At 43.5% G+C, this 71,795-nt stretch overlaps 1 protein-coding gene across 16 annotated transcripts; it reads left to right on the top strand.

The window, feature by feature from the left end:
• The first annotated feature begins 18,185 nt into the window (after nucleotides 1–18,185).
• INTS6L (integrator complex subunit 6 like) lies at nucleotides 18,186–70,732 on the top strand. 16 transcript variants are annotated; one of them, XM_067023098.1, is made up of 19 exons: nucleotides 18,186–18,379; nucleotides 18,583–18,668; nucleotides 18,809–18,886; nucleotides 40,952–41,101; nucleotides 41,903–41,992; nucleotides 42,210–42,393; nucleotides 42,653–42,781; nucleotides 45,881–46,044; nucleotides 48,522–48,674; nucleotides 52,471–52,603; nucleotides 57,803–57,897; nucleotides 58,865–58,975; nucleotides 61,198–61,416; nucleotides 62,457–62,580; nucleotides 64,012–64,154; nucleotides 65,725–65,959; nucleotides 67,487–68,056; nucleotides 68,937–69,030; nucleotides 69,754–70,732. In XM_067023098.1, the coding sequence occupies exons 2-19, from the start codon at nucleotides 18,597–18,599 to the stop codon at nucleotides 69,854–69,856; spliced, it is 2,847 nt and encodes a 948-aa protein (XP_066879199.1). In that variant the 5' UTR covers nucleotides 18,186–18,379; nucleotides 18,583–18,596; the 3' UTR covers nucleotides 69,857–70,732. The 16 variants fall into 16 exon arrangements, 14 of the variants coding, with proteins under 14 accessions (XP_066879199.1, XP_058907359.1, XP_066879200.1 ...); XM_059051376.2 differs by having other exon boundaries at nucleotides 18,190–18,379; nucleotides 67,682–68,056; XM_067023097.1 differs by having other exon boundaries at nucleotides 18,224–18,379; nucleotides 65,725–65,827; nucleotides 67,682–68,056.
• Nucleotides 70,733–71,795: the final 1,063 nt, after the last annotated feature.

The following is a 71,795-nucleotide window of genomic DNA, read 5'->3' as shown; positions in this document are numbered from 1 at the left end:
ACAGAGAGGGCTAGAGTGGGGGGAAAGACTCATTTCTGCAGCAAAAACATCCCAAATCATCTATTTCTCCCCACCTCCGCTACTCCACCAGGGCACACTAAGAGCCTGCCATGGGAATCCCCTGCTTCCCATCCTGCCCCGCTACAATTTTGGTCTAGACAGCAGCTGTGCCAATCAGATCACGCACTTCCCCCACGTCAACCTTACACTGGCTTCCCACCGCATTCAGGAAGAAACCAGGCTCCTTCCTCTCGCCCACGAAGCCCCGCATGAACTGTCCCTGCCCTCCTCATTAGCTGCTCCGCCACGTGGTACTGTGTTCCAGCCTTCTTTCAGTGCAAGAGCGCCAAGTTCTTCCTTGACACTGGACACCCACGTTGGCTATTGCATCTGCCTAGAAAGCTCTCCTCTGCCCCTGTTCAACTGACTAACTCTCCGACATTTCACAAATCTGCTGGAATGCCGCTTCCTCAGAGAGGCCCTCCCTGATTGCTCAATCTGTTAGCGTCTCCTGTTACTCATCCTTACAGCACATCACATTCTTTTCCTTCATGGAACTTCTCATGATTTATAGGCATATATTGATTAGCGTGTTCATTTGTTTGGTGTGTGTATTCCCTACTAGAATGCTGTTTCTTCAGGGTCGAGGGCTTATTCATCAAGAAATATTTGGTGAATGAATGCTTTCATCCTGCTAACTGCTTTGAAAGGGTTTCATAATGGAGGACTTTGGAGGATGCTATGAAGACTGGATTAGTGAAAAAGACAAGGGAACGTCAGTAGAGCTACTCTGGACAGAATAGAAAGGACAGCGGTAGTGCGATAGGGCAGGAGGGTATCTGTTGTTTCAATGAGTGATCCTGGGGTGATTCTGGGGTGATTCTGGGGCAGATGATCCTAAAATGGGACTTATTCTTTAGCTCATGATACAAACACATAATTAGCACTGGGTGCTGGGGATACAACAGAGAACAAGCTAGACAGTCCCTGCCCTCACGGAGTTCACATTCTAGTGAGCAAATGACTGTCTAATACAATGAGCTCGAGCTGGAACAGTGGCTCTTCCTGCTCCGTCTCCACCCCTGCAACTGGAAGCCAGGCAAGGACCAACAAGTACGACCTTCACCTGATCACGTTGCTTCTTTCTGCCTTCTCACTAGTTTAGAGTAAATGCTGACCAGGTCATAGCCCTGCCTATTTTCACTGTGTTTCCCAACCATGACTGAACAACAAAATTGTTCACAGAGCTCTTGAAAATACTGACATCCTTGGCTCTCCTCCCTCAGACATTGTTTTAATTGTTCTGTGGTGTGGTCTGGGCATGTAGACGTTTTTATTTTTTATTTTTTGCGGTACGCGGGCCTCTCACTGTTGCGGCCTCTCCCGTTGCGGGGCACAGGCTGCGGACGCGCAGGTGCAGCGGCCACGGCTCACGGGCCCGGCCGCTCCGCGGCACGTGGGATCCTCCCGGACCGGGACACGAACCCGCGTCCCCTGCATCGGCAGGCGGACTCTCAACCACTGCGCCACCAGGGAAGCCCCGGGATTGGCTCTTTTATCATATAATGATCCTCTATTCCTGCTACTTTTCTCTGTTTCATTGTTCCTGCCTTCCTGTGGTTTTTAAAACATTTATTAGAATTCTATTTTGAGTTATCGATAGTGTTTTTAGTGTATCTCTTTGTACAGCTTTTCTAGTGGCTGCTCTAGGTATTTTATTATACATGTGTAGTTTATCACAGTCTACTGGTATCATAATTTTACCAGTTAAGGTGAGTGTAGAAACTTCATCTCCCTTTATGCCCCTTTCATTTCCCCCAACTATAATATAATTGTCTCAAATAATTGACAACCAGGTCAAGATAGTGTTGTAGTTTTTGCTTCAAACATCAGACGTAATTTAGAAAACTCCAAAGGAGACAAAAGTCTATTATATTCACCATATTTTTTGTTCATTCTGTTTTTCTCCCTTCCTGATAATCTGAGACTCCTTTTATTATTTCCTGTCTGTTTATACAAGTTTCTGTAAACATTCTTTCCCACTGGCATCATATTCTCTTAGTTTATCTTCATCTGAGACTGTCTTGATTTCACCTTCATTCCTGGAAGATATTTTTGCTGAAAACAGAATTTTGGACTGCCAGTTCTTTTCCTTCAGCACTTGAAAATGTTGTCACTTCTTTCTGCCCTCCATGGTTTCTGATGAGAAATCTGCTGTTATTTGAATTAGTTTTCTCCTGTTGGTAAGGTGTCATTTCTCTCTGTTTGACTTCAAAATCTTCCTTTTGTATTTGGTTTTTATTGTGATCTATCTTGGCCTGAATTTCTTTGGATTTATCCTGTTTGGGGTTTGTGCAGCTTCTTGGAGTTGTAGATTTGTTTCTTTTGCCAACATTTTTTGGCATTATTTTTTTTAAATATTGTTTCAGCTCCTCACTCTCCTCTGTTGGGACTCTATTGACATAAATGTTAGATCTTTTGTTATAGTCCATACGTCTCCATTATAAGAGTTTGTATCAAGGGAAATTTTTATTGCTCTATTTTCAACCTCAATGCTTCTTTCTTCTATCCTGTCCATCCTGCTGATTGGCCATCAATTGCATTTTTTATTTTTGTATTTTTCAATTCTAAAATTTCAATTCCTTTTTTTAAACTTCTTTCATTTCTTTTCTGGGATTTTCTGGTTTTTGTTTCAAAGGTGTCCATAATTGCTCCTTGAAGCATTTTTATGATGACTCCTATAAAAGCTTTGTTGGCTAATTCTAACATCTCTGTCATCTTGGTGTTGGCGACCACTGATTGTCTTTTTCCATTATGGGAGAGCTTCCTGATTCTTTGTATGACAAGTGATTTTTTTAATGGACATTTTTGTATTATGCTGTGAGACTCTGGCTCTTACTTAAGCCTTCCATTTTAGCTAGTTTCTTCTGACACTGCTCTGGCAGGGGAGGGGCAGACATGGCCTCTTTACCGGCAGGGGAAGGTAGAAGTCCAGGTTCTCCACTTGGCCTGCATTGACGCCTAGGGTGGCTCCTCATTACTGTTACGCAGGGATGCTAGTTCTGCCTCTCGGACTCTTCACTAGGCTTCCTCTGACTTCACCCTAAAGGGGGATCAGGAGCCTCGTTACAGGCTGTGGGGGGTGGAAGTCTAGGTTCCACACTAGGCCTTCACTAGCATGGGTGGGTTGGGGCCACAGTCTGTTCTGTGGGGTTTGGCTGGAGAGAGCAGGCTCTCCTTGGGGCTTTTCTATCTTTGCCTTTCCTGCCTGTGTGTACCCAGTCTGGGATCTAGGAGGCAAAAAGAAAACCAAGACAATTCACCATTGTTTAGAGCCTTGCATCCTCCAGGTTCCTACTCCTCCTGCCTTTTTCTCTCCACCTTTCAGTGTCTTCTTGGGTTTGCTTTTATAAAAAAATGTCCAGAGTTTTAAACTGTACCTCATGGGAGGAAGAGGGGAAAGCACATCTACTCCCTCTTTCTGGAAATGTGTTTCGAAATTCAGCATTTGGGGGATTTTAAGAGGGTAATTGGATGCACAGTGGTTCTCACACTTGAGTGTGCGTCGGAATTGCCTGGAGGGCTTATTAAAAAACAGTTTTCTGCCTGCATCTCTCAGAAGGTTCTGATAGGGGAGGTGTGGGGTGGGACTTGGAAATTTGCATTTCTAACAAGTCCTAGCCAATACTGCTGGTTCAGGGACCACATTTTAAGACCACTCCCCTAGGGATAGCTAGCCTAATTATTCTCCATTCCGGATGCCCATTAGAATCACCTGGTAAACAATTTTCGAAAAAAGAAAGTCCAGTCATCACCCACCCCCCACCCCTCAGATACTTTTATTCTGTTGGTCTGAGGTGAGAACTGGACATTTGGTAGTTTTAAAAGCTCCCCACACGTGAATGTTCACAGCAGCATTATTCATAATAGCCCCAACGTGGAAATAACCCACATATGCATCTGGTAATTAAAATGTGTTATATCCACACAGTGGAATAATATTCAGCCATGAAAAGGAATGAAGTACTGACAGATGCTACAACATGGATGAACCTTGAAAATATTATGTAAAGTGAAAAAAGCCAGATACAAACGGCCACATATTCTATGATTCCATTTATAGGAAAGATCCAGACCGGGCAAATCCATAGAGCCAGAACTTAGACTAGTGGATGTCAGGGTTGGTGGAATTGGGAGAAAATGGGGAGTGAGTGCTAATGGCCATGGGGTTTCCTTTTGGGGATGATGAAATGTTTTGGAATTAGAGAGTGGTGATGGCTGTACAATCTTGTGAATATGCTGCCACTGAATTGTACTTTTTAAAAGGATTAATTGTATGGTATGTGAATTAGATCTCAATTAAAAAACATTCTTCCTGGGTAACACCTAACACATTCCAACAATTGGCAGCATGATACTTCACGTGAAGTTGCAAATGCTGACAGGAGTTACAGAGATTTTAAGTGTCCAGATAAAGGGTTTGTATTTATTTCTGTAGATCGCAAATTTAGTTTTCTGAATATGTCTGATTAGAAGAATTATCAGAGAGCTTGTTAAATACTACAGAATCCCAGACCCCTTCAATGAAGATTTAGATTCTGGATCATAATTAGATTCAGGTCTGGGGTGGTGCCTGAAAAACTATCAACAATACCTGGAATGATTTTGATGTTCAAACAGGTTTGGGAAATATAGTCTTAAGTGATGGGGAGCCATTAAAGGTTTTTTCTCCTTGAATTGAAAATTATGTTATTTTCTGAAACGTCTCCTTGTTTCAGCAGCTTATTTGAATAGTGTTAATTTAATCAGAATTTTGATTTACCACAGATGTTTGCCAAAGAGCAAGGAAGTGTTCTTATATTTGAGCTACGTTAAACAATGGGAAATGGTCTGTGTATTTGTAAAGTCCATTTGATGTTAAGTCTAATTATGTCTCTGTAGTCAGTTCCCACAGTTAACAGATGTGAATTGATGTCAACTGTAGTTTTCTAACTGCTTTCTCATTGTTTCTTCCATCGTGTTCCTTTTTTCTTTTATCCATGTGTAGCATGTTTCTAACACTCACATCATTCACGCAGTGTTTTTCCAAATGAAAAAATATCTCTCTTTTCTGACAATCATAGAACAAAATTTTTAACTATAAAGCAAAAACTTAAAGTTCTCCATAGACTTGCCTACTTCACAGAAAGAACTTCTATTAAAGCTGTGGTACATGTACTTCCAGACATTTTATGCATATATATAAATGTGGAATCATACTATGCCTTCTGTCTTTTTCACTTAATTTGGTAAACAACTTTTTAAAAATTAATTAATTTATTTTTGGCTGCGTTGGGTCTTAATTCCTGCACGTGGGCTTTTCTCTAGTTGCGGCGAGCGAGGGATACTCTTTGTTGCGGTGCGCGGGGCTTCTCGTGGTGGCTTCTCTTGTCACGGAGCACGGGCTCTAGGCGCGCGGGCTTCAGTAGTTGTGGCACGTGGGCTCAGTAGTTGTGGCACATGGGCTTAGTTGCTCCGCGGCATGTGGGATCTTCCCGGACCAGGGCTCGAACTCGTGTTCCCTGCATTGGCAGGGGGATTCTTAACCACTGCGCCACCAGGGAAGTCCTGGTAAACAACTTTTCAAGGATCTATCTACCTTATCAATCTTAATAGCTGTCCGGTATGTATGTGTACACCATAATTCGCTTAATCAGTACCATTTTGAGAGACTGAAGTTATAATCCATTTTGTGGCTAATGTGATTTTTTTCTTGGCCGTTGGAGTAAAGATCTAAACATTTGAAAAATAAAAACATGAAGGTACTAGGAGAAAATAGAGAATATTTTTTATAATCATGGATTAGGGAGAGCTTCTTCTTTTTTTTTGTGGTACTTGGGCCTCTCACTGTTGTGGTCTCTCCCGTTGCTGAGCACAGGCTCACGGGCCCAGCCGCTCCACGGCATGTGGGATCTTCCCGGACCGGGGCACGAACCCGCGTCCCCTGCATCGGCAGGCGGACTCTCAACCACTGCGCCACCAGGGAAGCCCCGAGGGAGAGCTTCTTAAAACACAACAACAAACCCAGAAGCCATAAAGAATATGTCAATCAAACTTGACAGCAGAAAAGTTAAAACTTTTAACAGACACCATGAATAAAGCTAAAACACATATCAACAGGTCGGATTAAATATTTACAACAGAATTAAGAGTCATACTGTGTAAAAAACACATAGAAAGTATTAAGAAATATTGAAAATTCAATAGGAAAATGGATAAAGGATATGAGTCAATTCATAGAAAGGGAAATATAAGTGGCTCATAAAATTCTGAAAAAACTATTCAACTGCGCCAATTAAATAAATACAAATTAAAAGAACAATGCAGAAGTGCATTTTATTATTAGCTTTGCAAAAATTAAAAATGATTAATAGTAGCCTGTTTTGGCTGGAGTGTGGGAAAATGGGCACCGACACAGTGTTATGAGGGTGAAAATCAACACAACCACATGAGAAGGACGGTTTAGTGCTTCCTGTCAATCCGTAATTGTCCACACCTTATGATCCAGCGGCTGCCTTTTCTAGGACTCTAATCTACGGAAATGGCCCAGGTCCATACAGATATTTGCACAACAATACTCATTGCAGCACTATTTGATAGCAAAATGTAGAAACAACCAAATGTTTTTCAATAGGGAAATGGTTAAATAAATTATGTTGCAATACTGTGCAACTTTTTAAATGAAGTAGAGCTGCATTGTGCTGTCATGAAAAGATAACCAGGAAGTAATGTTGGGTAAAAACAAAATTGTAGAACAACATGTGTGCTGTGATCCTATTTTTATAAACAATGTTTTATAAATGTAGCTATCATGTATGTGTATATAACACGTAGCATGCTCTCTCTCTCTCTCTCTCTCTCTCTCTCTCTCTCTCTCTCTCTCTCGCACGCACACACACACACGCCTAGAATACACACAAACACTCACATTTACCTAGAAAAATGTCTGGAATGTAACATAGCAAATGTTAACAGTAATTACCCCTGGTGAGTGAAACATTCACTTTTTTGCAAAAAAGTATTTGTTACAATGAACAAGCAAAGCGTTATTTCTGTAAATGTATGTATAGAGTGAATATATATATGCATACATATATTCCAGATGAAATTATAGAATTCATCTAGAAGGTATGTTTTTGTGAAAATTGACAGTTTTAGAGCAGGGGTATGAAAACACTGAGAGCTGGGCTTTAGTTTAATCTGGAGAGAGACAGTACTGAGGAAAAGGATAGATGGCATAGACACTGTAGAAAGGAAATCTATAGGACCTGACAAGTAATTATATGTAAGTGGACAGACGAGGGTGAGTTAAAAATAGCTCTGTCACTGAAAGAACTTGGAGATACCATTAACCTGGGTAGGGAAGCTAGAGGAGCTGATTTTGAAGAGAAACTTGTAACTTCAGAGTCTAGACAAATGTATTAGTTACTTATTTCTCCAAAACTTAGCAGCTTAAAACAACAATAATCATGCATTATCTCTATGGTTGCTGTGGGTTGGGATCTCAGGCTAGACACAGTAGGGAAAACTTGTTTCTGCCCCATGAAGTCTGCTGGGAGCTGGAATCATCTGATGGCTCTTTCATTCACATGTCTGAGGATTGATGCTGGTGTCATCTGGGGGCGTAACTGGGACTGTCTGCCAGAATACCAACATGTGGCCTCTTCATGTGGCCTGGCTTCCTCACAACATGGTCGCTGAGCTCCAAGAATAATCATCCTGACAGAGAGAGAGAGAGAGAGAGAGAGAGAGAGAGAGAGAGAAAATCGATCCAGGTGAAAGCCATTGCCTTTTATGACCTTGCCTTGGACATCTCCCAGCATTTCTTAATATATCTATATTTATTTATTTGGATGTACCAGGTCTTAGCTGTGGCACATGGGTTCTTCATTGTCACATGCGGGATCTTCATTGTGGCATAGGGAATCTTTAGTTGCAGCATGCAGGATCTTTAGCTGTGGCATGCGAATTCTTAGTTGTGGCATGTGGGATCCAGTTCCCTGACCAGGGAACGAACCCAGGCCCCCTGCATTGGGAGTGTGAAGTCTTAGCCGCTGGACCACCAGGAAAGTCCCTGGCCATCTCCTAGCATTGCTTCCACTGCATGCCATTGGTCAGTGCAATCACAGCCCCCATGCCCAGATTCAAAGGCAGGAAGCATAGACCCCATCTCACAGTGGGAAGAATATTAGTAACATTATAAGAGCATGCAGATGAGATAAATACATAGATGTGGCCATCTTTGGACAATAATCTCTCACACTCCATCATATCTTAAGGTGAATTAGACTATTAATGGCTCTAAGTACTGGATTATCACTTTCAGAGCGATTTGTATTTAGCTAAGGACCCCAGTAGTCCCCCATGGCTCAACCTAAGTGAATAAGCCATTGAAGGTGACTTTTTATTCCTATTATTAAAAGTGGGAAGCATGATTCGAGGAAGAGTATTTTATCTTATGTTTTTTGAAAAACTTATTCTTTTTTTGTTTGTTTTTGGTTTTAAATATTTATTTATTTGGCTGCACCAGGTCTTAGTTATGGCCCACGAGATCTTTAGTTGCAGCATGCAGGCTCTTAGTTGTGGCATGTGGGATCTAGTTCCCTGACCAGGGATCGAACCCGTGCCTCCTGCATTGGGAGCGCAGAGTCTTAAACACTGGACCACCAGGGAAATCCCCGAGGAAGAGTATTTTAGTCTTTAATATAAAAGGCTCAATATAGAAAGACTTAACATAAAATTAAAAAGTCTCAAAGTCTTTAATATGGCACACAAGGTTGTCTATGATCCGGTCCTTGCCTAATTCTTAGATTTAATCTTCCAATTATTCCTTAACTCACACCTTAAATACAAAGTATGTCAAAATACTAGGTATGCCAAATTTCGAGAAGTTCATCAAACACACTCTCCTAGGTCAGGTTCCCTGGAAGCAGAGCCTGGGACAAGGATCCAGGTCCTTGTAACTTACTTAAAGGAGAGCTCTCAGGAAGAAGGACAAGAGAGAGAGATGCAGGGTAGTGCAGGGAATGTAGCTAAGCAAGAATGTGCCCTCATTTGGAGTCTAGCTTTGGCCAGATCCCTAAAGCTGTGAAGCACGAATGACACCACAAGGTGATTCCATTCTGAAGCAAGGGGGCTGTGTCCTTGGCTGCAGGTTGGGGGAGGGGAGGCGGGCAGGCTGCCCACATGGCATGGAGCCTAACCTCTGGGCCCAGGCAGCTCTCCCTCCTGAGGGGAATTTTCCAGAGCAGGGAGAGCAGCGCTGAGCCTCCAGCAGCTTGTTTTCACAAAAGGGGACATGGGCTGGGCACCAGCAGGGGCCACCAGGCACAGTCACCTGTTTCAAGGCCTCAGAGTCCTTTACCCTGGGGTACAACTGCCTCTCCTTTTCTTCACTGATATCACCTCCTCTAGGGTGCTTTCCCTGATAACCAGCCAGTTACAGCCTACCCTTCTGGGTTTGAATAAAACCCTGTTACAGCTATCTCTCTAGCTCAGCATTTACTACATTGTATTGAAAGTATCTGCTTACATAACCAGCCTCCCCCGGGTGGAGGAGAAGCTCAGATGCACAGGAACCACGGCCTGCTCATCTTTTAGCCCCAGGCACTTAGCAGAGGGCCAAGCAGAGCGGGCCCAAGTACATATCCGGGTAACTGAACACCAGGTAAGTGACTTCCTAGGTGACGGTGCACGGCCGTCCCGCTCTACTATCAAGAGCTCTTCCATCCCCACATAGTGGGGGGTGGGGGTCGGGGGGCGGGGAATGGAAAACCTGTCAGTATATTTGGGACAAATTAAGTGATTTATGACAAATAAACTAGCTGTAGAGGTTCTTGCTACACCTAAGTACAAATACAGTTCTACCATTGTTACATTTTAAAAGGTATGGGCTAACATGGTTTAAATGCTGTCAATTAAAAAACATAGCCTTAAGAAGGAGAGGGAAGAATTATGAAATCTATGCCTTAGCAGGAGTAGAAAAGTTTCTCTTTTTTATGAGTGGAAATAGCTTGGTGTAAGGGCTGTTGAAGAATTTTCCGCAACACTGATCTTCTCCAGAAGTTAAAAAAGAAACTAGAGGTATGTCATTGCCATGGGCTAACTAAGGTGCAAAGGGCCTAAACCAAGGGAAAAAGACTGAGGTGAATTTGAGTTATACCCACGAGGTGAAAACTCCGCAGTACCTGCTGGCCTGGTGGATGGCTCCAGTTGGCTGTGGTCTCTCCCTGTGTGTTAATGCTCTTGCCTTGTGGGTTCCTGACTGAAGTCCCATACCACAGGGGACATGGGGCGGTGGCCTCAGGGCGGTGAGATAGAAGGAGGGGAGCATCACAGAAGATACGAAAGGAAAAGAGGGAGATTCCAAGATCGCCACCCAGAGGCTCCTACCCCCTGACTGGTGACAAGAAATTATCCAAGTGGCGAAACCCACTGGGGAGCTTGTCTGGGGGCTGCCCCGGGCCACGTTTCATCAACAGCTCTTTTTATTTTTAGCCTACGCCACCTCTCAGAGTAACCAGGTCTATAAATGTGCATACCACTTGCTGTGCCTGGGCCCAGGGCAGAAGGGAGCAGCTAAAAAGCCTTGTGCTAGGCCTTGTGCTGGAAAATTCGCTGCCCTCGGTTGGCAGATGCCTGGATCTCTGGTGCCCCAGGTTACCTCCTGGACCACTGCCCTCAGTTCTCTGGGCATCCCACCATCGCCATCACCCCTCACCAGCTCTCCTCCAATCAGGCTCCCTGAGCACAGGCAAAATCATTAGGTGTCGGGAGGCAGGTGGCAGCAAAGCCAGGTCCCACACAATCCCACAGGATGGGTTATCCAAGGCCAACCTGTCAGGGAATAAGAGGGCACTCTCCCAGGCCTGGTGCTGCCTGGAGCTGGTGGACTCCCTCACACCCTCCTCTCTCTCTTCTGGCCCCTCTGCACCCTGCTGGCGAGCTGCTCCCATGCTGGGCTCCTTCAAATGTGTTCCGGCTCTCAGGCACCCCGCACACCCCTGCAGAGTCAGGGAGGGAAGCTTGGGCTCCGGCATCGGGCAGCAGACCACCTGAGCATCCTCAGTTTCCTCCCCTGGCAAAATGGGAAGAAAAATAATAGCCCTTACCTTGCAGGAAGGCTGCCCTGGCACATAGTGCTTAAGAAATGAAGCACTCACGACTCTAGTGTATCCTCCCAAAATCTGTCGGGGGGGGCAGCTTCTCCCCACTCGGAGACTTACTTTTACTTTTATACTTCACTCAGCCAGCTTGTGTCCTTGCATGCAAGGCACTGGGCTTTTTTTTTTTTTTTTTTTTGCCACCGCACGGCATGTGGGATCCTTGTTCCCCAACCAGGGATGGAAGCCGTGTCCCCTGCACTGGAAATGCTGACTCTTAACCGCTGGATCACCAGGGAAGTCCCATTGGGTCTATCTTGTTCACTGATGTATATCTGCCTCTTGGAAAAACTCCCGGCAAATAGCAGATGTTTAATAAACATTTGTTGAATGAACGCCCCTCCCCGCCCACTCCAAATATGCATCTCTTCCTTTGTCGCCTGTGTCAGCGTGTGGACCTGCAGTTTCCGCATTGCCAGGTAAAATCTTTACGACAACCAGGACATGGAAGCAACCTAAGTGTCCATCGACAGATGAATGGATAAAGAAGATGTGGCGCACATATATACAATGGAATATTACTCAGCCATAAAAAGAAACAAAATTGAATTATTTTTAGGGAGGTGGATGGACCTAGAGTCTGTCATACAGAGTGAAGTAAGTCAGAAGGAGAAAAACAAATACCGTATACTGACACACATATATGGAATCTAAGAAAAAAAATGTCATGAAGAGATTAGTGGTAGGATGGGAATAAAACAGAGACCTACTAGAGCATGGACTTGAGGACACGGGGAGGGGGAAGGGTAAGCAGGGATGAAGTGAGAGAGTGACATGGACATATGTACACTACCAAACGTAAAATAGATAGCTAGTGGGAAGCAGCCGCATAGCACAGGGAGATCAGCTCGGTGCTTTGTGACCACCTAGAGGGGTGGGATAGGGAGGGTGGGAGGGAGATGCAAGAGGGAGGAGATATGGGGATATATGTATATGTATAACTGATTCACTTTGTTGTAAAGGAGAAACTAACACACTATTGTAAAACAGTTATACTCAAATAAAGATGTTAAAAAAAAAAATCCCAGCTCCTCAGCAGGGCCTAGTAAGCCTTACATGACCTGATTCCTCTCACCCCTGCAAGCTCATCTCTAGCCACCTCTCTCCTCATCCTACTCCCCCCCCAACCCCGCTCCCCTACACTCTAGCAATACAGAACTTTCTTTCTCCCATTGGTTTTCTTTCAATGTCTCTCACCATCTGACCACCTCACCATTGCCTGCCTAGAACATTCTCTCTCCTCGCCGGCCCCATTCCTTACCTCCACGAGCCCTCCTTCACCAGGCTACTTCCTACATTTCCTGCAAGTCATATCCTTCAGGAAACCTTCTCTGTATGTCCTCCTGACCTCTCCAGCCCTTCTAGAATATACGTTCTTTCCATTGCTCCCAGAGCACTAAGCATTTCCTCTCTCATAGCACTTCATAAAACATTGCATCTACACTTTTGATTATTTTCCCCACTAGAATGTAATGTATGAGGCCATGGGCTATATCTATTCTTTTATTTAATGCGTACACCGAGATAACTGTGCTAAGCACTTCTGTAAACATTAATTCATTTAATCCTCATAACAAACTTATGAGGCACCATTGTTACCGCCATTATGCAGATGATGAAGCTGAGGCGGACTTAAGTAACTTGCCCAAAGGTCACATAGCTAGTAAACGGCCGAGCTGGGATTTGAACCCCCAAATCCAAGTTCTTAACTGTTATAACGTGCTGTGTCCCTTGTTCACCAATATATTCTCATTGCCTGTCATAGAGAAGGTCCACCCAAGGAATGTTTGAATAAAAGAAAGAATGGCTAAATGAATAAAGATTGTGGAAATAACACAGTCCTTTGTGGGACCGGTGGGAGGAAAAGTGGTAGCCACAGACTGAGACAGAGATTAAGTTTAGGAGTCAGAGAAGTTGAAAGCAAATAGTCCAAGGGGTAAGGAAGATTCCAGGACAAGTGGCAGGTGATGAAAGGCAAGGTGGCGGGGGCAGGGGAAGCTCAGAAAGGCAAGTGACAAATGGCTCTACAGTCGACAAAGGAAAATATAGAACAGACCATTGGATTTGGCCCCTGGGACCTCAGAGTAGTTTCCAAAGAGTGCGAGGGAGAGAAACCAGATTGCGTGGCCTTGAGGAGGGAGTAGATGGTGGAAGTTGGAATTTGGGAGGGGGTAGTGATCAGGTTAAGTAAGGCCTTTTGGTCAAGATGCAGTGATTAGGGCCTGCTTAGAGGCAAGAGGTAACAAATCTTTGGCGAGTGAGAAATCAAACCAGCCCTCACCAAAACAGAGAGTCTGCTGCGTGGTGGTGGACCGCGCCAAGGCCAGCCACATGAAATGGAAACATGCACAAAGCATGCTAACATTTGTTGTGAAGAGAACGAAGGCCAGGAGAGCAGTGCTTGGTAGGAATTCCTTCCTGAGAGATGTCTGGTAACCTCAGACATGAGGTACAATAGAAAGGCCTGGAATGAGGGGCTATGGTGAAGTATGAAAGTGAATTCATTTAGAGGCTATGAGTGGAAGAAAAGCAAAAAAAAAAAAAAAAAAAAAGAGTAGAGACAGGAAGAGAAAAGAGGAAACTATTTTCAAAAGCTCAGGAGTTCAAAAAAGCAGGAGAAAACCAGAAAGAAGACAGGGACATTGGTGTAGGTCACAGAGCTGCCGCGAAAAAAGAATTCTGTTGGGCTTCCCTGGTGGCGCAGTGGTTGAGAATCCGCCTGCAGATGCAGGGGACACGGGTTCGTGCCCCGGTCCGGGAAGATCCCACGTGCCGCGGAGCGGCTGGGCCCGTGAGCCATGGCCGCTGCGCCTGCGCGTCCGGAGCCTGTGCTCCGCAACGGGAGGGGCCGCGGCGGTGAGAGGCCCGCGTACCGCAAAAAAAAAAAAAAAAAAAAAAAAAAAAAAAAAAAGAATTCTGTTAACTGGCCAGAGGTGGCAGCGAAAGTGGGCCTGAAAGTTGGAAGCTGCAGGGGTTCTGCCCAGGGGCGGGGGGGGGGGCGGTCAGCTCCAGGGCTTGGTCTGAAGGGGCCTGCTGGGCCCCAAATACCAAAGACCCTGCATCCACGGGGACAGGGAGCTAGGCCTCCCGCCCTGCTGGGGTGGGGTGACAGGCAGGGCTGGGCACCCCGAGGAAAGGGGCACCTGGGAAGACAATGAAAGGGCAGCCACAGCACATGCAGCTGTTTCTTTCAACAACCATTGATTGAGCTGGTACTTGGCACCAGGCGTTGGTTATAGGCTCAGCCTGCTCTCCAGGAGTTTACATTCCAACAGCAGCAAAGCCAAAGCACAAGTCAACCTATAACAAGGGGGGCGGCGCTGATATTCTGTAGCAGAGAAAGATGTAGAAAGGGCTCTGGGGGTCTTAGGGTTGGTGTGTGTCAAAGAAACGCAAGAAAAATACCCACCCCAGCATAATGCTGGGTTTACTTTCCCCCTAGGAAGTGAAGAAGAGAGGCTTCAGGCTAAGGGCTTGGAATTTGGTTTAATCTGAATAAACTCGTAAATCCACCAGATGGTTATTTTTTTTTTCTATTGGGGTATAGTTGATTTACCATGCTGTGTTCGTTTCAGGTGTACAACAAAGTGAATCAGTCATACATATACATATATCTACTCTTTTTTAGATTCTTTTCCCATATAGGCCATTATAGAGTGTTGAGTTCCCTGTGCTATACAGTAGGTTCTTATTAGTTATCTATTTTATGTATAGTAGTGTGTATATGTCAATCCCAATCTCCCGATTTACCCCTCCCCCCCGGTTAGTTTTTGTATATTGTCACTTTTGTGGTTTATAATGAAGACATGGCTGTTGTTTGTCCCACTGGAGCACTGGGTGACTGACTATTTGTGTTTCCTTAGCATTTTTTGGAAAACTATTTCAATAGTATTTGCCTTGGAGGGCTTGTTTCCTTTTTTAAAAAAAATTTGTAATTTGTATTTGGGATACTCTGTAATTTTTAACATAGCCTCTTTCCTGATTATAAAAGCAAAGCACACTCGTAAAAAGTTAGGGGAAAATTGTAAAGAAGATTTTTAAATGTCATCTTAAAATACTGGCTGTGAAGACATAGAGAACAGACTTGTGGTTTCCAAGGGGGGAAGGGGGGATAGGAGAGGGACGGACTGGGAGTTTGGGGTTAGTAGATGGAAACTATTACACATAGAATGGATAAACAACAAGGTCCCACTGTATAGCACAGGGAACTATATTCAGTATCCTGGGATAAACCATCATGGAAAAGAATAGGAAAATGAACATTTATATGTATAATTGAGTCACTTTGCTGTACAGCAGAAATTAACACAACATTGTCAATCAACTCTACTTCAAAGAAATAACAAAGAAAGAAATAAACACTGTGAACTGGGGCATATCACAGTCCATATACATTTATAATATATCATATACATAATACATAAATATTTATTTATATGTTTATAATGAAATACCTTGATTATGTTTATTATATAAATAAATATATGTTTGTTTATATATATTTAAGTATATAAATAAGGACTGTGCTATGCCCCAGTTCACACATATATGTGCGTGTGTATATATAGCTCCTAATAGGAAATCTTGTATTTCTTCACCAAAGGATAGTCTAAACAAGCAATCAACCCCATGCATGTGATCCAGTGGGCTGAAAGTGCTATATTATGACCTGGAGTTGACTTCAACAAAAACTGTGAATGAGGCAAAGTTTGTTTCCAGGTAATAATTTCATCCCCACCTAATGCGAGGCACAATTCTTAGATGGTCCCCATGATCTCCCCTGCGTGATGTTATGGCCTGTGTAATCTTCTCTCCTCGAGTGAGTGTGGGTAAGACCTGTGACTTGCTTTTTTTAAATTAATTAATTAATTTATTTTTTGGCTGTGTTGGGTCTTCGTTTCTGCGCGAGGGCTTTCTCTAGTTGCGGCAAGCGGGGGCCACTCTTCATCGCGGTGCGCGGGCCTCTCACTATCGCGGCCTCTCTTGTTGCAGAGCACAGGCTCCAGACGCGCAGGCTCAGTAGTTGTGGCTCACGGGCCCAGTTGCTCCGCGTCATGTGAGATCCTCCCGGACCAGGGCTCGAACCCGTGTCCCCTGCATTGGCAGGCAGATTCTCAACCACTGCGCCACCAGGGAAGCCCGGGAAGCCCTGTGACTTGCTTTTAGTCAATAGAATATGGCGAAGGTGACGGATGGCACGCTCATGATTAAGTTACATCATATAAGCCTCCATCTTAGAAGACTGCAGTGAGTGATTTTCCTGCTGGCCCTGAAGAAGCAAACGATCATACTGTGAACAACCTATGGGAGGGAGGCAAGTGCAGGTGGACCCGAGGGTGGCCTCCACCCAGCCGACAGCCACAAGGAAATGAATTCTGCCAACATCCATTCAGGATTCAGCTTCACCTTGGAATCTGATTCTCTCCCAGTCACGCCTCCAGATGAAAACACAGCCTGGCTGACACCTTGATTGCGGTCTTGTGAGACTGAGCGAAGAATCCAGCTACACCATGCCCAAACCCCTGACTCATGGCAACTGTGAGATAACAAATGTGTCTTTTTCATCCTTATTTCCCCATTAATTCCCACCAGCTGTATCCCAGATGGGTCTGAATTGTGCTATGCATGTTAGTATCTCTGGCTGAATTTTTGTTCCCACCATTCCTTTCAATCCAGAATCCCTCCCTTCCTGCTAAGTGCCTCATCTAGGAAACCTTCTGAACTTCGAGACCACTGGACCATTGCTTCCACAGCATTTTTTTTTATTTTTGCCACACCACGCGGCTTGTGGGGTTTTAGTTCCCTGACCAGGGATCGAACCCGGGCCCTCGGCAGTGAGAGCATGGACTCCTAACCACTGGACCACCAGGAAATTCCCCCACTGCACTTTTTATTAGCATCACTTGTTTGTCCCTGATTCATACATTGCTATATGGCCTCTTCTGAAATCTTATTTTTATGAAAATGTTATTGAATATGGATTTTATATATATTACAAGGAACACATCAAATGAAGTTGTAAACTCACTGAAGTTCAGGATTCCACGTTGTCCACAGCATACTGCTGGGAATACACACCTCCATATTTAAAATTCGAGTTACATGAAGCAGTCAGCCAAGCGTGGTTGGCCACTCATTGAGACTCTCCGTGGAGCCAGACCTGAGAACATCCTTCAGTGTTGTCCTCATCTCCCTGAGCTGCACTTTCCTTTACTGAAAATCGAACATAATGCCACCTACCACAATTATTTCAAAGACTAAATGAGACTAACGTGGGTGGCTGACACTTCATAGGTGCTCAATAAATGTGAGATGAATCAGGATCCAGGATGGCAAACCTTCCATGTGTAAAGGCTGCGCAGACACAACAGTGGGTGGAATTATCACAGGCAGGGCAATACTTCAAAGTGCTCAATGAAACTGAAGAAGCTTGCGCACACAAAAGGCCAGTTTAGGTAACTGTGTTTAAGTTTTAGTTTCCTTTCTCAGTAGATATACGCGGAATGCAAGGCCAGCGACCGACTTACAAACACTGATCAAGCGTGGGGAGGGATCTGAAGGAATGCGAGTAGGTCTTGCCAGGAAAGAAGTTTGCTGCTTCTGAAATGTTTTGGTCTTAGCCACTGGCAGGATTGATCGATTGCAGTTAGCAAAGCGTCTTCTGTACAGCCTGCCCAAGCATCTGTTTCTGTACCTCTGCACAACTGTTGCTCAAATTCACTCTTCCTTTCGAATTACCATCTTTGAAGAGCAAGAGAAAAGTCCATCCAAACCACCCTAAGTATCCTAACAGCTTCCAAGTCCTTTAAAGGAGGGTCCTTAACATTTCCCCTTACCCCCTGCCTGGGTTCAAACTTCAACTCCCAGGGTTCGCCCAAGTCCCTCCCCTTGCCCTGTCATCTAATGAATATGCAAATAATATATAATTGGCAGCCAATGGCGTGGGTGCTGGTCACATGGTGCCCATGGTAGGTGAGCGGACAGAAGTTGTGTGTCGGTGAACAGAGACAGCTCTCAGTCTGGGGCGAGCGCTTCAGTGAGCTTGGACCGATGCTCGGGCGATAGTCCCTGCGGCGGCAGCGGCGGCGGCGGCAGTAGTGGTGGCAGAAGAGAGGAAGGGGGAGGGCCCCGAGGGCTACACACGCTCACACTTTCAAGTTCCCTTGGAGGGAGAAGAGGTGGGGCTGCAGAAAGAGGAGGCCAGGAGCAGTTCCATCCGTCCCGTCCCGTCTCCCCCTCTTACTCTTGCTCCCTGCACCCTGGCTCTGCGAGAGTTGAGGGTTCGGGTGGCAGTACGCGGCAGTGAGGGCAAGAGGGCCAGGAGAGCGGGGACCGGAGCCAGGGGTGCGGGGGAAGATGCCCATCCTGCTGTTCCTCATAGACACGTCCGCCTCTATGAACCAGCGCACTGACCTGGGCACCTCCTATTTGGACATTGCCAAAGGCGCTGTGGAGTTATTCTTGAAGGTAAAGGGAGGGGAGGGGAGAGATGGGGAGAGTTCCCTAGGGATGGGGGTGGTGGTGGATTTAGGTGCTTCTGTAACGTTGGTATCGCCCCTCCTCCCCCCTTCCCTTCGCGGCCCCCTCCGTCACCCCTCGTCCCGCAGCTGCGCGCCCGGGACCCGGCCAGCCGCGGAGACAGGTACATGCTGGTCACCTACGACGAACCCCCGTACTGCATCAAGGTAAAGGGGCCATCCAGGGGGTGGGCCGGTCGGGAAGCGGGAGCTGGTCGGCCTGGGCAGCTGAGCCCCCCCGCCCCCGCCCGAGGCGGTCCTGCGTCGCCCGGCGGGGCGGGCGGGGCGAGGTGGGGGCGAGGGCGGGGGTGAGTGGCGCCTCCGCGGCTTCCGAGGAGCCGCGGCGCCGGGGGTCGGGGAGGGGGCCGGGGGAAGGGCGGCCCCGGGGAGAAAGCTCAGGAGAGCCGGGCCGGTGGCGGCGACTAGCGCAGCCGCCTCGGAAGATGGCGGACATTTTGCTTTTGTATGAGCCGGAGAGGGAGACCGAGGGCGCTGCTGAGATGGAAAGGAGGGAGGGGAGGGAGGAGAGGGGAAGGAGGGCCCGAGACCCGGAGGGAGGCTGCAGGCGGGCCCCCCCCTTCGGGGCGCACCGCGCGCGGTGGAGGCCGAGGGGCCGGACGGAGCCGGCGACTCCGCCCCGAGGTGCTGCGGGCTCGCGCGCGGGTTTTCCTGGAGCCCTGGCTCCGCCCCCGGCCCCTCCTTCCCCCCCTCCTCCCTTCCTTCGTCGCTTCTCCTCCCCCTCTTCCTCCCGCTCCCCTCCCCTTCCTGCTGAGAGCGTGGCAGAGCCGGCCGCCGGCCTTCAAAGATTAGACTACTGCTTTTGCGCTTCTGTGGTCTCTAACCGCCCCCCCCCAATGGAAAATCAGTCCGCGGAGCCAACCTCCCAACCCCCAGGCCCGGAGAAACTCTTCACTTCTTCTCCAGCATCGGCCCGGTTAAGCCCGGCTCTGTTACCTTAGCTACTGTTAGTGTTTCATTGGCGATTCCACCCAAGCCGCGACAGGGTGGGGCGGGGAGATGCAGAGTCTGAACCCGCGGGGACAGAGCTTTTTAGGGACCTGGCCTACCTATTGACATCATAAATTAGGTTTGTGTTAGTCACGTAGGGATTTGTCCAGGGAAAAGAAAGGAAGGAAGGGGAGGACTCGCTGAGCGCGGTTACAATAGTCAAATGCGATGACTCGATCCACAGGGTTCTGACCTACAGGAGAGAAGTAGGGAGCCCTTCACCTCCCTACCCTTGTCCTAATGGTGAGGAGATAAAGAACTGCTTTGCCTGCAGTGGCCCGATAAAATAGAACTCAGACTATTAAAGCAACCTGCATAAGACTCCTGCTTGCATATTGAAAAATTTGAAATACATCACCATAATCCTTGACGTCTTTCGCTAGATACCCTCTTTTTCACAGAATTCTCTTAACAGGGTCGGGGACGCACTGGATGTGTTGTAATCTGTTTTAGCCGAGTGAGGTGTTTGAAAGAATGGAACCTACCAAACTGAATAGTTGGCCATAGAGAGCGTTCCTTCAGAAATAAAACCAGAGAGGCTTTACTTTTGTAACTCGTAGCTTCAGTTAACGGTTTGATTAGTAGGTTCCCCTGAGAACCGGTCTGGTTTTGATGCTTTGTTTTCCATTTTTGATTTATCTATTTAGAAAAATGGAGCAAGTAGACATCTTTAAGAATGCCATAAGCTTTTTAAACATGTCAGTTTCCTACAAGGGTGTGACCATTTTTTCCACATAGAAAAGCAGATGTTTGTCCATCCTAAGTATGAAAGTCCACACCCTTTGAGTACTAATACAGATAAGAACCCACCGTTTGTAGTGTGGCCATTTGAAATAGTTAAAAGGATAAACTACAAAGCAGTGTGCCTTTTTTTTTTCTTGAAAGGAATAACTTAACATTTTCCTGAATGCCAAGGCTCATAGTTTAAACATGATTTTTGATCTATAAAACTTTTATGGCAATATTTACAGAATCTTTGGAAAGGAAAAAGAAAGTCTGGCCGCCTTCTTAACAGCCATCATTGCAGCTTTTTAGCTAGCATTGTAGTCATAGTGTACATATTACTTTGAGTTCTGCCTTTTCCACCTATTTTGTCCTATGAATTATTCCTGGTTGCCACATAGCCTTCATACTTAAAATTTTTAGTGGCTATGTAACTTATCCATGGTATTTTAGAGGCTCCAGATAGTTCTGTGAACAGAGGGGAAAAGTTGAATTTTGTTTTTAGTGGAAATTTCATCTGTCAGCTCTTTTTATCTTGCCATCTTCTACGCTACATTTTTTCCTAAAGTAAAAAACCTTCTTCTAAGTTGACTTTGATCTTTCTTTTCTTATGCAGGGCAGGTATGGGAAGACACTCTGTATAACACTTTCAGTTGCTAATCATGAGGTATCTTCTTTAGTCTTTAGGCTTCTCTAAAGTCATTCAGGTTTTTTCATTTTAATCTTACATGCTGACTACATGTGCTAGGGAATGGTTAATGATCTTAATGATATGCCATATTTTGGTAGCATTTTCTTTCTGTGTCACTCCCTGCTGCCCGCTCCCATCGCTTCCCTCAGCATGTGGTATCTATTTGTTCTTTTCCTTTGAGAATCTAGCCATTTTGGAAGGTCTGAAATTTTAGAACATTTGGTGAATTTTTCTTAAGATTTAGTCTAATCTTTCACTTGCTAATAGCTGGGAGCCACAAATGTCTGTTTTCTGTCACACTGATTATCAAATAGGTCTTTATTTGACTGTCAGCAGGCGTCTTAGTTGCTACTTAAAACTGCACTCTTCGCTAGGAGCCCGAGGTCCTTTCAGCGAAGTGATGTTAGATAGGGTTTTATTTGTTAACTTGTTTTTCTGCAGAATAACGTGAAGTGTATTTTTGCATTTCTCTACAGTTGGAGGGCCATTGTTTATCTCTTGTCAAAGTAACTGCCTACTTATTTCTCAGGTCTTGGTTATATCCAACTCTAAACTCTGCAAAACCGATTTTTTTTCCTAGTAGAAGATTCAGTTCTGCTGGTGGTGTAACAGGCGTGAGTTGTGCATTTGGTTGGAAGGGTTTTTTTTCCTAATAGGCGTGGAACTATTCCCAGTATATCCACTTACAAGCTCTGACAATAAATCTTGTTGTGAAAAGTTACTGTGACTGGAATTCTTCACTCAAGTATAGTGTTGAGCATGTGAATATAGTATTTCACGAAGGACTTAGTAGCTTCTTACTGCATACCCCTTAGGACATGGCTATGTGCTCTTTTAAAATTAGTCATACCTGTTACTTGCAGTCAGCTGGGCATGGATGGAATTAAGTTTGATTTGGGGAACCATATAAAAAGCATATGAAATGCAAGTATTTTGTGCTACATCTGTTTCAAGCGTTGCTTTGTAGACAGGTTTTATACATAGTGTCACAAATGTTAACACTACATTTACACAGTGGTATCTTTAGTGTACACAGCTGGGATGAAGCTTTTTAATATTTTTAAATTTCCAGCGTATCCTTATAAGACTAATACATGGTTTTAAGAAGTGGGGTGGGTTTTTTTTTTCCTTTTCTTTTTTTGGTATAATAGTTCTTAATAGTTTTGGCTGAGGTTCTGCTGTCTTGTATGTTTTGTTTTGCTATGAGTCATAATTTCCTTTTATTCAGTGAATAGCAGAGGTAAGCTTGTCGCTACTGCTAACTGAGCAAACTGAGGGCACCGAGAAGAAAGTGAGCCGGGAGACTGGAGTAGATAATAAGTATTCAAAATGGTTTGATGTTTGGAGCTACTTTCTTAAAGCGATTTCTTTTTTATTGAAGGAAATGCTTTTTTTCTAAACGTAAAACGGAGTCATTTTTCTAGAAATAGCTGAAACACATGTATAAATCATGTACAGACTTTTTTTTTAATAAATAGGGAGAGTTGTTTCAAAGAAATATCCCAAGTCTGTAATTTGAAACAGAGAGCACTTGAAGAAGTGCAGTTTTCCCTTGAGTGTTGCTTTTTCACATCCTGTAGCCAGCCTTGCTTACTGCTGTCGGTGTGCCTTGGTCAACATGTATCGGCAAAAGGCAGTGTTTTGGCGTACAGATTTAAGAAGGAAACCTGTGCTCTTTAAATGATCTGTGTTCCAAGCATTTAGTGGTATTTTTAACTAAGGCTTAACTTTTTCATATGCCCATGAGTATATGTTATGGGGCGTCTTTGGAAAAGGAGTGACTTTTAGGGGAGCCTTTCATTGTGGTTGGAAGCGAAGGAAGTGGTTTTGGGTGAAACAGTGGCAACGTGGCCTGTGCGAACAGCCGGAGGCAATGGAAGGTGCATTGAAAACTCATTCCTCCCCTGATCTTGCTTCCTTTTCACCTTCCTCGTTGGCCATTTGAAGCGTGTGATGATAGTTATTTTGAAATGAAAAAGGGGGAAAGAAATCATCAACAAAATGAAAAGGCAACCTGCTGAATGGGAGAAAGTCTTCTCAAGTTATATACGGATAAGGCGTTAACATCCAAAATATGTAAAGAACTCATATAACTCAGTAGCAAAAAAACTAAACAATCTGATTAAAAAATGGGCAGAGGATCTGAATAGACATTTTTTCAAGGAAGATATACAGATGGACAGCAGGTACATGAAAAGCTGCTTTGCATCACTAATCATCAGGGAAATGTAAATAAACCCACAATAATATCACCACAGGCCTGTTAGAATAGCTATTAACGAAAACACAAGTAACAAGTGTTGGAAAGGATGTTGAGAAAAGGGAACCCTCCTCCACTGTTGGTGGGAATGTAAATTGGTGCAGCCACTATGGAAAACAGTCTGGAGATTCCTCAAAAAATTAAAGAGAGAACTAACGTATGATCCAGCAACTCCACTTCTGGGTACTTATCTGAAGAAAATGAAAGCATTAACTTGAAAAGATATATGTACCGCCACGTTCACTGCAGCTTATTTATCATAACCAAGATATGAAAACAACCTAAATGTCCATTGATGTATGAATAAGGAAAATGTGATATATATACATACAATGGAATATTATTCAGCCATAAAAAAGAAGGAAATCTTGCTATTTGTGCCAACACAGATGGACCTTGAGGGCGTTATGTCAAGGGAAATAAGTCAGACAGAGAAAGACAAATACCATGTGATCGCGCTTAAATGTGGAATCTAAAACAAAACAAAATGAAAACAAAAACAAAAGAAGCTCATAGATACAGATAACAGATTGGTGGTTGCCAGAGGCAGGGGGTGGAGGGTGGGCTAAGTGGGTGAAGGGGGTCAAAAGGTACAAACTTCCAGGTATAAAATAAATAAGTTATGGGATGTGATGTACAGCATGGCGACCATAGTTAACACTGATGTGTTGTATATTTGAAAGCTGCTAAGAGAGTAGATCTTAAAAGTTCTCATAAGAAAAAAGAAAAAATGGTGTAACTTTGTGTGACAATGGCTATTAACTAGCTTTTCTGTGGTGATCATTTTGCACTATATACAAATATCAAATCATTATGTTGAACACCTGAAACGAATACAATGTTATATATCAATTAAACATACATACATACATACATAAAAAGTAAATGCTTCCAGACTTCTGTCCAACCTGTGAATTAAATATAGTTTATTGGAAAGAATTTTAAGAATGAGGTACTCTGCCTGATGGCTCTTTTTCTTTATATAAGAGTAGAAGGAGGAATTAGAACTTTAGGGAAAGCTTATACAGAGAACCCTCCATCGGTCATGTGTACACTACTATGTTTTCCTGCACTTTCGTTTGTTTGTTGTTGTGTTTTGCAGCGAATAAACTTTTTCTTTTTTTAAAAAACATAAATTTATTTGTTTATTTATTTTGGGCTGTGTTGGGTCTTCGTTTCCGTGCGAGGGCTTTCTCTAGTTGCGGCGAGCGGGGGCCACTCTTCATCGCGGTGCGCGGGCCTCTCACTGTCGCGGCCTCTCTTGTTGCGGAGCACAGGCTCAACAGTTGTGGCTCACGGGCCCAGTTGCTCCGCGGCATGTGGGATCTTCCCAGACCAGGGTTCGAACCCGTGTGCCCTGCATCGGCAGGTGGATTCTCAACCACTGCGCCACCACGGAAGCCCTAAAGTATTTCTTGTTAAAAATAGAAAGAAAGGGGCTTCCCTGGTGGCGCAGTGGTTGAGAATCCGCCTGCCGATGCAGGAGACACGGGTTCGTGCCCTGGTCCGGGAAGATCCCACATGCCGCGGAGCGGCTGGGCCCATGAGCCATGGCCGCTGAGCCTGTGCGTCCGGAGCCTGTGCTCCGCAACGGGAGAGGCCACAACAGTGAGAGGCCCGCATACCGCAAAAATAAAAAAAAAAAAATAGAAAGAAAGAAAGGGGGATTTGGGGGTAGAAGACTAGATCCCCGGTCAAGGGAGTAAGTGCTACTTTCACATCAGGTACCAGCTGGGAGATGACTAGGCAGTGCTGTGACAGTTATGGAGTCCTGTGTGTTCTGTATCCTAAACCTGTCTTGTATCCATTCATTCTTATTTGCTCCTCCCTTGTTTCAGCTTTCATCTGGACCATTGTTTCAGCAGCCGCTCAGTTGGTCTCCCTCCATCTCTGCTTGTCACTGATTCTTCACCCTCATCGCCACTAGATTGTTGATTCTTAAAATAAAGTAAATTAAAAAGTCATTCCCCTACTAAAACGTCTTCAGGGACTCCCCATTATATTTCAGAATAAAATCCAAACTCCTTAACTTGGTTTTGCCAACAGTGTCTCTCCGCGCTCTTCAGAGTCACTTCTCCAGACTCACGCTGTCTCTTGCTTCTGTGGACTGTGCTACACTATACTTGGGGCTGAAGGTGACACCAAGAAAGACTTGGCCCAAGGAGAAATTGGAATGGTAAAAGATATGGTCCTAGTCCTCAAGGGTCTTGAGGATAGTCTTTGGAAAAAAGGTGACTGGAGAATGTGGAATAAGATACGGGAGATGTCAAGACAGCGGACTCTTAACCGACAGATTGCAGGTGAGGGAGGGAGAATTGACAGGACCCAGTGATGATTCAGTTTATCCAGTCAAGATTGCAACTAGTTAAGACTGGATCGCAAAAGCCCTTCGAAACCTACAAGCTAGAGTTTGTACATTTCTCCTGGAATGAGGAGCTGCTATGAGGTGGATGTGAAGCCAAATAGGATAAGGCTTGTTGTCTGTGTGCTTGCACGGTTATTATGCAGAAGCGTACTTTGAGGTGGGCTGGGGAGATGAGAGGTGGGGGAGATCTAAAATATGTAGTTGAAATTGCCTAGTTTTGCGTTAGTGCTGGCCACTCGAGAGCTTTTGACTTTGAGGTTAGGATGGGGGTAGGAGGGGTGGCAGAAGGGCAGGGCACACATAAGGAAAGGGCAAATATTGTCCTTTTCCGTTTGCCTTTGCTTCAGAAAGATAACTAGAACTGTTCAGAAGACAGGGTTCTCGGTTTCACGGAGTGTTCCAAAATGGCAGCTGTCCCACATCTCAGGGAGAAATGTGCTTTCCAGAGAAGGGCAGGATTGAAGGACCCTCTGAATGCGGGGAGGAGGGGACAAGGATGAAGAAGGGAACCAACTGGCTTAATTTAAGTACTTAAGTGAAAAACTCTTTGTAAACATGGCTGTCAGTTCCCTTTTACCAAGAGTGTAGATGAGAGATCCAGGCAGTCTCTTTGTGTGCCTATTGGAAGGTTGGAAGGCGCTATCTCCTGGATACAGTGTTCTAAATGGTGATTAGGTTCCCAGACCTTCCTCCCCAGGAAAGCCTATTTAACCCTTAGTGCCACTTAGCCACAGAACTATTGTGTTTGCTATTGTTTCTACTGGGAAATGGAGTTGGGTTTCCAAGGTGCTTTGTTAAAAGCACATCCTTTCCCCCCCTTCTTCCTCGCAACTCCAGGTGGACTAGTGGTCCCAGAGCGGGGTGGGGACACTATAAGAGCTCCAGCAAAGAGGGTGAAGGGCTGAGGTGTCCGTGAGGGTAGGCACGTCATTCATGTCAGATTGGCTGTATTTGCGCTGTTCAGTACAGCGCCCACTAGCCACGCGTGGTTATCGAGCCCTTGAATAGGCGGCTAGTTTGAATCAAGATGTGCTGTAAGTGTCAACTAAACACGGGATTTTGAAGAGTTAGTGCCAAAAGTATATAAAATATCTCATTAACCATTTTTATATTGACTACAAGCTTGGACAATATTTTTGATGTATTAGATGAAATTAAATACATTATTAATCTGACTTGCTTCTCTTTTTTTAATGTGGCTACATGAATATATAAAATTACATATGTGGCTTTCACTATGTTTCTATTGGACAGCAGTATTGGTCTCTATTTTTTCTTAACATATTTATGATGTTCATGTCCTAGAAATTGTTTCTGAAGGGGGGGGGGTCCTCCCTCTCAAAGTTCTGTTTTAAGTGAGCACCTCCGCAATGGAGTCATTTGTGCCTGAAAGGTTATCATACAGTTCAGAGTTGACGGGCTGATAACCCCTGGCCCTGGGGTAAAAATATGAAAGCACCCCATTCTTGTTTGTATTGAAAGCCAGTTTGGTTGCTTAGACTTTTGGATACAGTTGGTGATCCAACTGGTTGGGTTAGAAGTTGTTTTCCCGGGCTAAGTAGAAAAGAATATATATGTGAACTCCTAATGTAACCACAGTAATTCAGAATTCTGTTTGTAATGTGTGGTCACCAGTGGCACAAAGTGTCCCATGCTTTTAGTGCTATTAGAAATATGTACCATATCCCTTATTAGATTTACATAGCTACTTGGCCCAAGAATTCCCAGGAACAGTATTAATCAAGAGAAGGAGGATAAAGGATAAATTCTTTAGCTTGGCATAGTGTAAAACCTAAGAAACAAAGAGGGGTTTGTATCACTGCTCTTGTTGAAGGGTTTCTTGAGGTTCCCTAGCAAGGCCCTTGTCTTATATCATGGGCAGTCATCAGTAGCATTAAAAGGAGGGGGGAGGTCCAAGTGGAGCCATGGGCGGGCTCCCATGATTATTACTTTCTCTAAGCTCAGTCCTCCTACGGGGGATTACGGGAGAGACAATGTTATTTTTTGTTACTGTGATGGCCCCCATTTCAGGAATAAATACCAATGTCTAATTGTGAGCCTGGGTGAGGGTACAGATATGTTGAAGAGCAGCATGTATATGATGTGGAACCATTTTGTAGCCCTAGTTTTAGATCCTCCTAAAACCTATCTTCTAGTCAAAGGTGTTATCTGGCTTTTACAGATATGATTTGACTTATATCTACTTCCTTATAATAATGAACAATAATATATAATAGCTTTCTAATAATAGCAGCTGACATTTATTGAATAATGCTTATGTGCAGGGCAATGTGCCAATGAATGTATAGTGCTTATTTCATTTATCTTCCCAACCAGCCTAGATCACAGGTACTATTATTATCCCCACTTAACAGATAAGGAAACTGGGGGCCAGAGACGTGAAGTGACACAACTGAATAGCAACCCAGGTCTGTCTAAGTAATGAGCCACTTCACTTTCCCTATCAATTAGGGTAGAATATTCCTTTTAATAACTTCTCAGTGGTATTTTCTCATTATGGTATATGTCCTGGAATCATGTGTTTTAGACAGAATTGTCATGCTATTATTTATACTTGCCTTTGACATAACGGTGTTTGATACTAGAGCAAGCACTCGATGAATGAAAATGGTTACTGCTAGTGGTACCATTTTTATTGTTTCTCTGATTCTTTGTAGGTGAACATCATGGTGCATTTGTTTGTGAAACACTTTGGTCTTCGATATCAGAGTTATGGCCCTACTCAGGGAAAGAGCTGGAGTTGTTGGGGCTCTCAGGTGATGGAACTTGAGATAGTTGGGGAGTAGAGGTTGAACACTAGGGCCTAGGCCGAGTAGGCCCTGTGCGAAGAACGGTAGGCTCGAAAAAGCAAGCAACAGGGGGGTTTTTGGCGATCTAATGGCCTCCAGAAACTGATACATCATCTTCACCCTGTCCCTCTCCTGATAACTGTTTCTCTTGTAGGGAAAAGAAAGACAGTCCATATACTCCACAGTAGCCATTTCGTTTCCTTTCATCCACGACCTGCGGGAGAGGCGGAAGCCAAAGGCCTGAGTATGCCATACTGCCTTCGCCGAGTTTTATCTATCAGCCTGTGCCTGATCTAATGGTCCGCTCCTCATTTCAGCCAGATCTCCCATTCTCCTCAAGCCACACCCCTGCCATAGGCAGATAGCTTTTTCCCCCCCTTCCTGCTTAGTGAGGTTGCTAAGGGATGAATTTCAGAGGATTGGAGGTGCTGCCAACTTAGCCACTGGGGTCTTAACCAGAGAAAAGTTACACAAAGGCTTTTGTGCCAGATGTGCCAGATGTTCGTAGACAAAACAGAATTCCGTATCTTAAAACATATGTGCGTGATTATCTTCATATATATGTGCCTGTATCTTCAACCATATGCACCTGCTCTTGCGTTAGTTATATCCTGCCCTGTTAAGTCGAACAGTTCGCTAAACTTAGTACTAAGAGCCAAACTCTGGACTTGCATGTTATTGAACAAAAGGCTCAAAACATTTGTTTGTGAGTAGTACTACTGAGGAAAGTAAATATCGTTGATTGAGGTCTTAGGATTTAGCTACTTGGGCTAATTTCCTGATGTATCACCTCCTCCATTCTGTTTCTCCGCCCCTCTCTCTGATAATTCTTTCCCTCTCTGCCAAATTCGTTCCCTTGCCGAACGCATCCTGCCTCATTCATGATTTCAAAGGCCCCTTCTACTCCCCACTTCAGCTTCTCACCCGGCCATCGCTCGCTGACGACGGGACATCTCCACTTGCCTGTCTATCCTGCCATCGGCTCATAGCTAGCGTGTCCAACAGAGCACCTTATGGCTCTAAAGCTATCCGCTCTTCTATGTTCCCCACCTTTTAGTCCCTCGGGATTGCGCGGTGGACATTATTCAGCTTTCATCCTGTCCTTCCATCTTCTGAGGCCTATCCCTTTGCAATGTCCCGTACATTTGTTCCTTCGACTCAACTTCTGCTGCCAACACTTCAGTCCAGGTCCTGACTTCTAGGCTTTGGCCACTATGACAACCTTCTTTTTTTTTTTTTTTTTTTTTTTTTTTTGCGGTACGCGGGCCTCTCACCGCTGTGGCCTCTCCCGTTGCGGAGCGCAGGCTCCGGACGCGCAGGCGCAGCGGCCACGGCTCACGGGCCCAGCCGCTCCGCGGCACGTGGGATCCTCCCGGACCGGGGCACGAACCCGCGTCCCCCGCATCGGCAGGCGGACTCTCAACCACTGCGCCACCAGGGAAGCCCGACAACCTTCTTATGTAGTCTTCCAAGTGCTTCCCAAATTCCTACTCCCCACCCATACCAACTGCTAACTTTCTAACAAAGGTGGTTTCCTCATATCACTGCCCTGCTCGTAAGCCTTCAGCGACTCCCCAGTGCCTATGGAATCAAGTCAAAATTGCGCAGTCTGCCATTCCGAGCTCTCTAGGACCTGCTCCATGTGTCTGTATAAACGTTATTTCCCATCATTTCCCCACAGGAGCCCTGCCCTGCAGCCAGACCTCTCTCTTCCACCCCCTGAGTTTGTCTCCCCATTCCTGATGCCAACTCTTAGACCATCAGTTACCCAAAGGGAGAAGAGAGAGGGAGCCAGAGGAGCCCGAGGCCTGGGGGAGGAGAGAAAATGAACTGAAAGCATGCCAGCAAGGGTGTGACTTGAGGGGGAGGATGTGGCAGAAGGTGCTTTAAATGCTGTTATAATGATGAGAAGTTGCAGGAGGAAAGGGGAGAGAGCTGGACTCTGACCTTTAGCGGTTGATTAGCCTGAACCAGACCAAGATTGTTTTGATTTAAATTGGCCTCAAGATGCCGGGAAGCCCTGCCGTGTATTTAACTAGTCCCTGTCTGCCTTTGTCTCTGTGGAAGGGAGCCCACACAGCTAGACGGTGGATAATGGAATTCCAGGGAGAATATCTAGTCTTTAATACAGCCATGACATTGGAAAGTTGGGGATCCCTCCTGTTTTATGTCTTGTAGGAGAACATGCAAGATGTTTGGAGCAAAGCGCTCCTTTTTCTTAAAAGTCTACATGTGTATAGATATTGTAAACTCCATTTCATAGCGAAGTTTTTGAGCTATGTGTTAGAAGTCTATTTAAAGTCTTCCTAGGTACTTTCATAAAAGTTAGATTTGAAAAAGTGGTCGCAGGATAGCCTGTCTGGTAGCTACTGATTAGACACATGACCCTGGGCAAGTCACGTAACCTTTTACACCTTTTACCGTGTCCGTTTTCTTATCTGTAAACCGAAGGGATTCGACTAGATTATTTCCACTATTCCTTCTGAAAAAAGTCAGGAGAGAATTGTATAACTGAAAGGCAGGAAGTGGAATAATTCTGGCTGGGACGTCAGGGGGACTGCAGAATTGCTTTTATTTTTTTTATTTTTGGCTGCACCGCATGCCATGCGGAATCTTAGTTCCCCGACCAGGGATCGAACCTGCACTCCTTGAAGTGGAAGCGCGGAGTCTTAACCACTGGACCTGCAGGGGAGTCCCAAAATTGCTTTACATTTTAGAAAACAGTTTCTGTAAGTGGTTAAAGTGCTGTATCACGTACCTACTGGTTAAATCGGTCACTCCATCTTATTGGAGTCATTTCTGTTTGCTTCCAACAGTTTTATGTTCAGGACAGATTCCTAGCAGTGTTTACCTCTGAATAGTGGAACTGACAGTTTGGTGAAGAGACAGACTAACTTTGTATTTCTGTTGGGATTTTTAACAATGAATGTGCGTTACTTTTATAATGTAAAAAACAGCTCATAAAAATTTTTGAGAGATGTGTTTAAAAAGAATTAGTCTGGAGGAAAGAGATGCCATAAGAGTTGAAGAGAGGAGCGAGCAGAATGGCCATTCTAATTCAACTGTAATGTTTGGGGGGCTTAATCTCACTCCTGTCCTTGTGTATTTTCCAAGACCACTTTTGTTGATTTTTATCTTGTGTATGTGTTCATAAAAATATCTCCTATCAGAACCCCAAACCTAAGCAATTGAACATGTGCTCAGCACGATAGCGTTTTTTTGTTTGGCTGGTTGGTTGGTTGATTTTTGGTTTTTTTTTTTTTTTTTCTAATAATGAGTATTGGTCAGTAGCTACAGTTGAAATGGACTGGGAGTGAAAGAGGAAACTTAACATTTATAGCTGACTGAGTTTGGTAAATTCTTTGCAACTCTATGGTATTTTTCTTTCAGTAACAGTTCAGTTGCCTCTTGGACAGAGGCGAAAATTTGGTTTCTACATGTTAGCATCCTCTGGTGAAGGTCAAATTTCTTTTGATCTTATGCTTTCTCATGAACTCTGAGAGGTGTGCTACTTCATGATTTTATCTTAATTCCCTTGGGTCAGAATTGAAAAGTCATAAATGAAGTTTGCAGATATTTTAGACTAATCCTTATGATTGTTAATCCACTAAAAAAAAAAAACAAACCCTCATCCTAGGTATCTTAAAGAGACCAGTAACACAAAATGGTGAACTTTGTGAGGGTGGAATCAAACTGAATCATGTCTTTGCCCGGTTTACTTAAAAATATGTGGTTATGAGAGACTTTAACCATCTGCTGAAAAAACAGTTCAGCAGGCCACGGACTGTCAAAGAAGTTTCTGCAATATATTAGGGGGTCAATTTCTAAGAATTTGTTTAAAAAGTAGAAGACTCAAGTAAGCTAGATTTCTTTTTCGTGGTCTTGGCTGGTAGTATTTCCGGAAGCTTGTGGATGAAAATTGGTGGACTGAACCACAGAATGATAAAATTCAGAGTTCTCTGGGAGAGAACTGATGTAATCAAATAAAATGGGCTTCGAGTATCTTAGCAAGTTCAGGACACTAAGAAGTGCCCCTGGGGAAGTAAATTTGACAAAAAGGAATCCAAGAGAACTGGATATTCTTTTTTTTTTTTTTTTTTTTTTTTTTTTGCGGTACGCGGGCCTCTCACTGTTGTGGCCTCTCCCGTTGCGGAGCACAGGCTCCGGACGCGCAGGCTCAGTGGCCACGGCTCACGGGCCCAGCCTCTCCGCGGCATGTGGGATCCTCCCGGACCGGGGCACGAACCCGTGTCCCCAGCATCGACAGGCGGACTCTCAACCACTGCACCACCAGGGAAGCCCCTGTTGTTGTTTTTTAAAACATCTTTATTGGAGTATAATTGCTTTACAATGGTGTGTTAATTTCTGCTTTATAACAAAGTGAATCAGCTATACATATACATGTATCCCCATATCTCCTCCCTCTTGCATCTCCCTCCCTCCCACCCTCCCTATCCCACCCCTCTAGGTGGTCACAGAGCACCGAGCTGATCTCCCTGTGCTATGCGGCTGCTTCCCACTGGCTATCTGTTTTACATTTGGTAGTGTATATATGTCCATGCCACTCTCTCACTTCGTCCCAGCTTACCCTTCCCCCTCCCCGTGTCCTCAAGTCCATTCTCTACATCTGCGTCTTTATTCCTGTCCTGAGAACTGGATAGTCTTAAAACAAGTAATTTTACAAGAGAAAACTGTATTAGTACACATAAAACACAGAATAATAGAATGTCTCCTTCGAACCTAGAACTGTATCAGCACCTTGAGTCAAGTGAGAAAACCACAAAAAAAAAAAAAGTGAAATCAGACCAAATTGCTAGAGTATTAAGGGAAAAATATTGCGTCAGATAGGGTCAGAAAATGTAGTGCAAGAAGAGTTTTCAAAGTTGATACAAGAAGCGAGACAATCCTATTCTTTCAATGATATAGCATCTTCCTAATGTGTATTTCACAGTTTTAACAACCTCCTTTATAGGTGCTCTAGCTGTAAACACAATTGAAAAAGACATTTTATATGGAGACACACACACAAAATAAAATACTGAAAAAAAAGGACATTTGAACATATTAAAGTGATTTCAGCTGTTACAGTGTTCTGTTTACCTAAGAAGGCAAGTAAACCTCCTCTTATATGTATCAGAATTGGAGTCCATTTTAGTTGTGAGAAGAAAATTCTCGAAGTTGAAAACTTTTAACTCGCACAAATATTCCTTATAAAGCTAAGGGCAAAGACCAAGGGACAAGTCATTTGTCTTCTCAGGAGACAGAGCTGATTGGAAAAGCAGGGCTTCTTATTTTTCATGTCATCCTGTCCCACTGGTCACTTTACCAACACAAGAACAGTTTGTGATGACAAAGATGATAGAATGTTAAATTGGAGAAGAAAGTTAAGTTAGGTGGAAAATGCCATTGAAGTTGATTTATTCAAATTGTCTGGGTTGTTGCAGAGCAAGTTTCTCCCCAACTTCTGGAGAGCAGATGGAAAAAGGAAAATAGTTTATCTTTCAACAAGAGAAATGATGGCCCTGCTAAATTTAGACTCTTTGGCTTTAACTTGCAACATCTGGGAAAATACTTAAATCCGTTAATCATCTTGTTTGTAACCACCTAGAAGAAGAGCCCAAGGTTCAGGATAACCCTCTATATGAGTTTATGAAGGGCAAATATTACCAGGCTGATTTCATTTCCTTTAATAGAAGTTTAAAAGTCTTGTCAAGGAGAGGGAAACAACATGTATTTTCTCTCTGGAATCCAGCGAGGCTTTTTATTCATTGTGAAGGGCTTGCTAACAAGCTAGGAAGCCTTGGATTGAATTGAACTGCTGTTCAGGGTAGGGTCCAAAGAGGCTTTCGGGTGCAGTGGCTCAGCACCCAGTCAGAGGGACAGAGCAAGTGATGCTCTTCCAGTGAGAGGTTCTCTCGCTGCATGTGAGAGAGCCTGGCTTGTGACAATCTGTAATAGAGAAGGATTATTTTTGCTGTTTGAAAAGATTCACTGCCATTCTCTTTCAGGAGCTGTCACCCTAGAGAATTTTAACTATTCAACTGTTTTTTTATTTATACATATTCCATTTATAAATGGTCTTTTAAGGGGCGCTTCTTCTGTGGAAAGCTAGATGCAGCTGCCCTAAAAAATGTTTTTCAGTTACCTTGGATGGAGAAGTTAATACTGTGTTCATTAAATCTGCACTATATTCTGAGTCTAACACGATCATTTATATTTTGGGAAAGGATTGCAAATGACCTTCAGAGATACAGCAGGCGTTTACAGAAAGGGCTCTAACACCACTGCCACATCCTCTTCAAGGACAGTTGATCTGTTTTTATCTCTTTTACTTGTTTATACTTCCTGGCAAGATTTCCTTGGAGGAAAGCGTTCTTCATTTAAAAAAAAATAAAAATCAATGAATCAGAGAAATGGTCCTGCCGAAATGGGATGAAGTTCAGGAAGGACAAGTGTTCGGAGCTGAGGTTTGGGGGAGCCATTAAATAACACCCCTACCTTTCCCTCCTCCATTGAAACCAATGGAGAAATAAGACCCAGGAGCCAGCCAGAATTCTAAATAACAGCGTTATTCTTGAGAAAAGCTAGGCTGGAGGGTATAACTTAGATGTGTATTCATAAAAAGCTTGCAAATAGTTCACATGTTGACAGACCTCCACTATAGTTCTGCCAGAGGGGCAAAACCTACCCTTTAAGCACCATATGGCAGAGAACATACCAGATAAGGACATGGAAATAGGGGTGCAGAGGGTAGTAGAAAATATGTCTTTTAGGCTTTGCCCTTCTGAGGAAAGGAGTACAGACTCTCTCCTTTTTGTGGTGATATGAGTAGGGAATAAAAGATTAGTGGGGGGCTTCCCTGGTGGCGCAGTGGTTGAGAATCCGCCTGCGGATGCGGGGGACGCGGGTTCGTGCCCCGGTCCGGGAAGATCCCACGTGCCGCGGAGCGGCTGGGCCCGTGAGCCGTGGCCGCTGCGCCTGCGCTTCCGGAGCCTGTGCTCCGCAACGGGAGAGGCCACAGCAGTGAGAAGCCCGCGTACCGCAAAAGAAAAAAAAAAAAAGACTAGTGGGCTAGTCCGTAGAGCTGCGGGGAGAACCCAAGGCATTGACGGACTTCAAGGCCCACACTCTTTCTGCTGATATTCAAAGATGTCTTTACTTGGCTATACAAATTTAAAGCAGACCTGAATGAGCGTATTTATTAAGATATGAGGCATTTTCTTTCTGTAAGTCAGATTTATATAAAGGATGGATACAAGGTATGGAATGATAGGATATGAAAACTGGAAGGGACCTTAGAGTTGGTTTTCAGTTTTTGCATTGCTTAGGTGAGGAAACAGCCCCAGTAAGGGGAAACGACTTACTCTGGACCACTTGTTTTGCTAGTTAGTTACAGCCCGGATTAGACCCGGGTCCTCCAAGGCCTAATTCACTGCTCCCCACACCCGACTGGTCTGCGTTCTGACATCAGGGAAAGTACGCTTAAATTAATGAAATTTGGAAATTCCTTTAAACTTAGGAACCTTTAAGCTAGTATAACAAGACATGTCTATGAGGTGAATATGTGGAATAGCTAGAAGAATCTCTAGTACAGTGGTTTACATTGGTGGGTTCTAAAGTTAGGCTACCGGGGTTCAAATCCTGGCTGTGTCATTTATTAGTTGTTTTGACCCGGACAAGTTGTTTATCCTCTCTGAGCCTCAGTGAGCTCATCTATAAAATGGACATAACAATAGCACCTACTTCATGGGGTGGTTATGAGGCTCAGATGAGAAGGATAGATCTAACTGCTCTGCTTAGCATAAGTGAGCTCCTGACACATACGCACTGATTAATATCACCTATGATTATTATTTATCATCATCCTCCTCATTTTACTTCTGGGAGGCTTTCAAAACTTGACCTGTGAAGACAGTAAACTCTTAGTTTACGATTTCATTCACCCCAGGTTATTCCTTTGTCCTGAACCTCTATTCTTTAGTTGTCTCAGGTTAGAAGTTTTGTAATCATCTGTTCCTCCGTCTCATTTAGGCCTATGGTCTGTCTGTCACCGAGTCCTATCTTGGTGGTTCAAAATGTTTCTCAATGAACCCTTTCCTCAGGCCTAGATGCCTATTCTAACCTCCTAGCTTGTTTTTCCAGCCACACTGACCTTCCTGAGACACCGTTTGATCCTGTTTCCCCCCCCAGCCTTGGAATCTCTAATGAGTCTATTTTCTGCTGAAGCAAGGCCAAGTTCTCCTGCCTGACCTTCAGTTCCCTCTAGATGATCTCTGTCCAATAGATATATAATGCCAGCCATACGCATCATTTCAAATTTTCTAGTAGCCACAGGTGACACTTGTAGTAATATACTTTATTTACCTAAAAGCATTCAAAATGTTGTCACTTCAACATGCAATCAATCGAAAAATAAATAATGAGATATCTTCATTCTTTTTTGTTGTTGTTCTAAGTCCTCAACATCCCATGTGTATTTTACATTTATATCACATCTCAAGTCAGACTAGCCGTGTTTCAAGTTCTCAGTGGCTGGGGGGCTACTGGATCAGATAGTGCAACTCCAGACTGTGCGTCTCTACCCACTCTCCCCCCAACAAACAAGACATACTCGTCTTACTTCCTCCTGGTCTGTTAAAACAAAATAGGGATGGTAATACCATGCCTATTTTATAGGATTGTCTTAGGCAAATGTGAAGTATGAAAATGCTTTGTAAGCTGTAAATCTCCGTAAAAATATATGGAAGTTATTATCAGGAGGAAAGGTTTTACTGACATGAGTGTAGGATATCTTTGGAGTTACTTGAAAGAAAAGACGGTATTAAGAAGGTCAATGGGCTGTCCTGAATTCATTTATGAAAAAAATCAACTGCAAGCAATGAATGAAGAATATAAACATATACTTTCTCCCACTAGAACTAATAATTATCTTTTTGGAAGAATTTTTCACATTAATAAGGTTCTCTAGATATTTAAATTACTCTGTAGGCCTTTTTTCCCCTCCAGCATTCTGAAGACTGGATTTAGGGGCATTAGTTCTTCTCTTGAAGGAGCTAAACTGCTGCCAAGAAGTTTATTGCTTTGGGTTGTAAATGTAGCCCATACACTGTGTAGTACTGAGATAGGAATAGCATTCAAATTTCAAGTATTGTCTAATTCATTGCAAAGGATTGGAATTGACCTAAAAATTGAATGCCAGTGATTCAGGTGCAGAAACAATTTGTAAAATGTTTTCAATTCATATCAGAAAGGAAAATTTAAAGAGCAGTCATTCTGACAGATTGATTAGTGACAATTAGGACACATTCTTTTAAACACAGATGAGTTATAGGGTGCTTGCTTAGGTGGTGCTCGAACCTTATCCCAACCCTTTACCAGATCAAGTAGTTCACTGATTTTTCTTTAGTCATGCCTTGAACTATCTTGTGGCTCTGAGGAGTTCAACACTCGCTGCAGATGTAACTCTGAGTGTACAGTGTAGAAGTTAGATTGCTAAATGAAGCCATTCCGGAAAAAAAAAAAAAGTCAACTTTGTAAAGTGGCTTCTGGGTGAAAGACCCCACCATTCACAGGCTTGCCCAAGCAAGAGAACTCAACCTAATGTATGACCCCTTTTCTCCCTCACCCATGCCCGTAATTAGCTACTAAGTCCTTCTGACTCCACCTCTGAAATACTTCTTTAATCTGCAGCCTCCTCTCCATCCCCGCTGCCCTCGCTCAGGCTTTCATCACTTTCCTCATAAGCTATTGCAACATTCTCCAAACCCATTTCCCTGCCTCTAGCTTCAGCTTCCCCTCCACCCCACAATTTATTCTCCAACTCCCAGCAGAACGATCTTGCTAAAATACAGATCTGATCATGCCACGCCCCTAGTTAAAAACCTCAAGTCATTCCCAGGGCCAACAGATAAAATCCAGACTACCCAGCGCAATGTACACAGCACGTTATAGTCAGAGCCCAGCTTATCAGCCTTGCCTCCTGCTGCGTACTCAGAGTGATGATAATCAAATTACTTGTGGTTCCCCAGGAAGCCCCGTCCTTTTATAAACTCTGTTCTCTTCCTTTGCCCTGCCCCCACCACTCCTCACATCAGTGTGGGGACCCCGTGATCTTCTCCTCATGCCATTAGACTTCTTCAAATGCCCCGTCTTCTGTGACAAGCCTTCCCTAACTCCCTGGTCATTCGTTCTTTCCGTCTCCATAACTGCATTCCTTATTCCTTTGTGGCAGGAACTCCTCAAGGGCTAATTCCTCTTGAGATCTCCAGCAGGTAGCATTCTGCCCAGCATAGCATAGTTGGTCCATAAAAATTTGTTGGATAAATAAAGGAAAGAATTGATGCTATCCCTCTCCCTCACCCGCAGCTGTAGACCTTCTCTTCTACCCTAAATAAGAAAGCCAAGTTGTGAATTCAGTGTGCTTTATAATAATCACCTGCTGATATTTCTAGGTATTTAATGAGGACAATTCAAATCATAATCCTTCCTTTTAACTAAAGTTTAGTTTGTCTAGTTCAGTAAGATTTTCCTTGGGCCATAAGGAATTATTCCCATCCTCTACTTTTCCCAGCTACTATAAGTCATATATACAATCTGGCCAAAGGAATAATACATGGAAACGTTCTACCTTTAGATCCTTTGACTTACAGGATATGTTAGGACACACACATACACACACACACACACACACACACACACACGAGAAAACTCACATTTAAAAAAATAATTAATTAATTAATTTTATTTTTGGCTGCGTTGGGTCTTCGTTGCTGCGTGTGGTCTTTCTCTAGTTGCGGTGAGCCGGGGCTGCTCTTCGTTGTGGTGCACGGGCTTCTCATTGCGGTGGCTTCTCTTGTTGCGGACCACGGGCTCCAGGCGCGCGGGCTTCAGTAGTTGTGGCTCGCGGGCTTAGTTGCTCCACGGCATGTAGGATCTTCCCGGACCAGGGCTTGAACCCGTGTCCCCTGCTTTGGCAGGCGGATCCTTAACCACTGCGCCACCAGGGAAGTCCCTAAAAGCACATTTTTAATTTCACAGAATCCAGACTATTGGACTGGAAAGGATCTTAACCAGGATCACCTTCACCTTGTATGGTTATGGAGGTTGCGTACTGTTCAAGCCTAGCGGGCGCCATTCTCATGGCTCACAATGTGACTGGCTCTCCAGGGTTGTAACATGCACAGCCTCGCACAGCATCCCTGTTTATCTAATCCTCTTCATTTTCAGATAATGAAACTTAGGTCCTAAGAGCTGACAGCTTTGCTCAAGGTCATGCATATACTTCATAGTAGGGTACAGGCAATGGGCCCCTTTTCTGCCTTTCAGTCACTGTGACCCAGATTGCTTTAGGAGGCTATGAAACTAGAAGAGATAGTGTTTGTTTGCTATAGTTGTGTGGATAATGGTCTTTAGCTGAACATGAAACTTCCGTCATTTCGTTCAGCTCTGCATCATTTGCGCCAGCTTTCCACCTCCAGCTCTACTGGTCTGGTTGGCATGGCTTGAACCTTCAGCATGTTACACCACTGCCCGCAGGGCTCCCAAGACTCAGGTGCCTGTTTGTGCCACAAAGTTGCCAGGCTGTGCTGTCTACTGTCTCCTTTGCTGGCCTATTCCTCTGTGACCTGCTGTTGGCTGCCATCTTCTTTTGGCTTCTCTTCTTGGCGTCTTGTGCTGCTTTGTCTTTATAGCCACATTGCTGACCAGCCAACGTGGTCCTTTCCTTCTGTTCTACAAATGATTCAGTCAGAGCATGGTGGCTGTTGACCTTGGGTCTTTGGTTCTTTGCTGCTGTTCATAGGTGCTGGGGGTGCCTAGGCGATGCTGCTTCTTTGTCAAAACTTTTTGTCTCTTTTCTTTCTCCCCTATTCCAGATTTGTGCCTTTCTGAACACTTAAAGATGCCGGAAGGATTGTCTTCACGTACTTGTGGCTCCATTCCTATCATTCCACCTATACTCTTGTTTAAAGTGAAACTATTGTTTGGGAGGAAAAGATCTTGGTTAGAAAAGTTCATGTAAATCAGACACTCAATAGCTAATTGTCTCTATCAAGGATGATGCATTTAAAAAATTACTCCGTCCTCTGCCCGGGCTCTGTGCTCATCCTCAGTGTCAAACTAAGGTAAATACTGAGGTGTTTTGGTAGGTTCAATTGAGCCTGAATAGCAAACTAGACTTGGTCATTAAGGCTGGCAAGTCTTTCTGAAACTAATGGCCTGCTTTTGTTCCACTTGATCAGTCGAGATGTAGAATAGAATTAGATTAAGGAATTATTCATTTGTTAGAGGTTTCATACTTGCTATTTGGTGGTTGTTTGCCCTTTGTATATCGTTCATTGTATAATTGGGAATTTCTTTGTAAATGTTTGGTTTTCAGGCTGGTTGGAAGGAAAATCACGCAACATTCATGAGTGAACTCAAAAATCTTCAGGCTTCTGGGCTGACTACTCTTGGTCAGGCTCTGAGATCCTCATTCGATTTGTTAAATCTCAATAGATTAATATCTGGAATAGACAATTATGGACAGGTAAAAAACATTCTGAGTGAGTACAGCTGATTTATTTTGGTGACTTGGGGTAAGAGTTTAAAATTGGGCATGGCTAACCAGGTTTTCTGCTCCTTTTTATAACGTCCCAAAGGAGGTCCTTGTATCTTTTAAATACATACTTTACCAAACATCCTTTGGGGGGAGTCTTTTATGTGGCTTGGCCATAAAATAGTTAAAATTGCCTGCGCATCAGATCATCAGCTATCATGGGATGCGTAGATTGCTGAGAATATTGGAACAAGACAATTGAAGAGAAACTTTCAGAGTCCTTAAGTCCCTCGTCCCTCTCAATTCAGTGAAAAAGCTCTAGTATAAGAGGAAGGCAGAATAGCATTTGCTGATGCTATCATTACACTTTCCCACTGTAAAAACTCTGCTCACAATAGCCAGTCACTGGCCAGGTTGCAGAGCATAAGTCACCGATGTCCCCCTTTACTGTGCCAGGACTCTGAATGATACACGGGTGTGGAGGATGCTGCCATTATAATCCCTTGAATATCTTTCTTTGATGATTGCTTGGAAAGTAGAGGGAGAGGGGGATTTGGATGTTATAGTTTGGGGGGTTCCTGAATTATAAGAATTCCTCAGTTTATTCTGAAAGTGACCTCTGCAAGGATTGTTATTTTGATCCCCACCCACTTCAGTCCCTAATCTTTTCCTTCTTATTTATCCAGGCAAATGTTATCACACACTTGAAAGATCACAGGCGAGGCAAATGTGAAAGTTGAAATACAATGTTATTACTTTACACAGCTCTAATACTTTTTAAATGTATTTTAGGGGAGAAATCCATTTTTTTTAGAACCATCTATTTTAATTACCATCACAGATGGAAACAAGTTAACAAGTACTGCTGGTGTTCAAGAAGAGGTGAGATTTCATTTTTTCAAATTTCATTTAAATGGCAGAGAACATGCAGCTATTTCAGTGAAGAATAAGTTCGATCAAACGTTCCATCTTGGTAATCCTTGAAAGATTGCCTCATTTTATTGAGGACATCAAAGAAAAGTGAACTCTCTAACTCTTGAACCGTCTTCATTTTGGTGTGGGGTGTTATGATGAAACTTTTCCAATTTTGCCTTATCAGCTTCATCTGCCTTTGAATTCTCCTCTGCCTGGAAGCGAACTAACCAAAGAACCTTTTCGTTGGGATCAAAGGTTATTTGCCCTGGTGTTGCGTCTGCCTGGATTGGCTTCTACTGAACCAGAGCAGCTAGGGAGTGTACCAACTGATGAATCTGCCATCACACAGATGTGTGAAGTCACAGGAGGTATTGACAATATTAACTGTTTCTAAAGGAAAAATTCAGGGCAGCAGAGTACCGTTTTTCTTAAACGCCACATCCGGTCTTTACTTCTTTTCCTTCCGAATCTTTCAACTCTGCTGCTTAAGCTCATCATTAGTGTGATGTTTGCTGCCAGTGTAGTTTTGACGATTTCAAGTTGTACTTTAGGATTTCAGATGCTTGTATTGTTAAGTCGTGTTTCATTTGATCAAACTTGTACTCTTTGTTTTTCCTTCTGGTATAGGTCGCTCCTACTGTGTTAGAACACAGAGAATGTTGAATCAATGTTTAGAATCTTTAGTTCAAAAAGTTCAGAGTGGTGTAGTTATTAACTTTGAAAAAACGGGACCAGATCCACTTCCGACTGGAGAAGGTACGGTAGATAACCTTGTGGTTTTTTTTTTTTTAACCTTAAAGTGTTATATAGGAGAGTGATCTGAAATTGAGAAAACATTGAACGAATCGCAGTCGACGCAGTTTTCACTAGCCACACACAGTCAAGTGGTTACAAACATCCATCCAAACAACTACCGTTCGTTCATTGCCCGTGGATACATTTGAGGTAGCCAGATTCTAGCTTTAATTCAATGTCAAATCTGCCTCAGAAAATTCTCCCTTTTCCCTACCCATTTCGTATTCCTGGTCCCAGTCTTGGGGTGACACTGAATTCTTCACTTCTGTATTCATGAAATATCTGGAGATTGACTACAGAGTGCCATTTAACCTGCCATCTGCTTTTGGTCTTGTGAGCGCCAAACGTTCCAAGCCATCTTGGTGAAATCTGGGAATGTTTAGCCAGGAACCGCTAATATTCTATCAGATCCTACACCAGTATTTTCCTGGCCACTCTTTAACTGCAGAACCTTTTCTCTTCAAGTGCGATTTTATGGAAACTTCAACATCTCGAAATATGAAAGCAGAGCTACTTTTGTATTGGGAAAGGGAATCATACCCCATTGCACGGCTTCCTCAGAGCTCTGTTCTAGGCCATCGCTTCTCCTCATTCCTGTTGGTTCACACATACACATACGTACATATGTGTACCTAGACTCCATCATCACCACAGTGCTTGTCTGATCTGATCTGTACATTTTTTGTTTGTTTGTTTGTTTGTTTTTTTCAGTACACAGCCCTCTCACTGTTGTGGCCTCTCCCGTTGCAGAGCACAGGCTCCAGACATGCGGGCTTAGTGGCCATGGCTCACGGGCTCAGCCACTATGTGGCATGTGGGATCTTCCTGGACCGGGGCATGAACCCATGTCCCCTGCATTGGCAGGCGGACTCCCAACCACTGTGCCGCCAGGGAAGCCCCCTGATCTGTACATTTTAATCGCTGTGGCCACAATTAGTGGTAGCTGCCTGGAGAAGTAAAGGGAGTAAGTGCAAAGGGCCAGAAAGACACACATTTCTTGCTGAAGCAGTGGATCCTGTGGTTCCTGACCTTTTTGCTATTTAGTCCCCAGAACCCTTTGAGAAGCTATTAGAAAAAAATAGAGACCCCTCTCCCCAGGAAAATGGACATGGGCAACACAGACACACATAATTTTGCATTTCATTTCAGGGGTTCTTGGACTCCAATTTAAAAACACCTGCTGTGGGGACTTCCCTGGAAGTCCAGTGGTTAAGACTCCGGGCTTTCACTGCCGAGGGCTCAGGTTCTATCCCTGGTCAGGGAACTAAGATCCCACATGCCACGTGGCCAAAAAAAAAAACAAACAACAAACACACAGAAAAACACCACCACCACTACCAACAACAAAAACCACCTGCTGTAGAAGACTGAGGCTTCACAGCCCATTTTAAAGTAATTAAATTAGTTGTAAAGGAAGGACATGTCATGTTGGTAACGATTGACCACTCAGGTCTATAATTTTGTGTTCATTACCTTCATGTGAGAGGGGAACGTTCCTGCTGAAAACCAATTAGATGGTGTCACGTAAATAGCTCAGACATTCTTTCTAGCTCCATTTCCCCTTTGTCCAGAGTTCTTAACCTCTGAGATTCTGATGAAAGCTAAGAACTTTCTCCTCAGAAAAATGCACATCCCCAGAATTGTGAGCTCAACTTTAGAGGGGGGGTCTTGGTGCCCTTTAGAGAATACACTACGTGTATTCTCTTTTTTTTTTTTTTTTTTTTTTTTGCGGTATGCGGGCCTCTCACTGCTGTGGCCTCTCCCGTTGCAGAGCACAGGCTCCGGACGCGCAGGCCTAGCGGCCATGGCTCACGGGCTTAGTTGCTCCGCGGCACGTGGGATCTTCCCGGACCAGGGCACGAACCCGTGTCCCCTGCATCGGCAGGCGGATTCTCAACCACTGTGCCACCAGGGAAGCCCACTACGTGTATTCTCTAGAGCTCCATGGGCCGCAGTAAATCCCCTCCTCTAAAGTAATTACTTGTTTAAAGTAATGCTTAAGTAAATCAAATGATATTGAAAAAACAATGAGACTCCAATCACTAACACATATCTTTCACAAATATAATTTAGGCTAATGACTCGTCCCATTAAAGTTTATGTAACTCTGCCTTGCCCTGTTTTCTGGGGGCAAATGAAATATGCTAGTTCAAATAATTAAAATGCATTCAGGATATATTATTCAGCATTATACGATGCCCAGTTTCCATGGGATTTCAATGATGGGATAGGCAAACTATAATGAGTTAGTCCACATAAACGTGTTCCCTCCCCAACTATATACATAGATTGTGTTGTCAACATTCCTTCTACCTTTTGGTGAATTTGCCTTTGTGGTCATTGGGTCTAACTGTTTAGTAAGGAATACTTTTTTTTCACCTAGTTGGAAATAGAAAATCTAAATAGAATTTATGACCTATTTTGTCGGATTCAAAACTGTAAAACTATACGAGGGAATGAACAATTTTATTTGCCTAATTTGGAAAAATAACTGTTGTGGCTTAGCGTGTTTATGTGTCCAAATCTCAGAAAATTTAAAACTAACTCTGTAACGGTTTTCCATATAACTACATATTTTTTTTTTTTTTTTTTTTTTTTTTTTTTTTTTTTTGTGATACGCGGGCCTCTCACTGCTGGGGCCTCTCCCGTTGCGGAGCACCGGCTCCGGACGCGCAGGCGCAGCGGCCACGGCTCACGGGCCCAGCCGCTCCGCGGCACGTGGGATCTTCCCGGACCGGGGCACGAACCCGCGTCCCCTGCATCGGCAGGCGGACTCTCAACCACTGCGCCACCAGGGAAGCCCATAACTACATATTTTGGTTGTAATTAAGGAATTGGAGGGGCAGGATGTTGGATTAGAGGGGATGGATTCGACGATGAAAAGAGCTGCTAGAGAGAACATTCAGAAATCCTAGTAGAGTCACTTTTTACTTCCATCTTTCATGAATCACTGTTTTGGTTTTGTTTTGTGCTTTGCTTTTAACTGAAAAATCTGTACAAGAAGATCAGAGGCTGTGAAAGGAAATTCATGCCTTAGTCTGTCTTTTGTTTAACTTTTAGATGGACTTATGGATTCACCCAGGCCAAGCAATTCATTTGCTGCTCAACCATGGCATAGCTGTCATAAGCTCATTTATGTGAGGCCTAACTCTAAGACTGGTGTTCCTGTTGGACATTGGCCAATTCCAGAATCTTTCTGGCCAGATCAGAATTTACCTTCGCTAGTAAGTGTCATAAAACAAAGAGGTAAACATCATTCTGGATTTTCAATTAGTTGATTGCAGAGAACCTTTTAAAATAGCTTGGAAGCTTTTAAGTTGTGCCTTCTGTTCCTTACTGGAAAGTCTAGCTTGTACCTAAAAGCAAGAGAGGACCTCCTTTCTGTTCTGGCATTCTGTCTTTCAGTTGCCTTTGCCACTTGACCTGCCCTCTTCAGATGTTAAAGTATTGTTATTTTTGACGCTCTTGCAATCTGTGACTTGGTTTTTATTTCAGGGCCAGAGCCGCTGGCTTGATTTACATGGTAAACACGATCTCTAAAAAGGGCAGGCATTGATTTTCATGTACATCCCCTGGAAATTCGAACTTACTTTGCACCTTGTATACGTTCTAGAAACATATTCAAAGCAGAGGTCATTCTCCTTCCTCTGAGGGAGCCATTAGACATGTAGTGGGACTTTGTGGGCCTACTTTTCAGGTTTTTGTAATCAGTGGACTTGAGTTCCTTGGCAATGCACCTTTCAACAATGGGTAATTAAGCAATATTTTTAAAATGATCTCTAAGCAAGGGTTTATCTTTTTGTTCACTGTATTTGGTGGAAGAGGGTTTGATATTTTAGTTGCTCCTAGCACCCCATGAATTGGCTTGGGAGGGGGGAAGGCACGGTATCTAGTAATAAGGGAAACCATGTGAAACCCCCTCTCCCTTTCATCTTCCTCCCTCCCTGCAGCCAATATAAAAAGGCCAGAGTAATCCTTGAGGGAGGGAGGGGGCACAAAAAGGTCACTGCTCTTCCAGCACCTTCTTGGTTCAGCTAATCTATAGTCTATCTAGGTTTTAGACATTTCTGACATGAACTTCATTTTCTCCTGGATTACTATATTGAGGCTCCTGCATTTTTTTCAGAGGTGGCCACGAAAACCCTGAATGTACGACTGAAGAGCCATCTTCAGCCCCTGCTGTGGGTGAGGCTCTGTCTCCTAATCCCGTCCCTTGGGGCACCAAGCTGGCACACTTGTCAAACCTCAGGGCCCAGTTACTCTCAGCCCCTTCAAGCCCCAGACTGAATGTTTGCGTTACAAATTTGTTTCATTATTGCTGGTGACAGGGTTTCACTCACGTCTTTCTTTTTTTATGAAGTTCTATTTTTTTTAAATTAATTTATTTTATTTTTGGCTGTGTTGGGTCTTCGTTGCTGCACGCGGGCTTTCTCTAGCTGTGGCGAGCGGGGGCTACTCTTCGTTGCGGTGCGTGGGCTTCTCATTGCGGTGGCTTCTCTTGTGGCGGAGCACGAGCTCTAGGTGCGCAGGCTTCAGTAGTTGTGGCACGCGGGCTCAGTAGTTGTGGCGCGTGGGCTCTAGAGCGCAGGCTCAGTAGTTGTGGTGCACGGGCTTAGTTGCCCCGCGGCATGTGGGATCTTCCCAGACCAGGGCTTGAACCCGTGTCGCCTGCACTGGCAGGCGGATTCTTAACCACTGCGCCACCAGGGAGGTCCCCACTCATGTCTTTTTATAGATTTAAATCTAATAAGTCAGAAATATCTTGCAAGTTTGATTAAAATAAATTTTAAAAAAAACGGAATAGAAGGAATTTCAGGAAACTCACACATAGCTCGTAGCTTCAGCTTTAAACGCACATTGGAAGGCTATTTTTCTCAGCTTCCAAAACATCTTGTAGGTTTGTAAATCATAAAGCCAAATGAGCATGTTTTTCCCTTTTATGAAGGAAACAGGTGTTTTGTCGTATTCACATCAGCCTTACAGATCTCTCAGCAAGAGTAGGTAGAGCCACATCTCACTCTTGACCCTGGAACTTGTCCTCTCTTCTTCTCTCCATTTGCCCTTGCTGCTACCATTTCTCTCTCTGGTGCTCTCCATCCCCACAAGCTAAAGCCATTAATAAAATGGCTGCTCCATCAATCTGCTCTGGTATCCCAGGTACACGGGCCTTTCAGCCCAGCCCAAAGCATCCCCCCAGCTCTAGCTGTTCAAGGAAGTGTGTGGGTGTGAGAAATGCTGTAAAAATGCAGCTGCAAAGAAAATTTCAACCAGGCTCTGGAGTTGTGACGGGCTCCTGTTCAGGCTCCATCTTGCCTTTTCCATGCCTTTACAGTTGTTCACCTTGCTTGCTAGTAGCTCCAGCTCTGTCATTACCTCATTAGAAAGCTTCATGGATTTCTTCTTCCCTAGCAGTGTCTGGCCTGTGTGAAACCTCATGGTACAAAGGAGTGAAGGGCAGGTAGTCCTTGGAGGTTGCAAAGTGGATCTGAATTTCAGAGTTCTTAATATTCAAAGCAGTTTTATTTTTTCCTTCCCTGAAACCGTAGTTATGAGTGTTATAATTTACCTCTCTCAATTCATCTTTCTCAAAACAGTAGTCTGTATCTCAGCGATGGTTTAACAAAACATAAAAGGGTTGCAGAATTGTCAGAAATGTAAACTCTCTTGATAACGGATTATATTTTCCCCTCTTGTTTTTTAGCCTCCACGAACATCTCATCCTGTTGTGAGGTTCTCCTGTGTCGATTGTGAGCCAATGGTAATAGACAAACTTCCCTTTGACAAATATGAACTTGAACCTTCACCCTTAACTCAGTACATCCTGGAACGAAAGTCTCCCCATACCTGCTGGCAGGTACTTATCCTTGGTTGTCAGCCAAATGTCTGGAACCACTCTGAGATCTTTGAATTGTTTTAAGAAGTTTCGAAGGTTAATCTGGGAATAGTCGAGCTGAGTCTGTTGGTAATGTTTCTCACAAATGCTATCAAATAAGCAACAAGGCCAAGCAAATAATTTCAGACTGATATGAATCACTAGCCTACCGTACACTGCCATTTAAGGAAGTATGATCTGATGAAACCTATGTATTTGAGGATTTGGAGGTCTTCCCCTAAAGCCTATCCAGGGACCCCAGGTTAAGAATCCCCAACCTAGGGATTTCCCTGGTGGTCCAGTGGTAAAGAATCCGCCTTCCAATGCAGGGGACACGGGTTCAATCCCTGGTCGGGGAACTAAGATCCCACATGCCGTGGGGCAGCTAAGCCCGTGAGCCACAACTACTGAACTCGTGTGCCTCAATGAGAGAGCCCGCGTGCCGCAAACTACAGAACCCATGTGCCCTGGAGCCTGTGTGCCACAACTAGAGAGAAGCCTGTGCACCGTTACAAAAAGATCCCTCATGCCTCAACAAAGATCCCATGTGCCACAGCTAAGACCCGACGCAGCCAAAAAACATAAGGAAAATAAATAAATTTTTTAAAAGAAAGAATCCCTAACCTAAAGGATGTAATTCTATTCAGCTATGGATTCTTCAGCTGAAGCAATGTTCTCAGTCCTTATTGTGAACTTGACAGATTGGAAGTACAAGATTTTTTTAATTAAAAAAATATATTTAAAAATGTAATTTTAAAAATTGGGATGCAGGATCTTAGTTTCCTGACCAGGGATCGAACCCGTGCCCCCTGCAGTGGAAGGGCGGAGCCCTAGCCACTGGACCGCCAGGGAATTCCCAGTACAAGATATTTTTGACCAAAACATAAATAAATAAATAAGCCTGAAACTACTTTATGTATTTGTGTAATGTAATCAAACCCTTCTTCCCGTAGTACAAACCACATTGGTGAGTGTGATGTGGATTTTCCTTGGATGAAGCAGATGCACAGGCAAATGCACATACACTGGCTCTTGCAAGGGTTATACTTCAGCCAGGAGGGCTTGCTGATTTGTTAAGAGACTCACCTATGGATTTTAATTTGTGAAACTCCGGACTTGGCAGTCACAGCCTTTTTATTTGAATATAATAAGGAAGCCCTACACTGTAAGCATGTTTGTTCTATTTCGAAACTACAGCACCGTATAGCAATCAGTAATTGTTAGGTTCTACTTACGCAAGGAACACTTTCAGACTGCCATCTGTTTCATCCTAAAATGTGAAATCATTGCTACTAGTTGCCTTTAAGCTACTTGAATTCTCCAAAGATGCTAAAACTGGGTAGAAAAAAAAGGAACAGGCATAAAGCAAGGATGTAAAAGTGCAAGAAACAGAATGATCTCATAAATATAATATTGAGCGAAAGAAGCCAGACATAAAAGATCACATATCATACGATTCGACTTTATATAGTTCAAAAAGAGGTAAGACTGCCTGACTCTGTTAAAAGTCGGGACAGTGATTTCTCTTGGGGGGACAGAGTAGCGAGCAGAAAAGGACACGATGGGGTTTCTGGTTAGGTTCTATTTCTTCATCTGGGTGCTGATGACACACGTGCATTCATTTTTGAACATTCATTGAACTGTATACTTATAATTCATGCACTTCTTTGAACGTATGTTTATATTTCCATAAAATACACCAAAAATATGCTAGAAATGTAGAGATAGGGATGATAGAATGCTAAGTTAAAATCAAGACAGAGGCTTGAATTTACGAATTGAAAACCATTTTGGAATAAAAGCAAATAAAATTATAAATTATACTTCTTCCCTAAATGAAACCCTCTTTTCTATATGGCACCTTCCTTGTAAATCTTCTTCAAAGGAACTTAAGAAATCCTTAAGATCCCTGCAGCACCCCTCAGATATGCCATATGTCTTTCTCTTGCATCTTACGTTACTTTGGTTTAGAGTGGTTTAATGTGATGACTTAGTGGGAGTGAAAAAGAATAAGATGAACCAGGAGCTGGGAAATTTGGCAAAATCATAATGGAGACTGGATTCTAACCCTAGCTCTGCCACCAGCTATGTGGTCTTGGATCAGACACTTTCTCTAGACTACATGGTCTCTAATGATCCCTTTGAACCCCCAAATTCTGTGAATCTGCAGGTGATAAGAAATTTGGAAAAACTCAGTGGGCTTATGGGAAGGAAGGAAGGTATGAAGGTGGGAAGGGAGGGAGTAAAGACAGAAAGGGAGTGAGAAAGGAACAAAAAACAGTGCTTTTCCTTTCAGCGGAATTACAGGTCTGATCCTTGCTGGCCGTAACTTTTTTATCCTTTATGATGATTTTCCCCCTTTTCTATTATACACACTTAGGAAACTGGAGGAAATCCAACATGTTTTATTACAATTATCTGTTTCTATTAAGGTTCAGATTAAGACATGAAATCCAGTAGGTGAGTTATGTTTTAACACAACCCATTTTTTTGTGGAGGCATCCATTACATAGGAAGGGTTTATTCTTAGCTACAGCTAAGCATAGCAAGAATTTAGGTGATATGGCTGGTACCAAGAATTAGCAAAGTAAGTGGGTTCTGTTCACCATCAGGGTTTGACTTTTGTCTTAAATAATCCTGCTGAAGGGCTTTAGAAAAGGTGAAGGTCTAGGTCCCTAAAAGTACATACTGATGCCCTGATTTGGGCCAAAGAGTGAACATGGAACACAAAGAAAACATGATAGCCAGAGGACTCCAGAATAGCAAATCAGGTCTATGGGACCTGACAATATAATACATATCAAATCAGGAATATCAATAAGGAATAAGATGCTAGTCATATGGAATAAAGATTAATGTTTTCATTTTTATTGAATGTTTGCTCCACCAGGATCATTTACAAGAGAAAGTGCCTTCCAGATTGAACCAAAGCATCTCCTTGCTCAATATAATTGTATCAAAATAATTATCAACAGTGCCTGGCTTGTAACAGACTCCTCGATAAATATTTATTGGATGAAAAATGAATAAATGGGTAGGGGAATGGGGCATAAAAGGGAAGTAGAGCAAAACTTAATAGTAGTACACATGAGGGGTGTTAGCATAATCCTTTAAATGGGCTTTGTTTTTGTAATTGCATGCTTTAGGCATAGGGACATGTTCCATTTTCCTAACAGCCTCCATTCTGGTTACCACTTGTTCTTTTGAGAAGTCAATCTGGTTTTTTTTGTTTGTTTCTTTGTTTTTGCGGTACGTGGGCCTCTCACTGCTGTGGCCCCTCCCGTTGCGGAGCACAGGCTCCGGACGCGCAGGCTCCGCGGCCACGGCTCACGGGCCCAGCCGCTCCGCGGCACGTGGGATCTTCCCGGACCGGGGCACGAACCCGTGTCCCCTGCATCGGCAGGCGGACTCTCAACCACTGCGCCACCAGGGAAGCCCTCAATTTGTTTTAATGGCTGGTATCACTTAGTGGCATTTCAGCCTTATTTTCCATCGTGCTAACCAAGTAAATATTTGGGTATTGTTGATGCAGCCTGTGGTCTCTGGATCGTTATTACATAGTACGGTTTCATTTCTTAACGCAATTTGCAGAAGAATTGCAATCTGAACATTCTTCTTTAGTATGATATGTTTTGACATAAATGTAGTGAAAGCACTGTTCCCATTTTTAAATTACAATTAAATTGTGCCGGAGATGTCGGTGCGGAATGTTGCTGTGTTTAGTTTTACATAAAATTCTTATTGTCATTAACCGTACATTACTTCACCATCTTCTCAGGTATTTGTTACCAGCAGTGGAAAATACAATGAACTTGGATATCCATTTGGTTATTTAAAAGCCAGCACAACTTTAACTTGTGTAAACCTCTTTGTGATGCCGTACAACTACCCAGTTTTACTCCCTCTTTTAGGTAAGTCAAGTGTGTGTCATTTAGTCATCTTGGAAATACAACAAACAAAAAAGAAAAATCGACGATGAACTAAGCATTTTAAATGTAGTCAAAGAGTAATGGGTATCAGGATATATAAAGGTCTGAAAACTGATTTGGAACGTTAGAATTTGCATCCGGTTTTCTGTTTTGTTCATTTTCCTTTCGTTGTTTTTACATCAAACAGAAGAGACTCTTCACCTCGGGGGGGTGTGGTTCTTATGCTGCTCTTTGGGTTGCAAGCTCCAATGCTGTCACCCCTCTTCTCTCCAGTTTTAAGTGCACTCGGCTTTTGCTAAACTAGTTTGGGCCCCCCAAAGTTGATTGGGGTTAACACTTCAAGAATCTGATGGTTTTCTTCAGAAAATAGGGCTTCCGTGGGGCTGTTGGCCTGCGCTAAGTTCCTCCACGAAAGAATATTGAATGCTCTTGAGGCATGTGTTTTACGCAGAGTAGCAAGTTAAGGAAATAGATACAAGAGTGAATTCTGCAATAACTGCAGTTGTAGAAGCTGTGGTTTCCATGGCAAGATTCTAAAAGGAACAACTCCAGAAGCTGTTACTCAGACATCACTGAAAATGTGTGTGATTTTTTTTTCTCATTTAAAGAGCCACATCTGTTTAGAGTAATACAGTACCACACGATATCTTTCTCTTTGTAAAGTTGTGAACATTTTGAGTTGCTGAGGTTTCTTAATTTTTGCAAAAAGGATCAAACCTTTACTAAGTCACTGCTGTGGCCTCTCCCGTTGCGGAGCACAGGCTCCGGACGCGCAGGCGCAGCGGCCACGGCTCACGGGCTTAGTTGCTCCGCGGCATGTGGGATCTTCCCGGACCAGGGCACGAACCCGTGACCCCTGCATCGGCAGGCGGATTCTCAACCACTGCGCCACCAGGGAAGCCCACTAAGTTTTAATATAGTCATTGAAAGCATAAGATTTTTGTTGCTATCAGTATTATATGTATTAAATGTCCTGAAAAAGCAATTCTTCTGAATGTTGCAAGTTAAGAAGGTTAAGAGTGGGTCATCATAAATGATTGTTTTAGAGAGCCTATCTACTTTGTTTCTTAGTCATATCTAAAAATATCTTCTAACAGGTGATTTTCACTTATATAGAATATATTTTGTGTCTTTGAGATTAATAAGACTACCAATAAAAAGGTACCTGTATTTTGTGGATTTATTTACCCTGTTTTCTTAAATACACCTTTATGATCTCAAGTTTTCACAACTAAAAAGTGAAGGATCAAACTAGCTAATCTTCACTTAGACTGTTAATAGTATTATTTTTCTGTTTTTTAAGTACACTTTTTATTTTGAGATAATTGTAGATTCACATGCGGTTGTAAGAAATAATAAAAGAGAGATGAAAAAAATAAATAAATAAAAAGAAAAGAGAGATGATACCCAAATCGCAGACAACAGAAGCAAAAATAAACACATGGGACTACATCAAACTTAAAGATTTTTGTGCATCAAAGGATACAATAGAGAGCAAAAGGCAACGTATGATGAAATGGGGAAAAGTTTGCAAATCTTATATCTGGTCATTATCCCTTTGCAAACATCCCAAACTAGAAACCGTATCTTCCAAGGAGCATAGGATTTTCACACCCTTTGAGGCTGAGGTTCTTGTGCCCCTGAATCCCAAACTTGGGTTTCATGTTGAGGTTCTGAAATAGCTTCCACCAACACTTCCACCATTACTTCAATTTCTGGATTGTGTAGCTTCCATGGTGATTAGCAGTCTGAACTGTAGGGCATAGCTGCCCTGATAATGAATCCTGGCTCTGCTGTTTGCTAGCTGTGTGACCCTGGATAAGATACTTAACCTCTCTGTGCCTCAGCTATTTCATCTGTAAAGTGGGAATAATAATAGTACCTACCTCAAAAGGATTTAGTTGGGATTAAATGAATTAATAGAATTAAATTGCATCAAACTCACCTGGCAAACAGTAAGTGCTATTGTCTGATTAATAATACTATTGTCATTATTAATATCTATGTTATCTTAGTAGCTCTTGAAGGCACTGTTATTCCATACTAAGGATATAATATAAAGATATAGGACAGTTTTGCAGTTTTAGTAGGCAGGGCATTTAGTAAAAAGTTATCAAGTTAAGTCACACACACACTTTATGATGTCTGGAACATCTCTGTAGTACTGCAGAGTACAATAACTGTCCATAAAAGTGACCCTTGTTTCCTCTTTATTAATTCAAGATTTCCATGAAAAGTAGTCAAGATGGGGCTTCCCTGGTGGCGCAGTGGTTGAGAGTCCGCCTGCCGATGCAGGGGACGCGGGTTCGTGCCCCGGTCCGGGAAGATCCCACGTGCCGCGGAGCGGCCGGACCCGTGAGCCGTGGCCGCTGCGCCTGCGCGTCCGGAGCCTGTGCTCCGCAAAGGGAGAGGCCACAGCAGTGAGAGGCCCGCAAGAAAGAAAGAAAAGTAGTCAAGAAAAGTTTATTTAAGCATTAAAATTTACCTGGGATAGATAAGTGAGGCATAATTGGATCAATGAGCTACCCTAAGAATCATGTTAGTAGGGTGGTAGGTAACCAGATTATCACAGTTGGCAAGATTATCTCTCAATCAGGAAATTAGGAAATTTTTTTTCTATTGCATTTGTAGCAACTTGTCCTTTTTTTTTTCTTAAGTATGCCACATTCAGTCACCTTTTAAAAAAATAATTAAGAACTGGGGACTTGTGTAAAAAATAAAGTTCATCTCCATATCAAGACCAGTTATGATCAGGAGGAGGAAAAGAGAATAACCGAAAGAGGATAATCTGATGTTTATTTATCACTATATATCCGGTGCTTCACAGTTTATGCTATTTATAAATTTTATGTAGTGTTTTCACGTACATAATCTAGTTCCTCAGAACAGTCCTGTGGGAAAAGGCAGTTATCATTAAACTCATTTTATGGATGAGATGGAGGCACAGAAAGGTGAAGTGATTTCTCGAAGCTCACTGAGCTAAGTACATAGTATGTGTCTGAGCTTGAACTCAAACCCCTGCCGTTTTGAAGCAGGAAATGGGGAGAAAGGAACCGGAAGAGAAAATATCTGTAGTTTTTGAGGTGTTGGCAGTGTCATCTTACTCTCTTTCCACACTCTCATCTCATCTTTCAAATGCGGATGAGCTGATTGTTGATGACATTTTTACTGTACCATCCTGGAGGCTGCATGTGAATGGAAATGTAATACCATGGAAATCATTTTCTGAGCTACAAAGATAGTGACTAAAGCTGTGTCACCCTAACTGCTCTCTACCCTAGATCTAGTCTGTGGAAGATTTTCTTTTTTCCTCTCGCCCCCATGAAAAAATAAATCCGACAAGAAGTAATTAGACTAAATTGGCTCCTGCGTGGAATTATTGCAATTGGCATTGTTAGAAATATTAAGACTATTATTGACTTTCATCGTCTAATCTATTTATATCTAAATGTCTCTTCAGTCTTGTGGTATTTACGTTTGTCAGTTAGTTTCCAAAATCTGCCTAATTCTCCACAGACTTCACACAAAGACATGGTATAACAGGATATTTCCACGGTCTCCCGTTCCTTTCTGTCAAGGTATGAATGGTCCTTAAAGGGCCTGCATGCTGCAATGAGCCAGAAATCTCTTCAGATCTTTTTTCCTTTGTTCTTTCTACCCTGTACCTAAAGAACAAAAGACCTACATTTTATGACTTTGTAAATTCATCTAAATTAGTTTCAGCAGGAGTGAATAATTTATTATAGTAGTAAAAGGAAGAAAATATGTAGTTGCTTTTCTTAACCAAATAAATACAGAATTTCAAAGAATAGCCCCATTTGTAGAGAAATTGTGCATATGGCATAGGGATGGTTTTGTTCCTGGAAGGAAAGCATTTGTTTTTTGGATAAAAGCCAGTAAAACATGAAGAAACAATATAGAGAGTGAATTTATAATATCTTTGGTATTTATAGTAAGTGTGGCAGGTTCATGTCGGTTGATGTCTGGGGATATCAATTTTGAATTATTATATTAAAAAATTTCTTATCCTTGGAAGGAAATAATGAGATATTTGGGGAATTTTCCATGTAGTGTATATAATGCATTTGTATTATTTAAATAATTAAATTTGAGTGTAAAAATATAGGGGATATCTGCTTTTTTTAAGGAAAATCTCTTTAGTTGTATTAATAATGCACCATATTCAAGAACCATATTTAGTTGTTCAGAATTTTCAACTTCAACATACATCTCTACTTGCTTTTACTAGTGCCATCAGCCAACTGTTAACTAATGTTTGAGAGACCCAAAGTTTGGCTCAAAATGCCTGACCACTGAAATCAAGGAAATGAAGAGGGGGGAAATATGGATAAACAAAATATACACTGATTAAGGAGAATCCAAAACGTATTTAGGGTGTGCCATCATTGCCCAAGAAATTATTGAGGTATAATTGACATATTCTATTAGTTTCAGGTGTGCAACATAATGATTCGATATTTGTATATATTGCACAATGATCACCACAGGAAATCTAGTTAACATCCATCACCAAACATAGTTCCAATTCTTTCCTTGTGATGAGAAATATTAAGATCTACTCTCTTCACAGCTTTCAAATATGCACTACAGTGTAGTTAACTATAATCATCACGCTGTACATTACATCCCCATGACTTATTTATCTTATATCTGGAAGTCTGTACCATTGGACCCCCTTCACCCACTTCACCCACCCCCACCCCTGGCAACCACCACTCTGTTCTCTGTATCTGTGAGATCGTTTTGTTGTTGTTGTTCTTGTTGTTTTAACATTCTCTATTTAAATAAAAGAAATATTCCATCCACCAGTGACCATGGATTCCTTCTCAGGTGAAAATTACTGCACTAGAGTTACCAATATGTAAGATAATATTTCACATAGATCAGAGTCAGTGTTTTAATATTACATTTTATGTAGCTTCACAGGTGGAAGATGAATATGTAACCTGAGAATTTATTTCATTTTCTAGAAAACTGCTATATAATTTTGGTACATAGTACCAAAAAAAGATGATCAAGTAAACTCCGATGAAATGTTCATCTAATGTAATTGAAACTGGAAATTTCTAGGAAATGATATAATAGATGTGGGTTGCTTGATTTAGATCTTGGAATTTAGGACTGGAATAGTGTAATATTTTCTTGGATTTTCTCTTGCAGATGACTTGTTTAAAGTTCACAAGCTTAAGCCAAATGTGAAGTGGCGACAGGCTTTTGAGAGCTACTTAAAAACTCTGCCTCCATACTACTTATTAGTATGTATTAACTCTATCCAATCAATCAAAAACTTCACCCCTGAAATAAGATAGTTTTTTTTTTAATTTGTAAATTTGGGTCGCCATTGTCTTCTCAAATTATGTGTAAGAGCTTGGAGATGTCATGGCGGCACAAAAGAGAACTGCTTATTTTATTTCCTTTAACTGCCATGGTTATTGTTATAAAACACATCTATGTTTCTCTTATAAAAACTAACCTTGTGAAACTATAATTTTGGAATTTAAGAAAAATAGGACTGGATTTATGTGTTATATCAACTTCCCTTTTTAACTCTAGAAATTCGCACTATTGGGTTTTCCTCTGAAAAAAAAAACCAAACAACCTGGAGACATTATATTTACTTACGGCTTGCTAAATGTGTCCTAGACACAGCATGAAGTAGGGGCACTGGTTAGAGGGAATCCAAAAAGAGTAAAAAAATCACTTGGTGTCATTTGGATTTTTACAATTTGAGAAAAATATTCATAATTATTTTGAACTGGTCATATAATCTAAATCAAGATTATCAAAATCATTTCAGAGGTGGATGTGGTAAACTTTAAGCCAAGTTTCTAGAGGTGAAAAGGCAGAACCTTAAGAGATACCATTGGTGTCACTGGGAGGAGAAATTGGGGTGTGTTAGTATTTACCATGGCAGGAATGGGGTGCGCAATAAAATGCAATGTGAAATGATTTCATGACTTGGGAATTAAGACTGAAAGCAATTTACCTGTTTGAATTTGCTGTTACTTGCTCTTCTTATCCCACTCTCTTCTGATTTTTTTACTCTCTGCTCCTTACTTTTCTGCTATTTTCATTGCCACTTTTTAATGTTCCATGTTTGGTTTTATGTGCAGCACCTTGACTTCTAAGAAATGAATCATGTCCCTTTGCCCCTTATAACTGAAGTTTGAGTATTTTAAGATTTATTCTATTCTTACTGTTGTGTATTTTGTTTCCTTATAGCCATTAAAGAAAGCACTAAGGATGATGGGAGCTCCAAATCTGATATCAGATAATTTAGATTGTGGACTTAGTTACAGTGTTATCTCTTACCTTAAAAAACTCAGCCAACAGGTAGTATTGGTAAAAACAAACAAACAAAAATCCTTTGCCCTCAGAAGTGCATTTCCTTATTCTTTAGTATAACTGTAATTTTCAAATTAAATGTGTATATATTTCTACACTTTATGGATTAGTAATAATGTGATTCTCTATGGCTTCTAGCTTCACCATTAAACTGCAGTTAAGGGTCTGTCAGTATCATTTGATGCTGTGCCATTTCTCCTTTCGCTTGCCAGTTTGTTCTGCCCACAAGCTGGTTGATATTTTGTGGCCTAGGAGGGGCAGAGGCTTCATAGAATTATCCATGGGTCACATCTTGTCTGTCCTCAACCTAGTTTCTCCTCCAATCACGTTGGGCTAGAGCGTCCCCCTTTTTAGGTCAGCACACTGAGGCACGGTGTGATTAATTACTTGCCTGAAATGCGTTTTGGGGCAATAAATATCAGTATGCTTTTTCTTGGAGAGGGGGAGACGAGACCAGTGTCCCTCGCACTGGAGGGTGACAGGCCCTCCACCAGTTCCCCCACCTCATTTGCCATTATTCACCTTGTCCCTTGCCTGCCCCTCTCTATTAGTACCTCATCCTCCACTCACCCCTACTTATCATACTTCTCACCTCTACCTAGCCCATTCTTGCAGGGTGGAAATGTTTGAGAACTACTGAGTTAGAGTTTTACTGCCATACAAATGTGTCATGTTGTATGACAAATTAATGCAGCAGCTTTACTTTCTTCTTGTGCACAAACGTATTCCCAGGTAGGGCATAGTAGTAGCATTTGCCGTGACAATAATGCTTCAAGTTGGATATGTTTCAAAGTTGGGCCTTTAGAAAACAGAGCAAATAAGTGTCAGAGCAAATAAGTGTCAGATTTCTGACACCAAAGAACCAAAGTGGCTCCACAATTTGGGATGCTGACACACCTTGCTAGGAACTGGCAAAAACTTAAGTAGAGTCCGCAGTTTACCAGCTCCTACCGGACCAGTGTGCTCATAAATGCAAAAGAAAGTAAAGGCAAACCCAGATTTCTGATCTATCGAGTGTCCCCTTAACCCCTTTCCCTCTCTGCTAATAGATTTTTGTTGTTGTTGTTAAATGTTTTGTTTTGGTTATTTATTGATTGATTGATCTATTGATTTATATTTTTTTATTTGATGTTTACCTTAGGCCTTTAAGGCTGTGTCAGCAGGGTATGGCCAGAAGGAAGAATAGTGAACAGAGTTGAAACTCATGCAAGTTCTGGGGCTTTCTGGGACACATTGCTTGTATAGTTTTATCAATGACCTTTCGGGACCAATTTGTGGAAACAGACCCTTCATTTGCTCTTATCCCTTATTTCATGACTAAATTTTTAAAAAGATAATAAACATCCTTAATTCCAATAATTAGGGAACATTTATGAGTATCTCTGACCAAGCCACAAGAAATTCAAAATTAATTGGGGCTTACTGGACATTGGCGGAATTCCACCTTTTAGAGAAAAAGAAAAAACCGTTACTAATTTATACTAGCTCTACTTACTAATTTAATTACTAATTTAATAACTCTATGTCACCAGTGTTCTTTGAACCATCTCAGATGTATGTAAATCATGAAATATGCCCAAATCTATTGCTACGATACATTCTCAAGCAATATTTATCAATATGGTATAATAGTGTCTATTAAGAGGATTTTTTTTGTTGTGAGTTAGTAAGAAACTTACTGAGTACATATTACAAATTATTTACTTGGTAATATTTGTTAAGTATTACTTTTGGGGGGGTGGTCTGATATTAGAATCATACACTATAAGTTTTTTTCAGATATAATGCAATCTATGTAATCTGAATTTTAGCGCTAGTGTACTTTTATAAATACAGAGTTTCACCCTTTATGTCTGGGTCCGAAACGAATATGTTGACTTAGACTAGATTTTACAGTAACAAACTGTGATTTTACATGTCTGTGAATGTAATTCTTACCCATGGTTTTCTTTCTCTCCATGATTCAATCATAATTTTTGCACTAGACAAGAGAAAAAAAAAAGTGTATTATTATTTGTCTTTCTAGCCCCCTCTCTCTGTTTGCTGTGGTAGTACAGAGAAGCACAGGAAAATGTTTAATTATCCGTTTTTCTGTGATTTGCGATTGAAATTTGTTCAATGGGGTTCTTAAAGTATTATCTTTCTTAAGTAGTAAAAACAATAGTGATAATATAGATCTTTTCATAACATACTATGTACTTTCATTTTAGACCAAACTAGAGTCAGAACGAATACTAGCATCAGTGGGGAAGAAACCTCCCCAGGAAATTGGAATCAAAGTGAAAAATCATTCTGGAGGTGGAGTGTCCTTGACTCACAATAAAAATTTTAGAAAACTATTGAAAGAAATCATAGGAGAAACAACATCAAGACTGGCAGAATTGAATACCAAAGAATTTGCCGGCTTCCAAGTAGGGCTCTTAAACAAGGTAAACTGTGACATAAATAGCTTGTTTGGTGTGGGGGGGGGTGGTAAGGTCTGTGAAAGATAAAGGGGAGAAGGAACAAGAGTAAGCAGAGAGAGCTTTCAGATCCCTTGCGGAACACTTGGTTCCATCCAAAATGTCCATAAGACGTTTGCTCCACACCAAAAGGTCCTTGAAATCTGGTGCGATCCAAAACATATCCGTGAGCATATTTGGTTCATGCCGAATGGTTTTGGACAGAACCAAATATCAAGGACCCTTTGGTGTGGGCCACATGTCTCCATGGACCTTTTGGACAGGACCAAGTGTGACCAATTATCAAGGACCTCTGGCGTGGACCAAATGTTGTACAGACATTTTGGACAGGACCAAATGTCTGCTAACCGTCAGATTACGCTGCTGAACTAACACTTGTGAGAGGATGGGGGAAGGAAGGAGGAGTGGGTACGAAAAGCCTCAGACATCAGTATAGCTTGTAGAAAATCTTGCCGAGCCCAGAAGGGAAGCCCGGCGCCACGATTTCCCATAGAGGAGGTGCACGTCGGGCAGAACTGGCCAGGCCCTAACACCCCCCATCAGTCTCCATCACTGGCTGGGGGCAGCCCGGGGAAGAGCACAGCCTGGGCTCCATTGCTGCCCCAGATCCCAAGGGTACTGGGGCCGGAGGTGCTCAGATGACTGCAGCCCTTGTAGGATCAGCCACTGCTTCCCGGACGGACATCCCAGCAGCTCGCCTCCGTGGCTGCCGGCGGACTACGTCTAGATTACAAACAGGGGGCCTGCAAGGCTGCCCGCGGCACAAATCTCAGGATTTGATGTTTTAAATGACATGTGGAAAAAGGATATTCCCAGTGGCTTTAATGCTCTGTGGGTGTATTAGAATTCAGAACAGAGCCAGCGAAGGCAGATTTTCCACTGGCAACATTCTACTGTAGTTAGTTGTAATGAATATCCCTCTCTTCACTAAGATTTTAAGAGGATTAGGAATTATATTTCTATATTACAAGCCTCAGGAGCAACTGAAATTGTTTCATTTCAAATAGGATTTGAAACCTCAGACATATAGAAATGCTTATGATATTCCACGTAGAGGTCTTTTAGACCAGTTAACCAGAATGCGATCCAATCTGCTGAAAACACACAAGTTTATTGTTGGACAAGATGAAGGTAAGTGAACAAAGAAGTGCTTTTTGTTGATTAGGAAAATGTCAAGTCTGACTCTCACGAAGATGTTTATTGCATAACGAGTAAGTTATTCTGTAATACTTTAATATTTATAATGCCTCTTGTCCCTGAATCCCTTCAGCTACCCGGGCACAAGTTTATTGTTCTCAGGTTTAAGGGGAAGTGTGCATTAATCGGTGCATATATTACACTACACGTTTTAGCTCTTGTAAGTCTCAAAACAGCCCCATGAGATAGATGCTGTTTTTATGCCCATTTTTATGGACATTGGAACTGAGAGTGAGCATTTTAGTAGTTTGCCCAGGTTTAGTGAGTTGGAAAGTGGCGGAACCTAGGTCTATCAGATTCCGGAAATTGCATGACCTGACTCTATACCGCCCAGCCTACTGTGATGAATTTAATCCACATTCCTCATTTACAGGAAAAGAATGAGCCTGATATTGTCTAGGATAATTGGTGACAGTGTATAATTCCCCTTTACTCCATTTTGCTTGTTTTAAGCAGGGTCATTTGTCCATTAAAATGTGCAAGTCTTAGCCTGGCCAACCTCCTGAAATTATATGCCTTTTTTTTTTTTTTTTTTTGGTTTTGGTTTTGGTTTTTTGGCAGGGGGGACTTTTCTAGGAAGAGAGCCTGTAGATCTAATCAAGTTTACCAAGAGGGTGAGGCCCACTAACCAAGATTCTCTGGATGATAAGAGAAAACCATGGAGCCTAGGCTTCTTTTTTAAAAAAATAAATTTATTTTTAAAATTTATTTTAGTTTTGGCTGCGTTGGGTCTTCGTTACTGTGCGCGGGCTTTCTCTAGTTGCAGCGAGCAGGGGCTACTCTTCATTGCGGTGCGTGGCCTTCTCACTGCGGTGGCTTCTCTTCTTGCGGAGCACGGGCTCTAGGCGCGCGGGCTTCAGTAGTTGTGGCTCGTGGGCTCAGTCGTTGTGGCTCGCGGGCTCTAGAGCGCAGGCTCCATAGTTGTGGCGTACGGGCTTAGCTGCTCCGCGGCACGTGGGATCTTCCCGGACCAGGGCTTGAACCCATGTCCCCTGCGTTGGCAGGTGGATTCTTAACCTCTGTGCCACCAGGGAAGCCCCGAGCCTAGGCTCTTTAAAACATAAAATATGGGGTTTTGAGTTGGGATGGTAGTGTAGGGAATGTCAGCCCATTCTCCAACCTGGTATGAAGAGTGAGGGAGTTGTTCTTGCCCTCGGGATTTGAGCTTGTAGGCCGTAGTGATGGTAGACTGAGTGATGAGTGCGATGAAGACGGATGATTTTAGATCCTAGGCTGCTAGATTCGAGATTTTAGACTCTCGGTTGCCAAGATACACAATGCTAAATCAGACTATGATCCTGTCCTCTCAAAAGGACCACACACTCCTGCTGTATAGTATCTGTTTCTTTTCCGGTGATTTTGCAGATTCCCTTCATAGTGTTCCAGTTGCACAAATGGGTAACTATCAGGAATATCTAAAGACACTGGCTTCTCCACTTCGAGAGATTGATCCAGATCAACCAAAAAGACTACATACTTTTGGCAATCCATTCAAACAAGATAAGAAGGTGGGATATCTATTTCTATGTCTGCCTAAATTGTGATATTCTTGCAGTAATTCCTTTCTTCTTGGCAACATGTACGTAAATCGGAGGTCCTCTTTCTGTTTGTTTAAGGGATAACATATGCCTCCAGGGCTCTTTGTGAATGGAAAGTGGGAGCCTCCTTATGCAAGGGTGTGTTAGCTGGCATTTATTGCGCACGTAGTAGGAGCTGATGTTTTAAATGATAATATTGAATACTCGTAACTGCAGATGAGTACTACTGTCTGCCCTATAATACGAAATCACAGCTCATAGTGGTCGAATGGTTCACCCTGAGTGACACAACTGATAAGAGCCAGGATTTGAACCCCCGTCTTTCCAGCTCCAGAGTCTGTATTTGTTCCCACCTCCACACACTAATTCCTTTAATATTGAGATCACCATTTATGTCCTCTGTTTACATTATTCAGATCTCTAGTGCTGTATCTAGACAGTTATAAAGTATTCCTCTTGAAATATGAAGTACTAAGTGGTGTTGCCTTATTGGCTTGTTCTATATGTGAGATGTGTGCGTGTACCTCTGTGTGTATAAGTGAGAGATACACTGACTTGACCATATAAGCATGAAGACAAATGGAGATTATATCTGCATTCATGGGGGAGACCATTGATATAAAGTTGCAGACCATGCTATAATTTCTTCTGTAACAAAAGTAGACTGAAAGGTATTCTGCTTCACCTGCATCTTCAATTAACTGGAGTTTTTCTTAATCTTTCTGTGTCTTGGTTTCCCCATTTGTAGCACTGGAGATAACTATGACACCTAACTAATAGAGCTCTGTGGAGTGTTGAGTTAGTACCTGTACACCATTTAGAACATTACCTGACATGTGGTACATGCTCAGTGACTACGTTTTCCCCTTTATGTGCTTTGGGAAATGCTTTGGAAAAGTCAGTTATCATGATTTTATTCAAGTAATGGGAGTGCACATTCTTGGGTTACCCTTGGATGAGAACAGCTTTTAGTTGACCTTCTATACTGCTGGCTCTCATCTTTTATCTATTCCCAAGGGTGACAAGCCCCCTCCCTCATTTCTGTCCAGCACCAAGGTGGACATAGTTGAATCTCGGGGAGATTGCCATTGGGGGAATGACGTTTTCCATCTACCTGCCCGTCACCATTTTCACGCAGCATTCTGTACATTGACTGTCAATATTTCTTAAGGATGCGTTTAAAGCACACAAAAGGGAATGATTTCCCTTACCAAGGGTTGATGCAAAATGGTTTGTAACTTCTTCAGAAAGGTCACTGTGGGTTTATTCCCACTTTGGAACTCTCATCGAGTTGTTCCTTCCCCAAGCCTTCTGGTCAACTATGATTGTGTTGTGTTTGACCTTACAACAAGTCTCCTCCTCGTTCCACTTAGACTAGATTGAAATTGAGTAGCGTTTTCTGAGACGAGTCGGTGGGGTATGGCCAATCTTTGGCCCATGATTAAGATCGATATTGCTGATGTAGCATAGGATTGTGTATGCATGTGAAGAGTTCTTGCAGTGTTGTCTTTAATGGAATATGTTCATTGATGTTTTCTAGGGAATGATGATTGATGAAGCAGATGAGTTTGTAACAGGGCCACAAAACAAAGTGAAACGTCCTGGAGAACCCAGCAGTCCTCTGTCATCTAAGAGAAGGCGGAGTATGTCCCTGCTGTTGAGGAAACCACAAACACCACCTACTGTAACTAACCACGTGGGCGGAAAGGGACCACCCTCAGCCTCGTGGTTCCCATCTTATCCAAACCTCATAAAACCCACCCTTGTACATACAGGTATAGAGTAGTGGTTGTGATTTCCTTATGGCCCCTAGAGGACTAAGACACTAAACAATTTTCTTTTCCTTTGTATTCATTTCTTTTGTAATCAGTTTTTGTTCATTAAGTAAACCGTTATTAAACCATCTATGTGGTAGGTACAAAGGGCCCCGTGGGGAGTGGAGACCGTGTTTCAAGGATCTCAATATATATGAGGGGAGGAAGATCCCTATTACATAGTAATTAACACAAGTTGGAGAAATGGCAAGAGATACGCCTGTTTGCTTTGCCAGGGCAAGGCGGAAGGATGTGCAGCCATTCGGAGTTGCTGAGTCAGTAGGAGCAAATGGGCTCAATAAGTCCGCATATGTGCGCTGTGTCCTCAATCCCTCGCTCTGCTCCAACCAAGTGCAGTCTGCCTCGGCCTCCTCCATTCCACTGGGTGATGCCACCATTTCTCTCCATGCCTCTGATCTCTGCTGCCCTCATGTCACCAAGCTACTCCAATAGCTTCTTATCTGATGTCCCCATTTCCCATCTTCTCCACATCTAAGTCACTCTCTGCCCTGCAAACAAAGTGTTCACGCCAACACAGAGAAGAGATCACGCCACATCCATCCTGAAGACCCATCGTCTCCTCTGCTAGGCACTCAGAGCACCACCTGAACTCCCGACTCTGGTCTGCCAGCTGCGCACGACCTGGCCCCGCCGTCCTCTCCTGACACGTGGCCTGTCGGCTCCTCCTTGCTGTCTCTGTGCCTCTGTCCTTTGCTCTGTGCTCCGTGGCCGGTCCCCTCGCCGGGGCCCTGCACGTGCCCTCGCCGCAGCCTGGACCGCTTCCTCTGCGTGTGCACGGGCCGGCTCGCTCGCTCCTCCTCCAGGCCCCGCCCAGAGCCCACCCCCTCCGAAGGGCCTTCCCGACCACGTGGTCCACTGGGGCTCCCCCTCGTGCCCTCTGTCCCATCCCTGCTTGCTTCCTCCCTGACACGAATGCAAACTGTTAAGAGTCGTGTTGGATCCTCGTGCACTTACGGCCTGGCCTCCCCACGAGCATGGAGGTTCCATAAGGGCGGGGACCGTGTGCGTCTGTCCTGTTGGCTGCGGCTCCCCAGCTCCTGGCACGGCGCCCGGCCCAGAGCAGGACGCGTCAGTGGAGACGAGCTGTCAGACCTGGAGTAAAAAGAAACTCACTTTTCTGAGAGAGGGAACATGGAGGAGGAGGATCGAATACTGACAGGGATTTGGGGTGGGGTGATGCGGGACGTACAGAGCCTTCGGATCTAATGGCCACCACCTCTGTTTGCTCAGACCTTTTGAGGGAGAGAGGCGGGAGACGGCGTGGGGGGGGCGCGGGGAGCCACGTAATCTGATGTCAAGCTCGGCGGAGCATGGCATTTCATAGGTAAATGACAGAAATCATGACACCAAGTGAGACTTGCTGCTTTTCAGCTTGTAAAGCACAAGCTGCAGCTAAACGCTCAGCACCAGGGGCCCGAGGCTGTGTATTGGTTGTACCGTCTTCCTTGGTTTCCGTATGTATTCAAGGGGCCGTGAAGAGAAGAAAGTGCGTCTTGTCGTATTACCTTCCTGAGCTCAGTGTGAGGGGCCTCGGGCTCCATCTGGTACCTCCTGTGTTGCTTCACGAAACAGTTTCCTCGGAGCCGAGGGGCCCCGCGCTGTCCCCGTGGGGTTGCCGTAACGCACCGACGTCACAGCTCCACTTGTTAACTTGGTTTCCAGATGTCACTGCCACGCACGATGTTCACGAGGAGAAGATGGAAAATGGTCAGATCTCACCCGATGGCTTCTTGTCAAAACCTGCCGCCGCAGAGCTTGTGAACACGGCAGGAGGTAGCAGCCCACCCGACCGAGCGGATTCTCTGTCCGATGACTTCACTGGTCTCAGGAAGGATGACCTGATGCAGAATCCCGGTAGTAATGCACTCGCAGGAGGAACCAGGAACTGCGGTGTCTCTGTAGATGATCGAAAAGTCTCGGCAACACCTGCTTTGGAAACTGGGCCGAGTACGTCGCAAATTACTCCCGCTATGGCGCAAGGAATCAACGCTGATATAAAACACCAGTTAATGAAGGAAGTTCGAAAATTTGGACGAAGTAAGTAGTGAAAGAACATCTACCGATAATGTAACGGGAGCTCCCTTGCCTTTTAGGATTCAGAATAGATTCAAGGTGTCTCCTGAGAGGTGCGCTTTGGGGAAGTATTGCGTTTTCACATAATTTAAAATGATTCCTCTTGCTTTACCCAAAAAACACCCCAATACACCTTTCTCTCTCGTTTTCCCCTTACTCGCCGTAATAGTTTCCTTTTGCTGCTGAAACACGTCATCACAAACTCTGTGGCTCGAAACTGTCGTGTCTTAGAGCTGGGGACGTCAGATCTGCAGTTATTTTCACCGGGCCAGCATGAAGGCGTTGGCGGGCCAGGGTGCCTTCTGCAGGCTCTAGGGAGCATCTGCTTCCTCGCCTCTTCCAGCTTCTAGAGGCTGCCTGTGCTCCTTCGCTCGTGGGCGCTTCCTCCCTCTTCAAGCCAGCAATTTAGCCCCTTCTCTCCTCTCTAACGTCTGCTCCCACCCTTACATCTTTCCTTTCTGACCGGCTCTACTGCCTCCCTTTCATAAGGATATTTGTGGTTACATGGGGCAGCGTGTATAAACATGGATAACCTCCCCATCTCCAGAGCCATAGCTTAATCCCATCTGCCAAGCAACGCCTCTTTTGCCGTATAAGGTAGCATGTTCGCGGGTTCTCAGAACTAGGACATGGACAGCTTGGGCGGCCGTTATTCAGCGGACCACATTTAATTAGTGTTTCGAGTTTCCCTAGCAGGTATGTGCAGATGTCCCGATTTCAGTGTTTCAAATACGCACTGTACCTAACTTTCCACACACGAGCGATGGTTACTGATGATGTGCAGAGATTGAATTTTATTTTTCATCCGTATTTTTAAAAATACTAATTTTTTTAATATCTTCAGAGTATGAAAGGATTTTCATTTTGCTTGAAGGAGTGCAAGGACCTCTTGCAGTGAGGAAACAATTCATTGAATTTACCATCAAGGAAGCTGCAAGGTGGGTGTAAAGAGGAATTCTTCATTGTGTTTTACTTTAAGGCGGGACCAATGCAAGACAGGTGGAGGGACTGGTGCCGCCTTGCTTTTCTTTCCTCGTTTTTAAAAACTAATTAATTTATTTTTGGCTGTGTCGGGTCTGGCTTGCTGTGCACGGGCTTCTCTCTAGTTGCGGCGAGCGGGGGCTACTCTTCGTTGCAGTGCGTGGGCTTCTCATTGCGGTGGCTTCTCTCGTTGAGGAGCACGGGCTCTAGGTGCACGGGCTTCAGTAGCTGTGGCACGTGGGCTCAGTAGTTGCGGCTCGCGGGCTTAGTTGCTCCGCGGCACGTGGGATCTTCCCGGACCAGGGCTCGAACCCGTTTTCCCCTGCATTGGCAGGCGGATTCTTAAGCACTGCGCCACCAGGGAAGCCCTGCCTTTTGCTTTCCTAAGCCCTGGCCCTCAGTCATAGTTACGGCTGTCTCCAGAGGCGTCTAGATTAATACTACCTGAGGCCAGCTCATTCATCCAGGTCTGTGGAGCCTTCTGCACTCCTCACAGTCTGAGGTGGGCTTGCGCTCTCAGTTGGTTCTCTCGGTATTAGCTAAGCCCTATGTTTACACGAACCTACATTTGCTATTTCCCGTGTGCATGGCCAGTCCCACCTTGTACCCCGCACGGTGCCTCGCGCATCATAAACGCTTTAAGGACCTTTTGGTTAACAAAATTTCTTTTTCTTTTTTAGGTTCAAAAGACGAGTCTTAATTCAGTACCTTGAGAAGGTACTAGAAAAAATAGAACCCCACCACCTTGTCAAGAACATTAATCACATCAACAGCAGATCATGATGTTAACGCAAAGACCAAGGAGGAACAAAGAATACGTTTCCTGTGCTGTAGGATAGAACGGGATATCGTTGAGTATCCTACGAGGTTGTAGTCAAGGGAACTGCCTTCCAGAGGCTAAAAAAGAGCCGTGGAGCCTTCTGTTTTCAGATGCTCTGGCGGGAAAAGCTGGCTTTCGCCCTATGAGTTTTCTTTGAAAGTATTAATTGGCTGTTTTGTTGTTACTCTTCCCAGTTGAGGAAGGTGATGTTATCAATCCAGCAGGTTAAAATCAGTCAACCCTGTCGCCCCTACCACACGGGATAAGGGCTCACTCTTGCACTTGGCCGTCCCGGGCATTTGCAGAGCGACTAGGGGCCGCGTGCAGGAGGAGCAATACTTGACGCTCTTGCTATGTCCCTTAGAAAGAATAGGTGTTCAGAGGCCAACTGGGCATCTTGTGTGTGCTGAACAAAGTTTTCAACCATTCCTAGTTGTGCCTTTAAACCCATGCAATATTCAGGACAGTTTGGATCAAAGAGGAAGAGAGCTGCTATTTGGGTAACTTATTTCTCCGTGGGAGGGGCAGGGGAAGTCACCAAACAATCTACCTCCAACTCTGTTCTGTTGTGTCTGGAGACATTACAAAGTGCACCTGAGGCTGCCTCAAGCCCTGACATTTGTTCTCGCAGGTGACGACAGGAAGCCTTCAGGTGGACTCGCGCTTCTGTTCTTCAGAAGCACTAAAAGAGAAAATAATGTATACATTTCCTTTCATGTTTATACAAAGGTTTATATGGAGCAGTATTGTTATGTTTGTATTAATTTGCAGAAATTTAACTGTACAAAGAGATTTTGACTTGCATATATAAAATAAATCATTTTATTGATTTTTCACAAGGTCCCGGATGCTAGAGAAATTTCTAGTTTTCTGTTCCTTATGATTTGTTATTCCTTTCAGAAAAAAAGTGCACACTGTTGTGTTCTTTAATAGATTTATTTCTTTACTTCTTTATATTTTGGCCGCGTTGGGCCCTCCGTTGCTGCACGCTAGCTTCCTGTAGCTGCCGCGAACAGGGGCTACTCTTCGTTGCGGTGCGCGGGCTTCTCATTGCGGTGCTTTCTCTTGTCGTGGAGCACGGGCTCTAGGCACCGGGGCTTCAGTAGTTGTGGCTCAGGGGCTCTACAGCGCCGGCTCAGTACTTGTGGTTTATGGGCTTAGGTGCTCCGCGGCACGTGGGATCTTCCCGGACCACGGCTCGAACCCGTGTCCTCTGCATTGGCGGGCGGATTCTTAACCGCTGCGCCCCCAGGGAAGCCACCACACTGTTAAATTAAGACGTTAGCAGAAGGATGTAAACGTCAAAATGTCACTCACGGAACTGAGTGATATTGGTGAACTCGGTGGTGTAGGGCCCTCTGGGTAGGGTCCTCCAGGAACACTGGAAAGGCTGGGAAAACAATGATCGGAGTCAAGTTTATTGGAACTCTGGAAGATCGTCAGAGGGTTACAGCCACCAAGCGACTGTGAAGTCAGAAGAAGAGCCATTGAAATGTGATAGGAGAATTTGCTGGCATTTTAAGTTATTCTTGCCCCCGCCCTTCCCTAGTAGAGCAGCGGTCTTGAAGACGTCAGCCTGCATTCCAAGTGAGGGCTCCTGGCTCAGGAGGGAGGAGAGTAGACCTTACTCCCAAGGAACTGTGTTTGTTTAAAGCTGTCTGGAAGGCGCCCTGAAGGACTGACGCAAGGGGCTTTATTGCTTTTCTTTTGTGTTAACTCTAAACTCTTTTAGAGTGGAGAAGCAGCTGTGTGAAGGATGTTCCTCAGAAACATTGAAAGGCAAGTGAATAAGCTGCCGATGCTTATGGCAAACAACAGACATGCCAGAATCCTGGAAAGAAAAACTGAGGAGTGTGATACTACGGAGAAGAAGGGCTTTGAAATGCTCCCGTGTATATCTGG

Source organism: Kogia breviceps, chromosome X (assembly GCF_026419965.1).
Source record: "Kogia breviceps isolate mKogBre1 chromosome X, mKogBre1 haplotype 1, whole genome shotgun sequence".
NCBI lineage: Eukaryota > Metazoa > Chordata > Mammalia > Artiodactyla > Physeteridae > Kogia > Kogia breviceps.
Note: the sequence above shows the minus strand (reverse complement) of the source record. Positions and strands in the feature narration are given on the sequence as shown.

Bases quoted from the DNA above. Each gene is read 5' to 3' on its own strand.
- INTS6L (XM_067023091.1), top strand. From the start codon at position 18,558: ATGCCCATCCTGCTGTTCCTCATAGACACGTCCGCCTCTATGAACCAG. The intron at 48,675-52,470 runs GTACTTATCCTT...CCATCTTCTCAG, and splicing joins CTCCCCATACCTGCTGGCAG to GTATTTGTTACCAGCAGTGG. The intron at 58,976-61,197 runs GTAGTATTGGTA...CTTTCATTTTAG, and splicing joins TTAAAAAACTCAGCCAACAG to ACCAAACTAGAGTCAGAACG.